Genomic DNA, 72,089 nt, shown 5'->3' with positions numbered 1-72,089 from the left:
TATTATCTTCAGCTGACGAGGTGAGAAGGACACGGACTATCCCATCGAATTTATGTTCCGCGTTGTTCATCGGCTAGCATACACATTCAGTAGGTCCTGGTGAACATTACACCATCTTAGCTTCTTTGGTACAAATAGAATCCACAATCTCTGTCAAACAACTTGTCATCAGTGAAAGGTCCTTAGAATTGAAACAGTCAACAATATCAACAGACTGTACACACACACACACGCACACACACACCGCAGTCAACAATATCCACAGACTGTACACACACACACACACACACACACACACACACACACACACACACACACACACACACACACACACACACACACACACACAGCAGTCAACAATATCAACAGACTGTACACACACACACACAAACAGCAGCCCCCTGTTTGCACTATTAAATCTATGGTAGTGACCCGGTCCGCTGTCTCGAGCTTTGATCACTGAATCTTGTCCGTGTCCTTCAAATGGTACTTGAGAGTCTTAAACTCATCCATGTTGAGTTTGCCCATGTGATTCTCTGTGTGTCCTGAACAGAGTTCATCCAATGATAATGATAATGGACTGATATAAGAAACAGGCTGAGAAGATAGATAGAGACAGAGAGATACTTTATTAATCCTGAGGAAAATGTAGTGGGGTGGAAAAAATGTAAACTCATTAATCAATGTATATTAACCAGTGTGTAGATTATTAACTCATGTAATAATCAGTATAAGTAGAACATTTCATGTAATATATATTAACCAGTGTGTAGATTATTAACACTCAGTATAAAAGGTAATTATAAATGGAACACAAGCAAATCAACATAATCACTGGGATATACACAAAAACATCATTGTCAAAAATACTGTGCTATTATAAAATAAGTTAGAATGCCCAGTCTGTGCTCAAATATAGGGCTGGGTGAGAGTAAGGTAGTGAGAGTAAGGAATCAGTACATCAAGGACTATAGAGATCCGCTACATACAGGCCGGAAGGTCTGAAGACCAGATAACTTAACCCTGTTTCTGGGCAAAACTTCTTAACTTGGCATAGATTCAACTCAGAGTTCATCTAGGGACAGTGCATGATTCCAACCTAGAGGTTACTTAGAGTACATCTTGCTGCAGGTGGCCCAAGACCCATCCCTCAAGGCCTGTTTTGAGTTTCCAAAGGGTCAGAGGTTTTCAAAAGTTTCCACTGTCCCAAATAAAAAGCCATGGCCATGGCCATAGCTATAGCCATGGTTCCAATTAGAGGGGCGATGATAAGTGATAAGTGACAGGAGAAGCACCAAGGCCAAGCTAATGTATAAAAGGATGTTCAAACCATTATAATAGCAGTATAGTCTTGCGGCTTGCTCAGGTTTATGATGTTGGTATTGCACTGGCAAAATAAACCTTTTTTGCGCCACACTCTGCCAGTTTGCTGAAATTATTGAAGACGTCTTCCGAAACCAACAAGAACAATTCATTTTAATCGGGTCAGAAAACAGAGTTTTTTCCTTATCTCAAACCTACAAATCTGACACAACAGTAGGAACCATGAACCAGCAACACTTCCAGCATTCACATGCAATCATGTTATGTGTCATGTTCTGTTATCCCCTTGCCTAAAGAGTCTCTTACTGATCAGATGGCTTTATTTTCTGATCAGATGGCTTCATTTTCTGATCAGATGGCTTCATTTACTGATCAAATGGCTTAATTTGCTGATCAGATGGTCTAATTTACTGATCAGAAAGCTTTATTTTGACTGATCAGATCCATTACATGCTCTCATGAGATATTACACCTTATATCACATGATGTGCTGTGAATTACTGTGTTCAATTTGTCCCTGAGTTGGAAGTCTGTCTTTCTCAGTGGATTCTGATTGGTAGAAATGATCTAACTGACTTACCCAACTACATTATTAACAGAACCAGTTTTTATCACTTAGGCTCATCACTAGAGATTGGCGTTTCATTCATGTCCACTGATCCTTTACCAGCGAGTGCTTATCTCAGTGTGAGGAGAAGAGGCAGCTAGAGCCAATCCCAGCCTGCATTAGTGTATGAGCATGTGTGTGTACCCATATGTGTTTGTGTGTATGTATGTTTATGTATGTGTGTGTGCATATGTGTGTGTGTCTGTATGTGCGTGGGAATGTGTGTGTGCGTGGGAGTGTGTGTGTGCACATGTGTGGGAGGGTGTGTGCATATGTGTCTGTGTGTGTCTGTGCGTGTGTATGTGCGTGGGAGTGTGTGTGCATTCATATATGTGTGTGTGCATTAAGTGCGTGGGAGTGTTTGTGTGTGTGTAGAATCTTTCTGCTCCACTGTGTTTCCCCATTCATGTGGCACAAGTCCACAAGAGCTCTGGTAGAGGAGGAATCTGATCAACCAGCTCTACAGTGTTTTAAACAGAGCAACATAGTTCTCTTATGACTGCTGCTATACAGTGTTCTAAACAGAGCAACATAGTTCTCTTATGACTGCTGCTATACAGTGTTCTAAACAGAGCAACATAGTTCTCTTATGGCTGCAGCTCTACAGTGTTCTTAACAGAGCAACACAGTTCTCTTATGGCTGCTGTCACTGAAGGTCAACAGGAAGTTGGTGTCCACAGAGGCTGAGTGCAGATCAGTCGCATAAAAAGCGACTTTTTCCCAGAGATTTGAACATTAAGTGTTTGTGTGTTTAAATGTTGACATCACAGATGTATATCCCTGTAATAATTTATTGTACAGGTTGTAATTTATTTGACATGAGAACTATCAGGATTCAGCACTTATAATGAATTCTGATGCTTAGTGATCCTTAGTGTCCAGTATCATTCTTTAGGAAATCTCCCTCTCTCAGTGATAGGAGTTTAATCTGATAGACTTGTCATTGTTTTCAGATGGAAATATTTCTATTTTAAAGAGTTTGTTAAACACTATAAAACCAAAAGACATGTAACAATAATATAGTCAATGGGAGAATTCATTATTCTTTGTACATTTACATTGACCACCCAATGGAAGAATAAGACAATAAGGACAATAAGAAATTAATATTGCAGATAAACACCTTATGAAGCAGAGACGCAATGAGCTCTATAGGGAATAGGGAGTGTGTGTGTGTGTGTGTGTGTGTGTGTGTGTGTGTGTGTGTGTGTGTGTGTGTGTGTGTTATTATCAGGGTCAGAGAATGACAGCTCTCCTCTGTCCCAGTCCAGCTGCACTCTGGTCCTCTGGAGTTTCTGCTTCACTGTGCGGAGAGTTGAGGGCTGTGGTTGAGAATCTGCTCCATATTTACCACCTACATAATACACATACCACTGTCCACTCATGGTGCCAATGTCTCCCTTCCTCTGGTGAGACTCTGTCATCACACCCACAAACCACCATGTGTTCTCTCCAACCTCCACATCCCAGCAGTGAGTCCCTGAGTTGAAGCCCTCAGAGCCCAGGACACTGACATACTTATCAAATCTCTCTGGGTTATCAGGAAGCTGCTGCCACTCATCACTGCCTTCACCTCCATCTTCATCACTGCCTTCACCTCCGTCTTCATCACTAACATCATCATCAAACCTCTCTGGGTTATCAGGAAGCTGCTGTATCTCATCACTGAGTCTCACACTGGTCAGATCCTCAGACAGGATGATATCTGGGAGTGCACAATGGTGTGACACAATCTGTAATAAAAACTCTTAATAAACTCAAAAGGACTCATGACATCCTCCACCCTGCCTACTCGAATGGATAAGATGAATTATATTAAGAGTCAAAGAGTAGTTTTCAAATAATTTTACATTTGTTTTGTCTCTGGTCAAAAATGAAAGGGCCTTTGAAATAAATGTCTAAGTTTTAATAAAAAGTGAAGTTGTCAGATGTCACATTTAATGCATAAATCACAGCAGTCATTTTTGACCGAAGACACAACAAGTTATTATCTTGTAAAATGACAGATTTTATTATTCATATTTGATGTATATTGTCAATGTGTGTTGTTCATTGTTAAAGACATTGCCAATGAAAAAATTAAAAATAGTCCTGAGATATGCACTAGTTGTACGTATGTTTTATTTTCTATTTTATTGTGAATTTCCCTCATTTTGGATACAAACGAGTAGAACGTCATTAAAAGGAGGCTTTAAAATCTGAAATTATACATAATTGCTTACAAAACGGTCATAATGAGAATGACTTGCCTCTTTAGAAAAGTTTAAATCAAAATAAATGGGAATCAAATGTTTGCAAAAAGCAGTATTAACATTTCTGTCAGGCCGGGCAATTCTGTAACCATGTTGCGTCACCATCATCATACGTTTAGAAAAAAAAGGAAGTTGTTTTGGAATATCTTTTGCAACACATTTCTGTCAAAGATATTTGCCCTTCAATTTGCCATATTTACAGAGCTCAGATTATGTGAGACCTCTGGGATTTTCTTAAGGCAACTAACCATACAACCACAATTAGTCAGAATGGTTAATGCATGAAGACATTTTAACAGCATGAACAAGTCATTATTAACCTGGCCAAAGGAAGTGACATCATCTCTTGCTGTGCTGCTCTACTTTCACTGAAGCTCTCACTGGTAACATCCTCAGAGGAGAGAGATTACAGCCAACATTAAAGTATGGAAACACTCTCTCAGTGAAAGTGTGTTTGAAAGTGTGTAGATGTCTGTTATTATCAGAGAATGACAGCTCTCCTCTGTCCCAGTCCAGCTGCACTCTGATCCTCTGGAGTTTCTGCTTCACTCTGAGGAGAGTGGAGGGCTGTGGTGTAGAATATGCTCCATATTTACCATCTTTATAATACACAAGCCACCGTCCACTCATGTAGGTAAAGTTTCCCTTCCTCTGGAGAGACTCTGTCATCACACCCACAAACCAACATGTGTTCTCTCCAACCTCCACAACCCAGCAGTGAGTCCCTGAGTTAAAGCCCTCAGAGCCCAGGATACTGCCATACTTATCAATCCTCTCTGGGTTATCAGGAAGCTGCTGTCTCTCATCACCACGTCTCACACTGGTCAGATCCTCAGACAGGATGAGACATGGGTTTGCAGTGTTGGGATCCAGAGTCACAGGAGCTGCAACGTGAGAAACACAAATGGTTTAGGTGGAAAGAGCACACACAAATACATACACACATACAAACTAGAGGTCATTATCTGTATCTGTAATTGTATCTTTTAAACCATCAAAATAATCTGTCTTTGTGTCTGGATTCAGATAGAAGGCCAGAAGTGGGCGTGGAATATATACGGGTAGTCATGTTAAATCAGACACATGTTGCATTTTTTAGCCTAATATTCATTGGTAATGCAAATGTCACATTGCCCTCCATGCGTAACAGGGATTTCCTCACCTTTGCTTTAACATCACAGTACAGGTTTGGTCCAACTGTACGTGAGGAATGCATGCGTGAGGGTACCCTGTAGCATGGTGCAGTGACAGTTAGGAGCTTACGGTCTTTGTATCTGGATTCAGATAGAAGGCCAGAAGTGGGTGTGGCACATGTTGGAAGTCATGTTAAATCAGGCACATGTATTTTTTAGCCTAATATTCATTGGTAATGCAATTGGTGTGCTTTCAAAGCATTGATTTATTTTATTGATTTATAAAATAAATTATGAAACATATTTTCACATCCCCATACTGTACTTTTTCATCACTTTCTTTCTTATTTTTATTTTTAACTAATCAAATTTGAATGAACTGTCTGAACCTGCCAGCTTATCCAAATGTCTGTGGTACAGCGAACCACATTGCCCTCCATGCTTAACAAGGATTTCCTCACCTTTGCTTTAACATCACAGTACAGGTTTGGTCCAACTGTACGTGTGAAATGCATGCGTGAGGGTACCCTGTATCATGGTGCAGTGACAGTTAGGAGCTTACGGAAACCCGTGTTTTCAACAACTGAGTAGGGCAAGAGGTCCTGGCAAATAATTTCACTCAAAGTTTCTTTAATCTGCTTGGCAGTCGGGTAGTTGTTTGTGTATGGTGTTTTTTAATTGAACACAGCCGTTATTGGTGGTTGTGTCTGTGTATTAGCCACTGCTGGGGGGGTCTGGGCAGACATGGTCACAAAGGGATGTTTGAGATGCATATGGTTATGCATTACTGATGTTGTTAGGTGTTTCACATCCCTGCCTTATTATTGTGGCCTTGTATAATCAGCTGGGCTGGTTATAAAGTGCTCCCAGATAGCACTGGTGGTTCGAGGGGTGCTGTAGAGTCCATTGCTAGGTCGTAACATAGCGTGTGTGTATATCATAGTCAATAATTCAATGCATCTTATACCTAGTCATAATTGTTGCTGTTATTTGGAGACCAGTTCATGTTACACTTGGTATCCAGAAAGGAAACATTTGTCAAAATGTAGTTAATCTATGTTATAATGTTCTCTGTCGTGATGAAGCTAGCCTCCCAGCAAACCATATTGCCTCCCATCAACCCTCATGATAGAGTGGCAATTGCAAAGTAATCGGCAAGGAATGCTGTGTTTACATATCTGATGCGACCAGTTCTAAACTGAACACTTTCATTTTGTTTTAATTCATCTTATAGTCATCATCCTTTAAGTTTTTTCTATGTTCTCACTGTTTTATTTTCATTTTCTGGATGTTTATCATGTACATGTACCTATTACTTCTGGTTATACTTCTCTACTCTCACGGCTGAGACAGGATGGTTATTTTTACATAACATCAGGAAGGAATTTGTCCCAAAACGTCTCAGAGGTTCCACCAAATTGGCTAAACGAGTGGTTTACTCTGAGAATACATTGGGTTTCGCCTTCCCTTGTGAAAGTATGACATCTTCAGAGGAGAGAGACTGAAAAATCAAGGCCTACTTTTATTATATTTATATGCTATTTTTCATTGGCTACATAAGCTGTTTTTAATCAATGGCATTGTATGAAACCTTAGCTAGCCTACTTACATGAAATAAATAGTCTAGTCTTAATCATGGCCAGAGGACACATAGTTAACATGTTTTCTACAATTCCCTTTATTCCAGACGCTGTACCAGGTTAGTGTTTTGAAAGTGTCTTACAGATAATGGCATAATGATCATTGCTTTGTCTTTTTGAAGTGTATGCTACCAGTTCACACACACGTCACTGCTGCCTACACTCATCTGATGATGAAGAAATAGTTTTTCACACAAATAGAACTTTAAAGATTCAGGCATCAGCTGTCAACGTACTACTTCCTGATTTTCAGTTGATGAACTTCGTTATGAGAAGTGAACAGGAATGGTATGCGGAATCAGAAGCACACATTTTAAAGAATGTGATGATCCATTCAATTCAATGGAACTTTCTGCAACATTCTGAGGATAAAATGGTTTAATGCATGAGACCAATTTCCAATAACTTAATAAATGCACAGACTAAAGGTGAAAAACATTTGATGATTATTATAGCGTCATTGTGATAGTGTGTGTCTTTGTCTAAAATTAGTCTAAAAACTAAATGTAAGGATCTGTGGATCTCTGTCTCTAATCCCTCTCTCTCTCTCACTTCCTCTCTTTCTCTCTCTCTCTCTCTCTCTGTCTCTATCTCTCTTTCTTTCTTTGTGTCTGTGTGTCTGTCTGTGTCTGTTTCAGTCAGAACTCACTGTATTGGACAATCCCATATGAAGTCTTTTCAAAACAGTAGGGTGAGACAAGTAAGCTAATCGAGTTCAGGCAGGAGCAACACAGTTCCTACATTTCCTTTAGTCCATCAGTGAGGAAAAAAACATTGTTGCACTCCTAAAAGAAAACGTTGGTCATGCACGACAAAAGAAAATGTCTTAAGCGTACTGGTATCTTGCTGTCAAAGCATGAAAACAGGCTGCAATACCACACACCCTGGCACATCCATAGCAATGGAAGATGACATTTCCTCCGTTTATCGACATGGGAGAACGATACAGTTTACTGGAGAAACAGTTCACTGGAGCATCCTTAATAATACTTGTTCAATTGCGTTCAACTCACTTTAACAATGTCTTCTGTTTTAGCTTTACTGTATCCTTATCAATTCTTAAACTCAACTGAAATATCTCACACAATTCTGACTCATTTTCTTTTTCACCCGTAGACCTGCGTCTACACACTCTTCATCACTTCCGCTCTCCTCCAGTTCCCCCTTCCGCTTTTGATCTCTTCACTTGTCTTCAGATTTCTTTGGAGGTTCTTTCTGCTCTTATTTATGTAAAGCACATTGAATTGCTTGTCTGTCTGTCTGTCTGTCGCTCTCTCTTTCTCCCTATGTAAAGGTGTATTTGCGTTTGAAAGGGATATATTTCTTTGGTCGGTTAGTTTTGCTCTTATTTATGCAAAGCACATTGAATTACCTCCGTGTATGAAATGTGCTCTATAAATAAACTTGTGTCCGTCGATCCATCCGTCTGTCTGTCTCTATGTGAGTGTGTGTGTGTGTGTGTGTGTGTGTGTGTGTGTGTGTGTGTGTGTGTGTGTGTGTTTTGTGTTTGAAATGGATGTATACACTTACTGTATTGAACAATCTCCTGCATCTTCTCCCAGACTCTGAACTTCAGGTTTCCCAGGTGTTTTGCCACATTGATCAGAGCTCCTGAAATCCTCTCTGGATCCTGCAGTGTGCACTGGGCTCTGGAATAACATTCAGGAGTCAGTGCTGCTGTGGGTTTGGGTTCAGAACCACAGAGAAGAGAGAGACAGGAGGAAGATCACTAACCTTTCCACTGTGCTCTTGTAGTTCTGTGAAAAACACCAAAGTACAAAAGATGTAAAGCATTGACATTAACGCTTGACGTTAAATTCTCCTACACTAATCACTTAAAGGAAACTTAAGCAAACTATCAATGCCAGTAATGTTTCCAGGATCTCAACACTTACATTAATTAATATATCAAGTAATATGAAAAGCAGGAACTTCTAAATCAGTATTACTTGCCGTCTTTATGGTTAAGTGTGTTGGTTTGTCAGATTATTATAAACTACTATAGAACCTGTAATCCTGAGTGTGTTGTTTACATAATGCATAGCTTTTTAGCCACTGACCCATTCATGGAACCCTATATTATTATAATTTCCATACATACAGTGTATAAACCTGTTTTATTATTGGAATCAGAAATGATTTACTCCTGTTAAAGACACTGCTTTAGGAAAAAAGAAAAACAGGACCAGTTCTTACCTGCAGGAATGTGTTGTCATCATTTATCAACTCCTCTTCTATGGCTCTGATTGTGTCTGAAAGAGATGAGATCTCTCTGCTCATCTTCTTAATCTTCTCCTTCATCATCTGAATCTTCTGCTCCTCTTCCTCCCTCAGTGCAACTATCCTGGCTGCCTCCTCATCTCGTAGAAACTTGTGAAGCTTCTCAAACTCCTCCTTGATCTGTTTCTCTGTGTGCTGGGTCTGAGTCTGGATTATCACACACACAGTAATAAAAAAGTTATTTTTCTTGTTGCTGAAATGAAAACTCCTGCGTCTTTTCAATCGGGTCCATATCTCACCTTAATGTGCGCTGTTGTTTGGTCACAGATGAGTTTAACTTCTTCAAAGGTCTTGAATTTATTTCTTAGGGGCTCCAGTTTGATCTTGAGTTCCTCCTGAAATACACACACACTTTACTGGGTAACAAGTACTGCAGTAAACACAGGTGTACAGATTTGCACTCTACTGGTGTTGACATTGAGTAGATATGGAGGCATACATCTGCATATTTAATTTCTAATTTATTCTTCATAGATAACATTATGTGTAAGCATTATTAAACTCATCTGAGCATTCATACCTTAATATCTAGTGCAGCCTCATTGACTGAAGTTGTAGGTTTTGTGTGTTTTTGAGTCCCGACACACATAACACACAGACTGCTTATCATCTGAACAGAAGAGCTTGAGTTTCTCAAGATGTGTTTTTTAGATCCCATCTCCAGTATTACCAGAGTAGATTCTTACCTTACAGTCCAGTGCTGCTTCATCTATGGGACTGAAGTTGTGGGTTTTGTGTGTTTTTGAGTCTCGACACACCAGACACACAGGCTGTTTATCCTCCAGACAGAAGAGCTTGAGTTTCTCACTGTGCAGACTGCAGAGCACCTCAGACCCTGCTGAAGCTCTCTGACTCCTCTCCTGTAAGAAGGTCTCACACAGGTTCCTTAACGCCATGTTAGGAGGGTAGAAGTCCTTTGAGCACTTTCTCCTGCAGTAGGGACATTCTCTAGATCCTTTGGTGTCCCAGAACTGCTGCAGACAGGCTTTACACACACTGTGAGCACAGGTCAAAATGACAGGATCCTTGAAGAAGTCACAGCACAAAGGACAGCAGAGATCCTCTTCAAGTTTAGAAGCCATTTTGTCTTTACACTACACTGTCCTGTCTGAAGGCTGTTTGAGCAGATTTGCTTTCACTTTCAACAGTCTGAGTCGAGTCAGTCCCTAACTCCGAGTCTACCCTGTTCCAAACTTTAATCCACAAGAACTTCAGCCTCACCAGCTTCACTTTAAGCCCAAACTGTTTTCCTCTTTAGTCTAAACACAGTTTTAAAAAAAGGTTCTAATAAACGTTAAAAGGTGCTAATAAAAGTTTCCCACATGAACATGACAGCGTCTAGTGGAGGACGGAGAACCAACCTGCAACTTCACTTCCTCCTCTGGTGTCAGTCAGTCAGAGGGCGGGACTATGGTAAAGAATTATTCTGATTGGTCGGCTGTAGTTGCCAGACCAGTTCCCCTATCACTGCTGCCAATGACTCCTCTGGAGTTCAGTTCAAAGTCCCAGTTGTGGGTGTGGACTGTACCTGTCAGAGACACAGAGACTGACCCCAGATCAGTGATGTACACACAGGTTTTGATCCTGAAATTCAGGTTAAAAGTAGACAGGCAACACGTTCCATGCGTGGTCTGCAGGAATAATTTGCTTACAGCTATTTTGGAATATATGTAGACATATTACAATTTAATATTAATGTGGAGAAAAAAAATAAGATATTGAATGAGGTGTCTACAAGTCACATGCAATCACACTGATATCATGTGTTTTATTGTGTTCAATATTAAACTGCAGTTAAAAGACATGCACTAGACACACACACACTAACACTGTGCTGTTCTATCCGAAACTTGAGTTTTTGATTTTAGTTTTTAAATCACACACATGTAATATGAATGAATTATTGATCTTGTCTGATCTTAACTGTAACAGTATGCACAGTCTTATTATTGTGGTGTGTAGAGCCTGTTGAATGTCTGCTGTTCTCAGTGAGTGGAGTGAGCAAGGGACAACATGGGAATCAGAAGTAATAAGGGAATATGAGTAATGATAGTTTATGGAAAGGGAATATCACCAGTATGTGTGATATGATTCAGATTAATATGGGGAATATGAGTAATGTTAGTATATGAAAAGGGAATATCACCAGTATCTGTGATGTGATTCAGACTAATATGGGGAAAACGAGTTGTACCAATGGATATAGAAAGCGCCTATAGTATTAGTATATGCCAGTGGTTCTCAAAGTGTGTGTTTGTGTGTGTCTGTGCATATGGGTTGCGCGGGGGGGGGGGGGGGGGGGGCGCGATGTCACAGACGGAGAAAAAAGAAAACGTCGCCGACCTGTAACTGGTTAGTGAAAGCTCCCTCCGTGGCAAAATGCAAGGGGCTGGACTGACACAAACAAATCAAATACACACTTTCGTTTCTGATCCACCAATTAAAACGGAGAGTTATCATTTGAATGCGAGTTGCATTCCCTCCACGGAGACACGGTGCACAGTGTCTATTTTAATAAAGACAGTCGCGCAATAACTTCGGATAACTTCAAATGGAGTGAACTGAAGTCAATGCTGGACACCGTACACCTAAAAATAACTGAGTCTAAAGAAAAAAGTTTTCGGATAGCTTGACTCCGGTGCTTTGGGTTTCTTTTCGTAGTCAGCATCGCTGATTATTTTCCCGTTACCACTTGGAATTTTTCTGCGTGTTATCGGTATCATCGCTTTCCGGTTTGGGGGACGTTAAGACAGCGACCTTGCTTTTGGTGTTGCTCCGGGCTTGTGGCTCGGATAGTTCGATTCTGTTCACCGGATTTGACTGAGCTCCGTCGAGCTTCTGGACATCTGTTGAAGTCTCTAGCCTTGGCGTAGGCTATAGCTTACTGTACTGTGCTGTGTTAGATTTAGCATTTGTTGTCTTAAATACTCGAATGCCCGTGGAATTATGCTGGAACTCCCATTACTTTGTATTATGTCAGAATAGTCAGTAGTAGCCTGTTTCCCCCCAGCGCAGTCTGTAGCAGCTGGAGCAGCACGGAGAGTCGGCTGTAGGAAGAGGGGTCATGGTTGATTTGAGGACTGATATGTCTGACTCATGTCGTTCGGATGGCTGGTGGACAAATCTAATAAGTGTCCGGTTTTATATAATGATGTGCCTCTCCAGCAGATATATCGTTAAAAAGAGCTAAATGTGTACAGTTTGAGCTCTATACTAGGAATAAAGTATACTGTTCAGTTAGTTGGCAATGATATGGTATAATCTGTAGCCTATCATTTCTTCGAGACATGCGCACTGGCTACTGTTTTGAAAAATGTTACGAAAAATGTGCCAAATCTTCTCTGCCTCTGCCTGGTCACACACGGCTTGTCATCATTAGAGGCAATCTCAATGCATAGAGATATCGAGAAGAGATTCTGCAACCAGTGGCAATCCCATATCTCCACAGTCTGGGACCGAACTCTATCCTCCAAGATGACAACGCTCGCCCCCACAGAGCGGGGTTTATCAGAGACTACCACCAGAATTTGGGAGTGGAGAGGATGGAATGGCCTGCCTGCAGTCCTGACCTCAACCCCATTGAACACTTGTGGCATCAGCTTGGGCGTGCTGTTCGTGCCAGAGTGACCAACAGAACCACGTTGGCTGACTTGCGACAAATGCTGGTTATAAAATAGGGGATAGGCTATGTGATTGAATAAATCCCAAAAGGAACTCTATGCTGATATAATGAATAGGTGACAATCGCCACAGATTGTCCGGTAAGAACGAGAATGGATGTCAAGTTCCAATGATGACGGTGTTTATTGTGCACACACACTGCAAGACATGAAGTGGTTGATATGAAGATTGAATAGATGAGCCCGTGTATTGTAATATAATTATCCGTGTAAAGCACTTCTATCACACATGAATCCGTGGTTTCTATGAATGACATGAATAACAAATATATACAAATATTAACAATTATACAACAAGAATGAATATAGTATATGTGGTATCGTGATTATCTGGTTCATATAGATACTATTGCAATACCACCCCACTCCATCAGGAGGTACAGTTAACCCTGGAGGTCAAGACATTGACAGTAGATTAAGCAGAGACCTAACCTGAGTGATGTATGTTATCTACAACCTCTGTGCGTTCTTATATTAAAATACTGAAGATGGTCCTCTGGAGTGAATCCTTATTTAATGAGAACTAAGTTATCACAGTATACATGATGAATATTACGGCTATAAATACGAATCTGTCCCTTTAATACCGTGCCGTGTAACGGTGAAACATTCCATATCTCCGTAACAACAGTAACTGGTTGAACTGGCCTCGGGGTGAAATGTGAATGCTACAGATGATAATGATAAATGTAAATAACAGATACTATCTACAATGACATGAACGGACTAAATAGCTAAATGACACACATAACAAACACTTACATTCTTGAATGACGCACGGTATGAATGATCGCGAATGTCTGATTGAATTGTCCAACTACTTGACGCTCCTCTCCAGCTTCTATTGACCCACAGCTGGCCAGAGGTGTGTTAAGCTTATATAGGGGAGAGGGGGAATGAGGGGCATGTCAGGGCATGAACTGAAAGGGGACCTTGAAACTAGAAACTGTCTTGAGTTGACCAAATGGTCAGTAAAATTCCGCTGTGCACGAGCCCCACGGAATCCTGGGATCAACTGATTGGTTGACATCTGCTGGACCCCTGTGGCCCTGTGGTGTAGACCGTGCTCCATATTCACCATCTTTATACCACACAAACCACCATCCACTCATGGAGTAATACTCTCCCTTCCTCTGGAGAGACTCTGTCATCACACCCACAAGCAACTATGTGTTCTCTCCAACCTCCACATCCCAGCAGTGTGTCCCTGAGTTAAAGCCCTCAGAGCCCAGGACACTGAAATACTTATCAAATCTCTCTGGGTTATCAGGAAGCTGCTGTCTCTCATCACTGTCTCTCACACTGGCCAGATCCTCAGACAGGATGAGACCTGGGTGTGCATGATGGTTTGAAACAATCTGTAATAAAAACTCTTAATAAACTCAAAAGGACTCATGACATCCTCCACTATACTACATATTGAATGGATAAAATGAATTATAGTAAGTCAGAGTTTTTTTCAAAGAATTCTATATTTGTTTTGTCAAAAATGAAAGGGCCTTTGAGATGAATGTCCAAGACTCCTTAGAGTTTTAATAGATGGTAAAGTTGTCAGATGTCACATTTAATGCACAAATCACAGCAGTAATTTTTGACAGAAGACACAACAAGTTATTATCTTGTGAAAACATGAAATGCATATTGCGCTCCAAGTCATCCAGCTGGGTCTTCAGCTGGACAATCAGGTCCTTCTGCTTCTCCCTCTGGGCTTCCAAACGCTCCCTCTTCTCCCGCTCACTCTGTGATCATGAACATAATGTATTCACAGTGGTGACAATCTCTGCATACATGCTGTTACAATGCTGAACTATGTCTCTGTTTATAATGGCTAATATGTGTGTGTGTGTGTGTGTGTGTGTGTGTGTGTGTGTGTGTGTGTGTGTGTGTGTGTGTGTGTGTGTGTGTGTGTGTGTGTGTGTGTGTGTGTGTCTGGAAGAGGGAGGGGGAGCAAGACAGGGAAAGAGACAGTGTGTGAGTAGTCTGCACTATTTCAGAGGAAGTCCTTGCTTGACCTCCACCACCCAGAGGAAGTGGAGATGTCGTCTGCCTTCCATCCAGGACCCGTCACTGCCTTCCTGCCCCAGGACTCTCAAACGCTCCCAGACAGCCTCAAACACCGAATGACTCAGGAGGGTCAAACCCACACAGAGCTTCAGTCTGGAGTCCTATAGCCACCTCTTAGTCACCTTTCCAGTTTAATCACATATTTATAATTTAATGACATATATTTAAATAACTATATAAACTATGCATGGTTAACGTTACAAACCATCTTCGACATCAAGGTAAACAGTCACCCTTTCTCAGAGTAAGTGATGCTTTCTCCACACTGCCTTTCATCCTAACCATGATCAGTGCAGGGGTCCCCGGGCCTGAGAAGGGAAGGAAAGGAGTTTAATGTGGCTATAAGATAGACTTTAAAATGTGACTAAAACTAGACTAAAATGTAATGAGACTTCGTCGACTAAAACTAGACTAAAATGTTCTGAGTTTTCGTCGACGAAAACTAGACTAAAACTAAGGAGGATAAAAATGACTAAAAGTGACTAAAACTAATATGCATTTTCGTCTAAAGACTAAGACTAAGACTAAATCTAAAATAGCTGCCAAAATTAACACTGGTGGTGCAGACGCCCAAGCAGACGCCCACAGGAGGAGCCATCGAGCCAAAGCAGACGCCCAAGCAGACGCCCAAGCAGACGCCCAAGCAGACGCCCAAGCAGACGCCCAAGCAGACGCCCACAGGGGCAGCCATCGAGCCCAAGCAGACGCCCACAGGGGCAGCCATCGAGCCCAAGCAGACGCCCAAGCAGACGCCCAAGCAGACGCCCACAGGGGCAGCCATAAAGCCAAAGCAGACGCCCACAGGGGGAGCCATAAAGCCAAAGCAGACGCCCACAGGGGGAGCCATTTTGCTTTTGCTTACCTGTCAAAGAACAGCCCCGACATAGCGTACATTACTAAAATCACTGTGGTTATGGTAACCATAATAGAACCTAGAATATACAGATGGTTCTCATAATCACAGTGATTTTAATAATAACCCGCTGTGCTATAGCCAGGACCTGTGATATCACATATACCCCGTAAGCAAGTGGGAAGTTGTCTGTGTATTTAAAGACACAGACCGCGATTCTGATTCGCCAAAGGGTGTTGATTGGCTGGGATTGTTTATGGCTGGGTCTGAGCCACTTTGTTTGTTTCCCATTTGTAGAACTAGGACTGTGTGCGAACACCAGAGCTTTTGTACCAGAGGGACAAGAGGAGCTATTCACTGAATTTGACAAAAAGTGTATGAGATTAGAATCACGCAGTGGACCTTTAACAGCACAGAAGTCTGACCAGGTGTGAAGCCCTGTCGATAGGCAGAGCACCATCTACTGGTGTGGAGGAGCGGCGAAAGAACTGTAAAGAGTTGAGCAGATTGAATGATTGACACACATGAGAGCAGGGGAGGCCAGGTTGGGGTTTATAAGGTGAAATACTCTCTGTTAGACCACAGGAATAACAACCTGTTTAGGGTTTATAAGGTGAAATACTCTCTGTTAGACCACAGGAATAACAACCTGTTTAGGGTTTATAAGGTGAAATACTCTCTGTTAGACCACAGGAATAACAACCTGTTTAGGGTTTATAAGGTGAAATACTCTCTGTTAGACTACAGGAATAACAACCTGTTTAGGGTTTATAAGGTGAAATACTCTCCGTTAGACCACAGGAATAACAACCTGTTTCCACTTTGCTCTGTGGTTAACCACTTTGAGTGTTTTTATATCGTAGTTATGGTTATTGTCCACTGGCATGGTTGTTCCAGCACACTTGGAACTTGTACTGTAACATCCTAAAAGTGAAGTGAAGAGTGATTCAGCCTCTTCTTGACATTAAGACTCTTCTTGACATTAAGACTACTCTTGACATTAAGACTGCTCTTCACATTAAGACTACTCTTGACATTAAGACTGCTCTTTTGATATATCTTTACATCAAATTTGTGCTCTTTTGTATTACTGATTGCACGGAATAAAGACAATAACTGAATTAGTTTATGTGAAATGTCTTAACCAAATGAAATTTGGAATCTTTCTCCCTCTCTCTCTCTCACACACACACACATCTGCGTCCAAGACTCCTTAGAGTCTAAATGGTAAAGTTTTCAGATATCACATTCAATCCATAAATCACAGCAGTCATGCTTGACCGAAGACACAACAAGTTATTATCTTGTAAAATGACAGAATTTATTATGCATATTTGATGTATATTGTCAATGTGTGTTGTTTATTGTTAAAGACATTGCCAAATACACAAAATACTAATAGTCCTGAGATGTAGATATGCATTAGTTGTACGTATATTTTATTTGCTATTTTATTGTGAATTTCCCTTATTTTGGATACAAACGAGTAGAACGTCATTAAAAGGAGGCTTACAAATCTGAAATTATGCATAGTTGCTTACAAAACTGTCATAATGAGAATGACTTGCCTCTTTAGAAAGGTTTAAATCAAAATAAATGAGAATCAAATGTTTGCAAAAAGTATTATTAACATTTCTGTCAGGCCGGTCAATTCTGTAACCATGTTGCGTCACCATAAGCATACGTTTAGAAAATAAAAGTAACTTGTTTAGGAATATCTTTTACAACACATTTCACAGATATTTGCCCTTCAAATTGCCATATTTACAGAGTTCATATTATGTGAGACCTCTGGAAATTTCGTAAGGCAACTAACAATACAACCAATTAGTCAGAATGGTTAATACATGAAGACATTTTAACACCATGAACAAGTCATTATTAACCTGGCAAAAGGAAGTGACATCATAACTTGCTGTACTGCTCTACTTTCACTGAAGCTCTCACTGGTAACATCCTCAGAGGAGAGAGTTTACAGCCAGTATCAAAGTATGGAAACAGTCTCTCAGTGAAAGTGTGTGTGAGAGTGTGTAGATGTGTGTTATTATCAGGGTCAGAGAATGACAGCTCTCCTCTGTCCCAGTCCAGCTGCACTCTGATCCTCTGGAGTTTCTGCTTCACTGTGAGGAGAGTGTGGTGCTGTGGTTGAGAAACTGCTCCATATTTTCCATCATAATAATACACATACCACCGTCCACGCATGGGGGTAAAGGTTCCCTTCCTCTGGACAGACTCTGCCATCACACCCACACCCCACCATGTGTTCTCTCCAACCTCCACATCCCAGCAGTGAGTCCCTGAGTAAAAGCCCTCAGAGCCCAGGACACTGGCATACTCATCAAATCTCTCTGGGTTATCAGGAAGCTGCTGTCTCCCATCACCAAATCTCACACTGGTCAGATCGTCAGACAGGATCAGACTTACGGCTGCAGTGTTGGGATCCAGAGTCACAGGAGCTGCAGAGTGAGAAACACAAATGGTTTAGGTGGAAAGAACACACAAAAATAGATACATACACATATCTTTGTGTCTTTGTGTCTGGATTGAGATAGGCCAGAAGTGGGCGTGGCTTATGCTGGAAGTCATGTTAAATCAGACACATCTTAGTCTAATAGTCATTGGTAATGCAATTGGTGTGTTTTCAAAGCATCACATTGATTTATTAAGTGTATTTATTTATTATACTCATACTGTACTTTTCAACTCTCTTTTCTTTTCTTTTCTCATTAACTGTCTGAACCCCCCAGCTTGTCCAAATGTCTGTGGTACAGTGAACCACATCGCCCTCCATGCTTAACAGGGATTTCCTCACCTTTGCTTTAACATCACAGTACAGGTTTGGTCCAACTGTACATGAGAAATGTTTGCGTGAAGGTACCCTGTAGCATAGTGCAGTGACAGTTAGGAGCTTACGGAAACACGTGTTTTCAACAATTTAGTAGGGCAAGAGGTCCTGGCAAATCATTTCATCCAAAGTTTGCTTGACAGTCGGGTGGTTGTCTGTGTATGGTGTTTTTGAATTGAACACAGCCGTTATTGGTGGTTGTGTCTGTGTATTATCCACTGCTGGGGGGGGCCTGGGCAGACATGGTCACAAAGGGATGTTTGAGATGCATATGGTTATGCATTACTGATGTTGTTAGGTGTTTCACATCCCTGCCTTATTATTGTGGACTTGTACAATTTGCAGCTGACTTTAGTCCCATCAGCTGGGCTGGTTGTAAAGTGCTCCCAGATAGCACTGGTGGTTCGAGGGGTGCTGTAGAGTCCATTGCTAGGTCCTAAAATAGCGTGTGTGTGTTTGTAGGCCTACTTTTATTATATTTACATGCTATTATTCATTGGCTACATAAGCTGTTTTTAATCAATTGCATTGTGTGAAACCTTAGCTAGCCTACTAATATCAAATGAATAGCCTAGTCTTAATCATGGCCAGAGGACACCTATTTAACGTGTTTTATACAATTACCTTTACTCTAGACCCTGTACCGTGTTAGTGTTCTGAAAGTGTCTTACAGATAATGGCATAATGATAATTGCTTTGTCTTATTGAAGTGTATGCTGCCAGTTTACACACACCTCACCAGCTGCTGCCTACACTGATCTGATGATGAAGAAATAGTTCTTCACACAAATAGAACTTTAAAAATTCAGGCCTCAGCCGTCAACGTACTACTTGCTGATTTTCAGTTGATGAACTTCGTTATGAAAAGTGAACAGGAATGGAATGCGGAATCAGAGGCACACATTTTTTTTTGCGGTCCTTATAAAGAATGGGATGATCCATTCAAGTCAATGGAACTTTCTGCAACATTCTGGGGATAAAATGGTTTAATGCAAAAGACCAATTTCCAATAACTTAATAAATGCACAGACTAAAGGTAAAAAACATTTGATTATTATAGTGTGTGTGTGTGTGTGTGTGTGTGTGTGTGTCATTGTCTAAAATTAGTCTAAAAACTAAATGCAAGGATCTGTGGATCTCTGTCTCTGATCCCTCTCTCTCTCTCTATTTCTCTCTCTGTCTGTTTGTGTCAGTGTGTCTGTCTGTGTCTCTTTCAGTCAGTACTCACTATATTGGACAATCCCATATGAAGTCTTTTCAAAACAGTAGGATGAGACAAGTAAGCTAACCGAGTTCAGGCAGGAGCAACACAGTTCCTTACATTTCCTTTAGTCCCTCAGTGAGGAAAAAAACATACGCTGCAGCCCCCCAAAAAACGTTGGTCATGCACGACAAAAGAAAATGTCTGAAGTGTACTGGTATCATGCTGTCAAAGCATGAAAAGAGGCTACATTACCACACACCCTGGCACATCCATAGCAATGGAAGATCACATTTCCCTCCGTCATTCTGAATCCTCCATTTATAGACATGGGAGAACGATACAGTTCACTGGAGAAACAGTTCACTGGAGCATCCTTAATAATACTCGTTCAATTGCATTCTGCTCACTTTAACAAGGTCTTCTGTTTTAGCTTTACTGTATCCTCATCAATTCTTAAACTCAACTAAAATATCCCAAACAATTCTGACTCATTTTCTTTTTCACCCGTAGACCTGCGTCTACACACTCTTCATCACTTCCGCTCTCCTCCAGTTCCCCCTTCCACTTGGCAGCTCTTTTGATCTCTTCACTCGTCTTCATATTTCTTTTGGAGGTTCTTTCTGCTCCTAATTTTGTAAAGCACATTGAATTGCTTGTCTGTCTGTCTGTCTGTCTCTCTTTCTCCCTATGTGAAGGTGTGTGTATTTGTGTTTGAAAGGGATATATTTCTTTTGGCAGTTAGTTTTGCTCTTATTTATGTAAAGCACATTGCATTGCCTCCGTTTATGAAATGTGCTCTATAATTAAACTTGTGTCCGTCCATCCGTTTGTTTATCTCTATGTGAGTGTGTGTGTGTGTTTGTATGTGTGTGTGTTTTTTTGTGTGTTTGAAATGGATATATACACTTACTGTATTGAACAATCTCCTGCATCTTCTCCCAGACTCTGAATTTCAGGTTGCCCAGGTGTTTTGCCACATTGATCAGAGCTCCTGAAACCCTCTCTGGATCCTGCAGTGTGCACTGGGCTCTGGAATAACATTCAGGAGTCAGTGCTGCTGTGGGTTTGGGTTCAGAACCACAGAGAAGAGAGAGACAGGAGGCAGATCACTCACCTCTCCACTGTGCTCTTGTAGTTCTGTGAAAAACACCAAAGAACAAAAGATGTAAAGCATTGACATTAACGCTTGACATTAAATTCACCTACACTAACCACTTAAGGGAAACTTAAGCAAACTATCCATGCCAGTAATGCTTCCAGGATCTCAACACTACCATTAATTAATATATCAAGTAATATGAAAAACAGGAACTTCTAAATCAGTATTATTTGCCGTCTTTATGGTTAAGTGTATAGGTTTATCAGATTATTATTGTTTACATAAGGCATAGCTTTTTAGCCACTGACCCATTCATGGAACCCTATATTATTATCATTTCCATACATACAGTGTATAAACCTGTTTTCTTTGTGGAATCAGAAATGATTTACTCCCGTTAATGACACTGCTTTAGGAAAAAAGAAAAACTGGACCGGTTCTTACCTGCAGGAATGTGATGTCATCATTTATCATCTCCTCTTCTATGGCCCTGATTGTGTCTGAAAGAGATGAGATCTCTCTGCTCATCTTCTCAATCTTCTCCTTCATCATCTGACTCTTCTGCTCCTCTTCCTCCCTCAGTGCAACTATCCTGGCTGCCTCTTCATCTTGTAGAAACTGGTGCAGCTTCTCAAACTCCTCCTTGATCTGCTTCTCTGTGTGCTGGGTCTGAGTCTGGATGATCACACATACAGTAATAAAAAAGTTATTTTTCTTGTTGCCGAAATGAAAACTCCTGTGTCTAATCTGGTCCATATCTCACCTTAATGTGCGCTGCTGTTTGGTCACAGATGAGTTTAACTTCTTCAAAGGTCTTGAATTTATTTCTTAGGGGCTCCAGTTTGATCTCGAGTTCCTCCTGAAATACACACACACTTTACTGGGTAACAACTACTGCAGTAAACACAGGTGTAAAGATTTGCACTCTACTGGTGTTGACATTGAGTAATTACGGAGGAAGGCATCTGCATATTTAATTCCTAATTAATTCTTCATAGAGAACATTACGTGTAAGCATTTTTAAACTCATCTGAGCATTCATACCTTAATATCTAGTGCAGCCTCATTGATGGGACTGAAGTTGTGGGTTTTGTGAGTTTTTGAGTCCCGACACACCAAACACACAGGCTGTTTATCCTCCAGACAGAAGAGCTTGAGTTTCTCACTGTGCAGACTGCAGAGCACCTCAGACCCTGCTGAAGCTCTCTGACTTCTCTCCTGTAAGAAGGTCTCACACAGGTTCCTTAACGCCATGTTAGTAGGGTATAATTCCTTTGAGCACTTTCTCCTGCAGTAGGGACATTCTCTGTATCCTTTGCTCTCCCAGAACTGCTGCAGACAGGCTTTACACACACTGTGAGCACAGGTCAAAAGGACAGGATCCTTGAAGAAGTCACAGCATATAGGACAGCAGAGATCCTCTTCAAGTTTAGAAGCCATTTTGTCTTTCCACTATACTGTCCTTTCTGAAAGCTGTTTGACCAGCTTTGCTCTCACTTTCAGCAGTCTAAGAAGTCGAGTCAGTCCATAACTCTGAGTCTTCCCTGTTTCAAACTTTGATCCACAAGAACTTCAGCCTTACCAGCTTCACTTTAAGCCCAAACAGTTTTCCTCTTTAGTCTAAACACAGTTTTTAAAAGACGGAGAATCAACCTGCAGTCAACTTCACCTCCTGTGGTGTCAGGCAGTTTGAGGGAGTGACTATGGGAGAAGGAATTTAAGGATCGGCTGTAGTTGCCAGACCAGTTCCCCTATCACTGCTGCCACTGACTTCTCTGGAGTTCAGTTCAAAGTCCCAGTTGTGGGTGTGGTTGTACCTGCCGGAGACACAGAGACTGACCCCAGATCAGTGGAGTATACACAGGTTTTGATCCTGAAGTTCAGGTTACAATTAGACAGGCAAGACGTAATGAGTAAAGATGAGTAATGATAGTATATAGAAAAGGAATACCACCAGTATGTGTGATGTGATGTGATTCAGATTAATATGGGGAATATGAGTAATGTTAGTATATGGAAAGGGAATATCACCAGTACGTGTGATGTGATGGGGAATATGGGGAATGTGTAGCAAGTTTCCTCTTCTTTGGCGTGGTGTGTTGGGGGGGTAACATCAACACAAGGGATGCCAACAAAATGAACAAGCTGGTAAGGAAGGCTGGCTCTGTGGTGGGAATAGAACTGGACAATCTGGAGGCAGTTGCGGAGGAGAGGAGGAAGCTGGATGCTATCCTGAGGAACCCCTCCCATCCCCTCTATGACGAGCTACAGCAGATGGGGAGCACGTTCAGCCACAGACTGATCCCTCCTCGGCACACCACAAAGTGCTTTGGCCAGTCCTTTGTACCAGTAGCCATCAGACTCCACAATCGAACATAACTTTTATCTAATTTACGCCAGCTGACTTTGTAACCTGACGGGTTACAGGTGCAGCATCGCTCTCAACCGAGCCGCTCACAGCACCTCCGACTACCTCACTCTGGTCAGGGCGCAGTCCTGCTAACCCTCATGGACTGTGTATGGGCTGTGTATGGTGCGCAGTCGTGTTGGACTGAATCTGGCAATTATGAATGTCACATATGAATGAATTCAGTTTCTCTGAAATTTCAGACAAAATGTTTACATTGGCAGTGTCCAATCAGTGGTGTTAGGTCTGCACAGTTTAGTAAGAGGCAGGGATTTTGACCACAGTAACTGATCCATAATGAGAGCCCATTTATTACTCTATTGGGCAACATAATATATATATATATATATATATATATATATATATCTCACTTAATACACATGCAAGCTCTTACATCCAGAGACCTTCAACAATGTGTCCTAGTCTAGAATATACAGATGGTTACCATAATCACCGCCATTTTAGTAATAACCCGCTGTGCTATAGCCAGGACCTGTGAAGACACATATACCCCGTATATCCCCCAAATGGGAAGATAGCTGTGTATGTAAAGACGCAGACCGCGATTCTGATTCGCCAAAGGGTGTTGATATTTGAGCTCAACAGCCAATTAAAATACACCCTTCCGTTTTCTTGAGCACTGTGTTGATTGGCTGGGATTGTTTGTTTCCCATTTGTAGAACTAGGACTGTGTGCGAACACCAGAGCTTTTGTACTCGAGGGCCGTGAGGAGCTATTCACTGAATTTGACAAAAAGTGTATGAGATTAGAATCACGGAGTGGACCTTTAACAGCACGGAAGTCTGACCAGGTGTGAAGCCCTGTCGATAAGCAGAGCGCCATCTACTGGTGTGGAGGAGCGGCGATATAACTGTAAAGAGTTGAGCAGATTGACTGACACACATGAGAGTAGGGGAGAACAGGTTGGGGTTTATAAGGTGAAATACTCTCAGTTAGACCACAGGAATAACAACCTGTTTAGGGTTTATAAGGTGAAATACTCTCTGTTAGACCACAGGAATAACAACCTGTTTAGGGTTTATAAGGTGAAATACTCTCTGTTAGACCACAGGAATAACAACCTGTTTCCACTTTGCTCTGTGGTTAACCACTTTGAGTGTTTTTGTATTGTAGTTATAGTTATTGTCCACTGGCATGGTTGTTCCAGCACACCTGGAACTTGTACAGTAACATCCTAAAAGTGAAGTGAAGTGAAGTGAAGAGATTCAGACTCTTCTTGACATTAAGACTCTTCTTGACATTAGGACTGCTCTTGACATTAAGACTGCTCTTTTGATCAAATGTGTGCTCTTTTTCATTACTGATTGCACTGAATAAAGACAATAGCTGAATTAGTTTATGTGAAATGTCTTAACCAAATGAAATTTGGAATCTCTCTTTTTGTCTCTCTCTCTCTCTCTCTCACACACACACACACACACACACACACACATCTGAGTCCAAGACTCCTTACAGTTTTAATAAATGGTTGTCAGATGTCCCATTTAATGCATAAATCACAGCAGTCATTTTTGACCGAAGACACATATAGTTATTATCTTGTAAAATGACAGATTTTATTATGCATATTTGATGTTTATTGTCAATGTGAGTTGTTCATTGTTAAAGACATTGCCAAATACACAAAATACTAATAGTCCTGATACGTAGATATACACTAGTTGTACGTATTTTTTTTTTCTATTTTATTGTGAATTTCCCTTATTTTTGATACAAACGAGTAGAACATCATTAAAAGGAGGCTTTAAAATCTGAAATTATACATAATTGCTTACAAAACTGTCATAATGAGAACGAGAAAAGTTGAAATTAATATAAATGAGAATCAAATGTTTGCAAAAGCATTAATAACATTTATGTCAGGCCGGTCAATTCTGTAATCATGTTGCGTCACCATCAGCATACGTTTAGACAATAAAAGGAAGTTGTTTAGGAATATATTTTACAACACATTTCTGTCAAAGATATTTGCCCTTCAATTTGGTTAATGCATGAAGACATTTTAACACCACGAACAAGTCATTACTAACTTGGCAAAAGGAAGTGACATCATCTCTTGCTGTGCTGCTCTACTTTCACCGAAGCTCTCACTGGTAGCATCCTCAGAGGAGAGAGTTTACAGCCAATACCAAAGTATGGAAACACTCGCTCAGTGAAAGTGTGTGTGACAGTGTGTAGATGTGTGTTATTATCAGGGTCAGAGAATGACAGCTCTCCTCTGTCCCAGTCCAGCTGCACTCTGATCCTCTGGAGTTTCTGCTTCACTGTGAGGAGAGTGAGGGGCTGTGGTGTAGAACATGCTCCATATTTACCATCTTTATACAACACAAGCCACCGTCCACTCATGGAGTAAATGGCTCCCTTCCTCTGGAGAGACTCTGTCATCACACCCATCCCCCAGTTTGTGTTCTCTCCAACCTCCACATCCCAGCAGTGAGTCCCTGAGTTAAAGCCCTCAGAGCCCAGGACACTGGCATACTTATCAATTCTCTCTGGGTTATCAGGAAGCTGCTGTCTCTCATCACCATGTCTCACACTGGTCAGATCCTCAGACAGGATGAGATATGGGTTTGCAGTGTTGGGATCCAGAGTCACAGGAGCTGCAGAGTGAGAAACACAAATGGTTTAGGTGGAAATAGCACACAAAAAGAGATACATACACAAATACAAACTATAGGTCATTATTTGTATCTGTTAATTAAACCAACAAAATGACATGTTGTATTTTTTAGCCAAATATTCATTGATAATGCAATTGGTGTGCTTTCAAAGCATCAAACTGATGTATCTTATTAATGTATTTTAGTGCTGTCAAACGATTAAAATATTTAATCGCGATTAATCGCATTTATGTCATAGTTAACTCAAAATTAATCACGATTATTCGCAAATTTTTATCTATTCTAAATGTCCATTCGTTTATTTATTTTTTCCATCTTTTTATTTTAATTTTAATGCCCTTATCAACATGGAAAAGTGGATTGGCTTGCTTTATGCAAATGTTTTATTTTATTGAAAACCAACATTGCCAAACAGGGCGGTACAAAATAAAATTATAAAGTGCACATTTCAGGTAAACAAGGATTCAGCCTATAGTGCAGTTAAACCATGGCTTAATATTTTATTTTTTTCAAGTTTGCTGGGAACATAGCAGTCAGGCCTCTTATTTCAGAAACAATGAACCGTAACAGTTAGGTTACCAATAAAAGGTAAGCCTACTGTTAGAGCCATAAATAAGATGTGTATTATTTCTGGAATAATATTCTTTTGTTATTATAATGAATATCTGTAAAGTAGAGACTCTTATTTTGACACGTTGTTTTGACCATGTGAAGAGAGCATGCTTAGTTAGAAGGAACAGAGAGGCACGGAGGTTCACAGTTTTTTGACCGTGCTAGCTTAATTGTGTTAAGACAGATATACAAGAATCATTTATTTATGTATGTACATGGATACCTGAATCTTTAAGAAGATAAAGACATTTACACTTTTAAGCTTTTGCACGCGTTCAATACTTTCCCCGAGTGCTTCAAAAGATGACACAGATATTGGATCTGCTGCCATTACACCTACTACTTCTTTGCTTTCAGCCAGCTGCCTGTTGACATTTTCAGACAACAGTGAAGCTCGCTTCTTTTGCACAACACAACTTTTAAAAGTAAACTTTCCATTCAGAAACTTTTTATCATCCATTTCGCCGTATCGCGCTCACCATTCACTCAAACCGTAACGTTAGCCTACTACACAGTTTGCGAGGCCAAAATGAATGTAAATAAAAAAATTAAAAATAAATTAAATTGCGTTAATGTCGCGATAAAAAAATTAACGGCGTTAAAATGGGTTTGCGTTAACGCCGTTAATAACGCGTTAAACTGACAGCACTAATGTATTTATTATATTACTAATTATGAAACATATTTTCACATCCTCATACTGTACTTTTCATCTCTCTTTTTATTTTTTGACTGAACTAAGTTTCATGAACTGTCTGAACCCCCCAGCTTGTCCAAATGTCTGTGGTACAGTGAACCACATCGCCCTCCTAGTCCTTCTAGTCTTAATCATGGCCAGTGGACGCATACGCATTAGAGCCTGCGCATGTGTGTGTGTATCATTGTGTAAAATTAGTCTAACTAAATGTAAGGATCTGTGGATCTCTGTCTGATCCCTCTCTCTCTCTCTCTCTCTCTCTCTCGCTCTCTCTCTCTTTCTCTCTCTGTGTCTGTCTGTGTCTGTTTCAGTCAGTTCTTACTGTATTGGACAATCCCATATGAAGTATTTTTAAAATCATAGGGTGAGACAAGTAAGCTAATCGAGTTCAGGCAGGAGCAACACAGTTCCTTACATTTCCTTTAGTCCGTCAGTGAGGAAAAAAACATACGCTGCACAAATAAACGTTGGTCATGCTCGACAAAAGAAAATGTCTTAAGCGTACTGGTATCTTGTTGTCAAAGCATGAAAACAGGCTTCATTACCACACACCCTGACACATCCATAGCAATGGAAGATGACATTTCCCTCCAGGCCGTCATTCCGAACCCTCCATTAATCGACATGGGAGAACGATACAGTTCACTAGAGAAACATTTCACTGGAGCATCCTTAATAATACTCGTTCAAATGCATTCTGCTCACTTTAACAATGTCTTCTGTTTTAGCTTTACTGTATCCTTATCAATTCTTAAACTAACTGAAATATCCCAGACAATTCTGACTAATTTTCTTTTTCACCCGTAGACCTGCGTCTACACACTCTTCATCACTTCCGCTCTCCTCCAGTTCCCCCTTCCGCTTGGCAGCTCTTTTGATCTCTTGACTTGTCTTCAGATTTCTTTTGGAGGTTCTTTCTGCTCTTATTTATGTAAAGCACATTGAATTGCTTGTCTCTCTGTCTGTCTGTCTGTCTGTCTGTCTGTCTGTCTGTCTGTCTGTCTCTCTTTCTCCTTGTGTGTGTGTGTGTGTGTTTGTGTTTGAAAGGGATTTTTTCTTTTGGCGGTTCCTTTTGCTCTTATTTATGCAAAGAACATTGAATTTCCTCCGTGTATGAAATGTGCTCTATAAATAAACTTGTGTCCGTCCATCCATCCATCTGTCTGTCTCTATGTGTGTGTGTTTTTGTGTTTGAAATGGATATATACACTTACTGAATTGAACAATCTCCTGCATCTTCTCCCAGACTCTGAACTTCAGGTTGCCCAGGTGTTTTGCCACATTGATCAGAGCTCCTGAAACCCTCTCTGGATCCTGCAGTGTGCACTGGGCTCTGGAATAACATTCAGGAGTCAGTACTGCTGTGGGTTTGGGTTCAGAACCACAGAGAAGAGAGAGACAGGAGGCAGATCACTCACCTTTCCACTGTGCTCTTGTAGTTCTGTGAAAAACACAGAAGTACAAAAGATGTAAAGCATTGACATTAACTCTTGACGTTAAATTCTCATACATTACCACTTGAAGGAAACTTTAGCCCAGTGGTTCTCAACCCTTGGGAGTTTCTGAAAGGGTCGCAAGACGAATTCTAAATGCAAAACTTTTTTTTCAAACCATGTTCCCTCTGTCCATCGGAATCCCTGCCCCCAGTTCTGACATTAAACTACATAAGCCAGCACTGGTTCTGCATGTAGGCCTATCTAACAATAACATGTTCGAACATTCAGCCAATCAACTTTGCATATCAGATATTTCAAATATATCAACATGTAAATCGTCACTGTACTGCGCAATGATATACTCTGACATGACCGGAGAATGTCTAGAGTAGACTAGTGTAGGCTAAAAATAATTTCTTAAAGTCAATAGAAAATCTTCGTGTAAAACGAGTACCAGCTCAGATATGTCTTCTTCTGAAGAACCAAAGATGAAATATTTACTGGCGTACGACTCGGTATTTCTGAAATATGGATTTACGTATTGCGTGAAGAATGGTGATCACCAGCCGTTGTATGTGCTATGCAACGAAATACTAGCTAATGAAAGCCTAAAGCCTTCGAAATTGCAGATCCATTTAGAAACAAAGCACGCCAACTATAAAGATAAAAACGTGGATTTATGAGCCAAAACTTTGAGGCATCCCAAAAGACATTTGAACGTGCCATCACTGTTCAGGAGCAGGCACATCCTATCTGATCTACTACCGGCTAGCTAAAAGCAAAAAGGCCAATACAGTTGCAAAAGTTGCCATCGATATGTGCACTGCACTCATAAGTGGAAAAGAAGCAACGAAATTAAAGACAATCCCCCTGTCAAACGACAATGTTCATATGAGGATATGTGACATGTCCAATGATGTTGAGCAGCAGATCACTGAACGTCTTTGCGCTTGTGACTATTTCGCCTTACAACTGGATGAATCCACAGACGTGGCTAGCCGTGCCATTCTCTTGGTTTATGTGCGGAATGATGACTTTGAAGAGCAGTTCTTATTTAATGCAGATTTGCCAACATCTACCACTGCAGCAGAGATTGTTTCTGCAATGGACACATACTTTAACTCAGTCAGCTCTCCTGGTCAAAGTGTGTTGGTGTGACAACGGATGGGGCAGGAAAGCATTCAGGGTTCTCATTTACTATTTGAACATGTAAGTCCATTTCTCATTAAGAAGTTGAGCATGTAAGTAAGGATTTCTCATTTAGAAAATGAACATAAGTCCTGTGATAAGTGGAACATGTAAGTCCATCTCTGACTAAAAAGGTAAACATGTAAGTCCATTGATTCTTCTTAAGAAATTGAACATGTAAGTTCATAATTTCCTATTAAAAAGTTTAAAATGTAAGTCCATGATTTCTCAAAGAAGTTGAACATATAGGACTAAGTCCATGATTGCATAACTGATCCTGACTGTTAAGCAGTTGCATGTGTTTTCAATGGTGAAACAGTGGTATACTATTAAGCCTAGTAGTAGTGGTAGTAATGATAATAATAATTGTGCATTTATTGGCCTGATAATTCATGCTGATTATGAATTGTTGGGTCGCGACTGCACTGGTATCTTAAAATTTGGTTCATGGAGCAAAAAAGGTTGAGAACCACTGCTTTAGCAAACTATCAATGGCAGTAATGCATCCAGGATCTCAACACTACCATTAAGTCATATATCAAGTAATATGAAAAGCAAGAACTTCTAAATCAGTTTTACTTGCTGTCTTTATGGTTAAGTGTGTTGGTTTGTCAGATTATTCTAAACGACTATAGAACCTGTAATCCTGAGTGTGTTGTTTACATAATGCATGGCTTTTTAGCCACTGACCCATTCATGGAACCCTATATTATTATCATGTCCATACATCTAGGGCAGGGGTACTCAATTAGAAACCAAATTTCCATTCAGTCCAGGGTCCGGAACAGTGACGGTCAAAATCCAAAAACATAACTCCAACAAAAACGTTCGAACTATGCACAAAAGGTGATGTGGTCTGGCCTTATTTGTGTGAAAGGTGACACTTTTTTGTGGTTTAAACTTGGGCATAAAAGGTATGAAGGCCAGGCGGAGGCACTGATGTAAGTGTTCATTTGTGAGTGTGCTCCTGTATTTGTTTTTCACCATAATCATGGTTGAAAAGGCAGACTCACAACAGTATGTTGAGGTATGCACGCTCTTGTTGTGTGGGTGATCTAACAATTACACTGCATGTGGCTTGGTTTGATTGCAGATGGTTTATTTTTCTGCCCCTTACCTCAGAGTTCTGCGGGTATTTTTGTTCGAAGTGTGCATGCTTTGTTTCGTAGTGACGTTTCACGTTACCACTTTTGACAAGGGCAACCGTCTCGTTGCAGATTAAACAGATCGGTTTTGTGCTCCCCACAGGCAGCACAAATGCATACTTGTTAGTCCACTCTGTCTTAAATTCGCGATTTTTGGAATCAACGTTTCATTTTTTGTCGGGTTTAAAGCACGTTCAAAAAGATACCGTTCACAAATCTATCTGCCCGCGTTGTTGCCATTGACACAAACAACCTGCGTGACCCACAGCTCGCGGGCCAACATTGAGTGAGTGAGTTGTCATAGTGATGTTGTTATTACAGCTCCTGATTGGACCTCTGGATTGGACACGGAAGATAGAAACCACATCGAGTAGGAAAAAAATATATAGCGCGAAATCACGCACCAATGAAAACTTGCTTGGATCATGATTAAATTAGAATGTTGATTTTGGCTTCGGTCCAAATTTGATTGCGTCTGGGTCCGGATCCGGACCGCGGTCCGCCTATTGAGTACCCCTGATCTAGGGTATAAACCTGTTTTCTTTGTGGAATCAGAAATGATTTACTCCTGTTAAAGACACTGCTTTAGGAAAAAAGAAAAACAGGACCGGTTCTTACCTGCAGGAATGTGATGTCATCATTTATCATCTCCTCTTCTATGGCTCTGATTGTGTCTGAAAGAGATGAGATCTCTCTGCTCATCTTCTCAATCTTCTCCTTCATCATCTGACTCTTCTGCTCCTCTTCCTCCCTCAGTGTAGCTATCCTGGCTGCCTCTTCATCTCGTAGAAACCGGTGCAGCTTCTTAAACTCCTCCTTGATCTGTTTCTCTGTGTGCTGGGTCTGAGTCTGGATGATCACACGCACAGTAATACAAAAGTTATTTTTCTTGTTGCTGAAAAGAAAACTCCTGTGTCTAATCTGGTCCATATCTCACCTTTATGTGCGCTGCTGTTTGGTCACAGATGAGTTTAACTTTTTCAAAGGTCTTGAATTTATTTCTTAGGGGCTCCAGTTTGATCTTGAGTTCCTCCTGAAATACAAACACACTTTACTGGGTAACAACTACTGCAGTAAACACAGTTGTAAAGATTTGCACTCTACTGGTGTTGACATTGAGTAGATATGGAGGCATACATCTGCATATTTAATTTCTAATTTATTCTTCATAGATAACATTATGTGTAAGCATTATTAAACTCATCTGAGCATTCATACCTTAATTCATACCTTACTAGTGCAGCCTCATTGATGGGACTGAAGTTGTGGGTTTTGTGTGTTTTTGAGTCCCGACACACATAACACACAGACTGCTTATCATCTAAACAGAAGAGCTTGAGTTTCTCAAGATGTGTTTTTTAGAGCCCATCACTAGTATTACCAGAGTAGATTCTTACCTTACGGTCCAGTGCTGCTTCATCTACAGGACTGAGGCTGTGATTTTTATGTTTCTTTGAGGTCTGACACACCACACACACAGGCTGGTTATCCTCCAGACAGAAGAGCTTGAGTTTCTCACTGTGCAGACTGCAGAGCACCTCAGACCCGACTGAAGCTCTCAGACTTCTCTCCTGTAAGAAGGTCTCACAAAGGTTCCTTAAGGCCATGTTTGTAGGGTAGATTTCCTTTGAGCACTTTCTCCTGCAGTATGGACATTCTCTGGATCCTTTGCTCTCCCAGAACTGCTGCAGACAGGCTTTACACACACTGTGAGCGCAGGTCAAAAACACAGGATCCTTGAAGAAGTCACAGCACACAGGACAGCAGAGATCCTCTTCAAGTTTAGAAGCCATTTTGTCTTTCCACTACACTGTCCTTTCTGAAGGCTGTTTGACCAGCTTTGCTCTCACTTTCAGCAGTCTGAGAAGTCGAGTCAGTCCCTAACTCTGAGTCTTCTCTGTTTCAAACTTTGATCCACAAGAACTTCACCCTCACCAGCTTCACCTTAAGCCCGAACTGTTTTCCTCTTTAGTCTAAAGACAGTTTTTAAAAAGGGTTCTAATAAAAGTATCTCACATGAACATGACAGCGTCTAGTGGAAGACGGAGAATAAACCTGCAGTCAACTTCACTTCCTCTGGTGCCAGTCAGTCAGAGGGCGTGACTAGAAGGAATTTAAGGATCGGCTGTAGTTGCCAGACCAGTTCCCCTATCACTGCTGCCACTGACTCCTCGGGAGTTCAGTTCAAAGTCCCAGTTGTGGGTGTGGACTGTACCTGCCAGACACACAGAGACTGACCCAAGATCAGTGGATAACACAAAGACTTCCATCCTGACGTGGATTACACACAGGTTTTGATCCTGTTCATGTTAAAAGTAGACAGGCAACACATTACATGCGTGGTCTGCAGGAATCATTTGCTTACATAATGAAAGAAATAACCTATTTTGGAATATATGTAAACATATTACAATTTAATATTAATGTGGAGAAAAAATTAAGATATTGAGCGAGGTGTCTACAAGTCACATGCAATCACACTGATATCATGGGTTGTATTGTGTTAATCATTAAACTGCAGTTAAAAGACATGCACTAGACACTCACACTAACACTGTGCTGTTCTATCTGAAACTTGAGTTTTTGGTTTTAAATCAGAGACATGTAATTTGAATGAATTATTGATCTTGCCTGATCTTAACTGTAACAGTATGCACAGTCTTATTATTGTGGTGTGTAGAGCCTGTTGAATGTCTGCTGTTTTCAGTGAGTGGAGTGTGCACACATATTTGAATAAAGACAGTTGCGAAATAACTTCGGATAACTTCAAATAGAGTGAACTGAAGTCAATGCTGGACACCGTACACCTAAAAATAGCCGAGTCAGAAGAAAAAAGTTTTTCGGATAACTTGACTCTGTTTCTTTTCGTAGTCAGCATCCCTGATTCTTTTTTCGTTACCACTTGGAATTTTTCTGCGTGTTATCGGTAACATTCGCTTTCCGGTTTGGGGGACGTTAAGACAGCGACCTTGCTTTTGGTGTTGCTCCGGGTTTGTGGCTCGGATAGTTCGATTCCGTTCACCGGATTTGACTGAGCTCCGTCGAGCTTCTGGACATCTGTTGAAGTCTCTAGCCTTGACGTATAGCTTGCTGTACTGTGCCGTGTTAGGTTTAGCTTTTGTTGTCTTAAATACTCGAATGCCCGTGGAATTATGCTGGAACTCCCATTACTTTGTATTATGTCAGAATAGTCAGTAGTAGCCTGTTTCCCAGACGGACATCACAGACAGGTAGACAGGTATGTTACAGTAAACGGCATGAACACGAATAAAGTAAAACACCCTGACAGCTGTGTAAGGCGGCACTACTGACACAAACGCTACAGAGTGAGATAGTTGAGCAGACAGGAGACTTACGGGACACAAGACTGAGCTTCATCGCCAGCATTGCGCCTCAGAAGAGGAGAGACCATTATGCCGGAGCACGTCCTGAGTTTACAGCGCTGCTAGAAAGATGCAGAGAGAGTTCTTGGTTCTTATATCATGACATGTTCTGGTAAACCAGTCAAAGCAAGCCATGATTCATACAATTGCTATGTGTATAAATAATGGCTGTCTGTCTGATGAGAGTCTCACCGTCCCTCTCAACTGATAGTTACTGTGAGAAAATAGGATTGGCTGGGATTGTTTATGACTCGTTCTGAGCCACTTTGTTTGTTTCCCATTTGTAGAACTAGGACTGTGTGCGAACACCAGAGCTTTAGTACTAGAGGGACAAGAGGAGCTATTCACTGAATTTGACAACAAGTGAATGAGATTAGAATCACGGAGTGGACCTTTAACAGCACAGAAGTCTGACCAGGTGTGAAGCCCTGTCGGTAAGCACAGCACCATCTACTGGTGTGGAGGAGCGGTGATAGAACTGTAAAGAGTTGAGCAGATTGAATGACTGACACACATGAGAGTAGGGGAGGCCAGGTTGGGGTTTATAAGGTGAAATACTCTCTGTTAGACCACAGGAATAACAACCTGTTTAGGGTTTATAAGGTGAAATACTCTCCGTTAGACCACATGAATAACAACCTGTTTCCACTTTGCTCTGTGGTTAACCACTGTGAGTGTTTTTGTATTGTAGTTATGGTTATTGTCCACTGGCATGGTTGTTCCAGCACACTTGGAACTTGTACAGTAACATCCTAAAAGTGAAGTGAAGTGATGAGAGTGAAGTGAAGTGAAGTGAGGTGAAGTGAAGTGAGAGTGATTCAGACTCTTCTTGACATTAAGACTGCTCTTCACATTAAGACTCTTCTTGACATTAAGACTCTTCTTGACATTAAGACTGCTCTTCACATTAAGACTCTTCTTGACATTAAGACTCTTCTTGACATTAAGACTGCTCTTCACATTAAGACTCTTCTTGACATTAAGACTCTTCTTGACATTAAGACTGCTCTTCACATTAACTCTTCTTGACATTAAGACTCTTCTTGACATTAAGACTGCTCTTGACATTAAGATTGCTCTTTTGATATGTCTTTACATCAAATGTTTGCTCTTTTTTATTACTGATTGCACTGAATAAAGACAATAGCTGAATTAGTTTATGTGAAATGTCTTAACCAAATGAAATTTGGAATCTCTCTTTTTTTCTCTCTCTCTCTCTCTCTCTCTCACACACACACACACACACACACACACACATCTGAGTCCAAGACTCCTTACAGTTTTAATAAATGGTTGTCAGATGTCCCATTTAATGCATAAATCACAGCAGTCATTTTTGACCGAAGACACATATAGTTATTATCTTGTAAAATGACAGATTTTATTATGCATATTTGATGTTTATTGTCAATGTGAGTTGTTCATTGTTAAAGACATTACCAAATACACAAAATACTAATAGTCCTGAGATGTAGATATGCACTAGTTGTACGTATGTTTTATTTTCTATTTTATTGTGAATTTCCTTCATTTTGGATACAAACGAGTAGAACATCATTAAAAGGAGGATTCAAATCTGAAAGTATACATAATTGCTTACAAAACTGTCATAAAGAGAATGACTTGCCTCTTTAGATAAGTTTAAATCAAAATAAATGAGAATCAAATGTTTGCAAAAAGCATAATTAACATTTCTGTCAGGCCGGTCAATTCTGTAACCATGTTGCATCACCATCAGCATACGTTTAGAAAACAAAAGGAAGTAGTTGAGGAATATCTTTTACAACACATTTCTGTCAAAGATATTTGCCCTTCAATTTGCAATATTTACAGAGTTCAGATCAAGTGACATCTGTGGGACCTCTGGGATTTTCTTAAGGCAACTAACAATACAACCAATTAGTCAGAATGGTTAATGCATGAAGACATTTTAACACCATGAACAAGTCATTATTAACCTGGCAAAAGGAAGTGACATCATCTCTTGCTGTGCTGCTCTACTTTCACTGAAGCTCTCACTGGTAGCATCCTCAGAGGAGAGAGTTTACAGCCAACATTAAAGTATGGAAACACTCTCTCAGTGAAAGTGTGTGTGAGAGTGTGTATATGTGTGTTATTATCAGGGTCAGAGAATGACAACTCTCCTCTGTCCCAGTCCAGCTGCACTCCGATCCTCTGGAGTTTCTGCTTCACTGTGAGGAGAGTGGGGGGCTGTGGTGTAGAGTGTGCTCCATATTTACCATCTTGATGATACACATACCACTGTCCAGTCATGGAGGTATAGTCTCCCTTCCTCTGGAGAGACTCTGTCATCACACCCACCTCCCACCTTGTGTTCTCTCCAACCTCCACATCCCAGCAGTAGGTCCCTGAGTTAAAGCCCTCAGAGCCCAGGATGTCGGCATACTTATCAAACCTCTCTGGGTTATCAGGAAGCTGCTGCCACTCATCATCACTGTCTCTCACACTGGTCAGATCCTCAGACAGGATGAGACATGGGTTTGCAGTGTTGGGATCCAGAGTCACAGGAGCTGCAGAGTGAGAAACACAACTGGTTTAGGTGGAAAGAGCACACAAAAATACATACACATATACAAACTAGAGGTCATTATCTGTATCTGTATTTGTATCTGTTAAACCAACAAAATGATCTGTCTTTGTATCTGGATTCAGATAGAAGGCCAGAAGTGGGTGTGGCATATGCTGGAAGTCATGTTATATCAGGCACATGTTGTATTTCTTAGCCAAATATTCATTGGTAATGCAATTGGTGTATTTTCAAAGCCTCACATTGATTCATTCATTTTATTTATTTAGTATACTTATACTGTACTTTTCCTCTCTTTTTATTTGTATCTAAACTAAGTTTTATGAACTGTCTGAACCCCCCAACTTGTCCAAATTAACCACTTCTCCCTCCATGCTTAACAGGGATTTCCCCACCATCACAGCACAGGTTTGGTCAAACTGTACCTGAGAAATTCATGCATGAGGGTACCCTGTAGCATGGTGAAGAGACAGTTAGGAGCTTACGGAAACCCGTGTTTTCAACAACTGAGTAGGGCAGGAGGTCCTGGCAAATAATTTCACCCAAAGTTTCTGTATTCTGCTTGGCAGTCGGGTGGTTGTGTGTGTATGGTGTTTATGAATTGAACACAGCCGTTATTGGTGGTTGTGGCTGTGTATTATCCACTGCTGGGGGGGCCTGGGCAGACATGGTCACAAAGGGATGTTTGAGATGCATATGGTTATGCATTACTGATGTTGTTAGGTGTTTCACATTCCTGCCTTATTATTGTGGCCTTGTATAATCAGCTGCGCTGGTTGTAAAGTGCTCCCAGATAGCACTGGTGGTTTGAGAGGTGCTGTAGAGTTCATTGCTAGGTCCTAAAATAGCATGTGTGTGTTTGTAGGCCCACTTTTATTATATTTATATGCTATTATTCATTGGCTACATAAGCTGTTTTTAATCAATGACATTGTGTGAAACCTTAGCTAGTCTACTAATATGAAAGAAATAGTCTAGTCTTAATCATGGCCAGAGGACACATATTTAACATGTTTTATACAATTACCTTTACTCCAGATGCTGTACCAGGTTAGTGTTTTGAAAGTGTCTTACAGATAATGGCATTGCTTTGTCTTATTGAAGTGTATGCTGCCAGTTCACACACACCTGACCTCACCAACTGCTGCCTACACTCATCTGATAATGAAGAAATAGTTCTTCACGCAAATAGAACTTTAAAGATTCAGGCATCAGCCGTCAACGTACTACTTGCTGATTTTCAGTTGATGAACTTCGTTATGAGCAGTGAACAGGAATTATATGAAATATGAGAATCAAAGGCTCAAAACCTGTTGCCAGCAGTCATTATTTTTTTTAGCGGTCATTATAAAGAATGGGATGATCCATTCAATTCAATGGAACTTTCTGCAACATTCTGAGGATAAAATGGTTTAATGCATGAGACCAATTTCCAATAACCTAATAAATGCACTGACTAAAGGTGAAAAACATTTGATGATTATTATAGCGTCATTGTCTAAAATTAGTCTCTCTGTCTCTTTCTTTCTTTGTGTCTGTGTGTCTGTCTGTGTCTGTTTCAGTCAGTTCTCACTGCATTGGACAGTCCCATATTAAGTCTTTTTAAAACAGTAGGGTGAGACAAGAAAGCTAACCGAGTTCAGGCAGGAGCAACACAGTTCCTTTCATTTCCTTTAGTCCATCAGTGAGGAAAAAAACATTGTTGCACTCCTAAAAGAAAACGTTGGTCATGCACGACAAAAGAAAATGTCTTAAGCGTACTGGTACGTACTGAAAACAGGCTGCATTACCACACACACTGGCACATCCATAGCAATGGAAGATGACATGTCCTCCGTTTATCGACATGGGAGAACGATACAGTTTACTGGAGAAACAGTTCACTGGAGCATCCTTAATAATACTTGTTCAATTGCGTTCAACTCACTTTAACAATGTCTTCTGTTTTAGCTTTACTGTATCCTTATCAATTCTTAAACTCAACTGTAATATCCCACACAATTCTGACAAATTTTATTTTTCACCCGTAGACCTGCGTCTACACACTCTTCATCACTTCCGCTCTCCTCCAGTTCCCCCTTCCGCTTGGCAGCTCTTTTGATCTCTTCACTTGTCTTCAGATTTCTTTGGAGGTTCTTTCTGCTCTTATTTATGTAAAGCACATTGAATTGCTTGTCTGTCTGTCTGTCTGTCTCTCTCTCTTTCTCCCTATGTAAAGGTGTATTTGCGTTTGAAAGAGATATATTTCTTTGGTCGGTTCGTTTTGCTCTTATTTATGCAAAGCACATTGAATTACCTCCGTGTATGAAATGTGCTCTATAAATAAACTTGTGTCCGTCGATCCATCCATCCACACTATGTGAGTGTGTGTGTGTGTGTGTGTGTGTTTTGTGTTTGAAATGGATGTATACACTTACTGTATTGAACAATCTCCTGCATCTTCTCCCAGACTCTGAACTTCAGGTTGCCCAGGTGTTTTGCCACATTGATCAGAGCTCCTGAAACCCTCTCTGGATCCTGCAGTGTGCACTGGGCTCTGGAATAACATTCAGGAGTCAGTGCTGCTGTGGGTTTGGGTTCAGAACCACAGAGAAGAGAGAGACAGGAGGCAGATCACTCACCTTTCCACTGTGCTCTTGTAGTTCTGTGAAAAACACCAAAGTACAAAAGATGTAAAGCATTGACATTAACGCTTTAAATTAAACGTTAAATTCTCCTACACTAACAACTTAAAGGAAACTTAAACAAACTATCAATGCCAGTAATGCTTCCAGGATCTCAACACTACCATTAATTAATGAATCAAGTAATATGAAAAACAGGAACTTCTAAATCAGAATTACTTGCCGTCTTTATGGTTAAGTGAATTGGTTTGTCAGATTATTATAAACTACTATAGAACCTGTAATCCTGAGTGTGTTTACATAATGCATAGCTTTTTAGCCACTGACCCATTCATGGAAACCTATATTATTATCATTTCCATACATACAGTGTATAAACCTGTTTTATTAGTGGAATCAGAAATGATTTACTCCTGTTAAAGACACTGCTTTAGGAAAAAAGAAAAACAAGACCAGTTCTTACCTGCAGGAATGTGTTGTCCTCATTTATCAACTCCTCTTCTATGGCTCTGATTGTGTCTGAAAGAGATGAGATCTCTCTGCTCATCTTCTCAATCTTCTCCTTCATCATCTGACTATTCTGCTCCTCTTCATCCCTCAGTGCAACTAACCTGGCTGCCTCTTCATCTTGTAGAAACTGGTGCAGCTTCTTAAACTCCTCCTTGATCTGTTTCTCTGTGTGCTGGGTCTGAGTCTGGATGATCACACACACAGCAATACAAAAGTTATTTTTCTTGTTGCTGAAAAGAAAACTCCTGTGTCTAATCTGGTCCATATCTCACCTTAATGTGCGCTGCTGTTTGGTCACAGATGAGTTTAACTTCTTCAAAGGTCTTGAATTTATTTCTTAGGGGCTCCAGTTTGATCTTGAGTTCCTCCTGAAATACACACACACTTTACTGGGTAACAACTACTGCAGTAGACACAGGTTTGCACTCTACTGGTGTTGACATTGAGTAATTATGGATTATGAATAGATAACATTATGTGTAAGCATTATTAAACTCATCTGAGCATTCATACCTTAACACCTAGTGCAGCCTCATTGATGGGACTGAAGTTGTGTGTTTTGTGTGTGTTTGAGTCCCGACACACATAACACACAGGCTGCTTATCATCTAAACAGAAGAGCTTGAGTTTCTCAAGATGTGTTTTTTAGAGCCCATCACCAGTATTACCAGAGTAGACTCTTACCTTACAGTCCAGTGCTGCTTCATCTATGGGACTGAGGTTGTGATTTTTATGTTTCTTTGAGGTCTGACACACCACACACACAGGCTGTTTATCGTCCAGACAGAAGAGCTTGAGTTTCTCACTGTGCAGACTGCAGAGCACCTCAGACCCTGCTGAATCTCTCTGACTTCTCTCCTGTAAGAAGGTCCCACACAGGTTCTTTAATGTCAGACTGACTGGAGGATGTTCCATTGAAGATATTCCCCTGCAGACTGGACATTCTCTGGATCCTTTGGTTTCCCAGAACTGCTGCAGACAGGTTTTACACACACTGTGACTGCATAAGAGGACGACAGGGTCCTTGAAGATGTCACAGCACACAGGACAAGATAAATCCTCTTCGGAGAAAGGTTTCGATGCCATAGTCTTGTTACCGGTTGACTCTGTTTTGCAATGGCAGCTTAGACAGTTTGCTTTCACTTTCACACACGTTTACAGTTTGAAAATCATGTCAGTCTCTGAACAGGAAAACACAACATACTAAAGTCACAAGGCTGTCAGCTTCATACTCATGTATTTGAAACAAGAATGGTTGGTTTGTTTGTTGAGTATAAAAGTATACCAGAGAACTCATACCTGTTCAAAGTTCGCTGAAAAACAGTCACGAGTCCGTCGTCTCAGTTTCCCACTTCCTTGTTTAAAAACGTTGAGGCGAGCCAGAGGGAGGGACTTTGGTTGAAAAGGATTCCGATTGGCCAGCTCAGCTACACCATTAGAGAGAGAGAGAGAGAGAGAAAGAGAGCACATTTTCATCGATCCTGTTGTGATGTTTGACAGGTGTAAATTACTCCATGACTTGTTATATACAGTTTACTCACAGGAGGGATGAGTTTCTGAAATGCCCTCAGTCTCTACTTCAAAGTGTTCGCCATGAACAAATGAGCAAAGCAAAAAATTTACATATTTGACAAGTGAAAGTGCAACGTGATTGTTCGGTCTTTTCTCATGTGGTTTTATATCAGATTTAGTTTGAAGACCTGGAGTTTCACACAAGTTAATGTATTTGCAGTCATGGCTACCGAGATTTTCAGCTGACGGTGAGAAGGACACGGACTCTCCCATCAAATGTTCTGCGTTGTTCATCGGCTAGCATCAAGGGAGTCAGCAGCATTTTGAGAGTGGGGGGGGGCATATTTTTTTTGGGGGGGGGGGGGGGGGGGGGGGGGGTCTGGGGGTCCTCCCCCCGAATTTTTTTAGAGATGTAAATGCAATTTCCCGCATTCTGGTGCATTTACCATGTTTTTAGATAGAAAATGATGTTTTTCCTTGGAGTCAGCATGGTCTGCAATTACTGACTACTATGTTCTGGTAGACTGGGTAAACCCAGCCCGATCTGCAATCTTAAATACCATTGAGCTTGGTCTGGTGATAGCCAGTACAATGTTTTGGTGTAATACACAGAGGACTGAGACTGACAACTTTGGCACTTTATTCTCCATTTAATGAGAGCAAAAGATTTAAAAGGAGGATTTAAAAAGTCGTTAGAAAAACTAGCATGTTACCTGATTGTAGTGAGGGCAGTAGAGGGGAAGATGGTTATACCCCAAATTATAGTCCGACTACGCCACCCCAGGGAAAACTTACACCAGTAAGCCCCAGGGAATACTTCAAAGTAATTGTCAGTATGCGGTTTATTATACTAGTACTTTCAGTTTATACACCAAGGCAAAAACAGGTTCGAAATGCACGAGGCGACAGACGGGATTCCAGTTCAAGAATGTTTATTAACAACTGAGGGAAGGGAGAGTGGGAGTGAAGAGGTGGATCATGAAATAACCTGCAACGAGACTGACAAGTTAGCAAGATACAAAAATATATTTATTGAATATCATTTGTCAGTAAGGCTAAAACAGGGAAACTAGTAGACTAGAGTCTAGGCAGTGCTAAGTAGGACTTACCTGAGGGAGGCAGACTAGCAGACGGCGTGCTCTTGGATCCACACCGCTCACAAGTGCACACACACTCAAAGAAGTGGTTATAAGGTGAACTATGACACGGCAAGCAACCCACAGCACACTGCACACACAGCACAATCACGGCACACCCACAGCACACTAACCAGCTTGATACACCCGCATGCAGTGACAGGGGCCCACCACCAGGTGCCTAGCCTCCCTCTGGAAGCACCTAGCAACTGCTTAACAAATAAAATGAAAACAATTATTGCACCAGGGGATATCAACAGTCCATCCTAAGCATGAAACACTCAGACAGTAATAGCAATCATGTATCGAGGCTAACTACAGACCAGAACAAACAACAAGCATGCACCAGGACAGCTACAGCGCCACCAGCCTTATGCCCAGTCACATGCAGACAGAACACACACTAGACAGAAGCATTACTCCATTGGAGTGGACAAGATGGTACAATGCTCAGACAAAAAGAACATAACAAAGAAAACGAAAACCCAGCTCAGATATATGTCAGACCAGCATGCACAACAACAGTTTGGCAGAGTCACGAGCATGCTGAATCACACACGCATTGTCAGGCTTAAACAAAACAGCAGCACCTTTGTGATCAGGCAGTTATCAGACAGTTATCAGACGGTTATCACAGGAACGACGAGGTCAGCGGCGAAGTACGGTTCCTCACTAATAAACAGATGCGCTAATTAGAGCCAGTGTGAAAAGAGGCTACTCCTCCAGCGTTAATGAAAATAGGAAAGGCATACCTGAACATGCAGGGACAAGGACATACCGAAGGCGAGCGTCAGAGGGAAGGCTAGGAATACAGGGCTACAAAACAAACACGAAAAGGTAAGCCCAAAAGTAATGGGTAAAAGTTGTACCACTCGCCAGCAAACAAACACCTACCCGGCAAATCAGGAAAGCACCTCAACAGGAGAAGGGGTGTGGTTACAGACACCGTAATGCACGCACACAACGTCTGGTCCTTTTATCTCCATCTAAGTGGAGGTTATCAGTGACTAGGCTGACGATAGTTGGGCTGATTGAATGTGAATGTAAAAGCAGGGAGTGTAGGTGTAACAACACCACCCTACCACATAACGTTAATTCCAGATAAGCTAACGGTTGTTTTGGCAATGAAAGAAAACCATCAGCATTTTATTTTTGTAGCTAGTTGAAAAAAACATCCTGGTCATCGCTTTCTGCCCGAAACAGACGCCTAGGTCTGAACACAGTCAAAAGCACAACATATTTCAGACCCAGATTAAGAAATCAACAAATTCTGTTCCACTTGTAATGGGTAAATAAAGTATGGTATTGCCTAGTGCTCGTTGTAGGTAAATAGCTTGCTTATCTAGCTATAATCATAATGTTTGCAGAAGGATCTTTGTGACTTAATGCTAGTATAGCCAGAGAATGTCTCATAAGGGTGCTTTGGCCACTAAAGGGAAAACTTGGGCAACTCTGACTTACTTTCCTCCTCCTCGAAAAAAACATCCTTATGTCCATCTCGTCTGTGGAACAGTCAATGTCTGAAACCAAGTGCTAGCAGCTAGAGCGACACTTTGATCAAAGAGTATGGGGGTTGAATCTGCGTGCGTGATGAGGCTGTATTTGCAGGAAAATGCGGGGTGGGTTTCCTCCTACTGATAAAGTGGAACGGATTTGATTGTGAAGCAATGGAAAGAACGCTGGACTAGTAGACCAGTCATGCACTAATATTTTGATGGCAAATGTGGGGGGGTCCAAACTACTTTTTTTTTAAAGTGAGGGGGACGTGACCCCCCAAGTTATATTTTGGCGACGCCCATAGCTAGCATACACATTCAGAAGGTCCTGATGAACATTACACCATCTTAGCTTCTTTGGTACAAAGAGAATCCACATTCTCTGTCAAACAACTTCATCAGTGAAAGGTCCTTAGAATTGAAACAGTCAACAATATCAACAGACTGTATACACACACACACACACACACACACACACACACACACACACACACACACACTGCAGTCAACAATATCCACAGACTGTACAGACAGTTGGAGTTCAGGAACAGCAGCCCCCCGTTTGCACTATTAAATCTATGGTAGCGACCCGGCCCGCTGTCTCGAGCTTTGATCACTGAATCTTGTCTGTGTCCTTCTAATGGTACTTGAGAGTCTTGAACTCATCCATGTTGAGTTTGCCCATGTGATTATCAGTGTGTCCTGAACAGAGTTTATCCAATGATAATGATAATGGACTGATATAAGAAACAGGCTGAGATGATTGATAGAGACAGAGATACTTTATTAATCCTGAGGAAAAGTTAGGAACCAGCAACACCTTCAGCATTCACATGCAATCCTGTTATGTGTCATGTTCTGTTATCCCCCTGCCTAAAGAGTCTCTTACTGATCAGATGGCTTCATTTAATGATCAGATGGCTTTATTTACTGATCAGATCCATTACATGCTCTCATGAGATATTACACCTTATATCACATGATGTGCTGTGAATTACTGTGATCAATTTGTCCCTGAGCTGAAAGTCTGTCTTTCTCAGTGGATTCTGATTGGTAGAAATGATATCCAACTGACTTACCTGACTACATTATTAACAGAACCAGTTTTTATCACTACGGCTCATCGCTAGAGATTGGAGCTTCATTCATGTCCACTGATCCTTTACCAGCAAGTGCTTATCTCAGTGTGAGGAGAAGAGGCAGCTAGAGCCAATCCCAGCCTGCATTAGTGTCTGAGCATGTGTGTGTACACATATGTGTTTGCGTGTATGTATGTTTATGTATGTGTGTGTGCATATGTGTGTGTGTCTGTATGTGCGTGGGAATGTGTGTGTGCGTGGGAGTGTGTGTGGGAAGGTGTGTGCATATGTGTCTGTGTGTGTCTGTGCGTGTGTATGTGCGTGGGAGTGTGTGTGCATTCATATATGTGTGTGTGCATTAAGTGCGTGGGAGTGTTTGTGTGTGTGTAGAATCTTTCTGCTCCACTGTGTTTCCCCATTCATGTGGCACAAGTCCACAAGAGCTCTGGTAGAGGAGGAATCTGATCAACCAGCTCTACAGTGTTCTAAACAGAGCAACACAGTTCTCTTATGACTGCTGGTCTACAGTGTTCTAAACAGAGCAACACAGTTCTCTTATGACTGCTGGTCTACAGTGTTCTAAACCAGGGGTCTTCAACCGGGGGTCCGCGGAGGTACTGCAGGGGGTCCGCCAAATTATTTCATCTGAAGCATTTTTCCCTCTTCCAAAAATTTTAAACGTCCAATAGGCTACATAAACATAAACAGATCGTACCAATTGCTTTCTATTCGTTTATAAAATAAGACATAGGCTACCCATACATCTTCACGCGATCATTTGATTACCATGGCAACATATGCACTTTTAGCTACATTTAGCTATCTGGTGCCAAAACACGTTACCTGCCATAACCATACAATTTAAAAGTGTTGTAATATCTCGGAACAAAAGCTCCACGTCATACAGCACTGATGGCGGTTGAGATGATCTACCTTCAGAGGATGCCAACATGCCTTAATACCCCAAAACGCAAACTGGAGAAAACACGTAAATATTCAAATAATTATCTGAAGTTTGGCTTCACCTACAAAGAGACCGATGGTGACGAACTACCAGTGTGCGTGGTTTGCTCTTCCGTGCTATCAAACGAAAGTATGAAGCCATCAAACCTGCAACGACACTTAGACTTAGAGACAACCCATGCTCACTTGAAAGAAACACACATTTAATATTTCCCGTTTAAAATCTTTTGAGGGCCAGCAGACAATCAGCCACAGTTGGCGAGCTAGCTTTAAAACCCTCTTATCAAGTTGCATTACGTGTCGCTCAGACCAAAACGCCATAAATAATTGCGGAAAATTTTAATATTGCCAGCAGCTAGTAATATGTGAAAAACGATGTTTGGGAAGGAGGAGTACGTAAACCAAACTGAAAACCATCCCTTTGCTTTTTTCCCCTTTCAATTGATGAATTGGCAGCTGATGTGAGGGCACAACTAGTCGCGAAACTCCCGAAAGCAGATTATTTTGCACTACAATTAGATGAATCCACAGGCGTGTCAAACGACCCTCAGCTTTTAGCGTTTGTGTGGTTGTCGACCAAAATGAGATGCAGGAGGAATTTATATTCTGTAAGCAGCAGCTGCATGGACGTACAACGTGAACATGATATACCCTGGCCAAAATGTGACGGGATGTGCACAGACGGTGCAAGAGCCATGTGTGACGCACTGAATGCTTCATAGGGAGAATCTTGTTGCCAAAGACATGAGTGAGGAATTGTCAAACGTCAGGCCTCTCACTAAGTATGAGATATTTCATCCATACTTAAGCTTCTCAAGCTACTCAATTATTTGTGCCCCCCCTCATTGAATACAGAGTAATGGCTAACTGTAAGGGAGAAAAAAAAATCATAAAATTATAAACAGAATTAATTAAAACGAGTTGTGTGTTACAAATTATGTAACATTATGTTCAAACATGTGTAGGGGAGTGTGTTTGTGTGTGTGTGACTGACACTTAGTTCCAGATAAAATATATGAATATCAGTTCTAAATTTGGGGCGGCGGGGGTGGGGGTCCCTGCTCAGTGTCTCTCTCAGCCAAGGGGTCCTTGGGCTGAAAAAGGTTGAAGACCCCTGTTCTAAACAGAGCAACATAGTTATCTTATGACTGCTGGTCTACAGTGTTCTAAACAGAGCAACATAGTTCTCTTATGGCTGCTGCTATACAGTGTTCTAAATAGAGCAACATAGTTCTCTTATGGCTGCTGCTCTACAGTGTTCTAAACAGAGCAACATAGTTCTCTTATGACTGCTGTCACTGAAGGTCAACAGGAAGTTGGTGTCCACAGAGGCTGAGTGCAGATCAGTCGCATAAAAAGCGACTTTTTCCCAGAGATTTGAACATTAAGTGTTTGTGTGTTTAAATGTTGACATCACAGATGTATATCCCTGTAATAATTTATTGTACAGGTTGTAATTTATTTGACATGAGAACTATCAGGATTCAGCACTTATAATGAATTCTGATGCTTAGTGATCCTTAGTGTCCATGAATTATTCTTTGTACATTTACATTGACCACCCAATGGAAGAATAAGACAATAAGGACAATAAGAAATTAATATTGCAGATAAACACCTTATGAAGCAGAGACGCAATGAGCTCTATAGGGAATAGGGTGTGTGTGTGTGTGTGTGTGTGTGTGTGTGTGTGTGTGTGTGTGTGTGTGTGTGTGTGTGTGTGTGTGTGTGTGTGTGTGTGTGTGTGTGTGTGTGTGTATCTCCAGTATTACCAGAGTAGATTCTTACCTTACAGTCCAGTGCTGCTTCATCTATGGGACTGAAGTTGTGGGTTTTGTGTGTTTTTGAGTCTCGACACACCAGACACATAGGCTGTTTATCCTCCAGACAGAAGAGCTTGAGTTTCTCACTGTGCAGACTGCAGAGCACCTCAGACCCTGCTGAAGCTCTCTGACTCCTCTCCTGTAAGAAGGTCTCACACAGGTTCCTTAACGCCATGTTAGGAGGGTAGAAGTCCTTTGAGCACTTTCTCCTGCAGTAGGGACATTCTCTAGATCCTTTGGTGTCCCAGAACTGCTGCAGACAGGCTTTACACACACTGTGAGCACAGGTCAAAAGGACAGGATCCTTGAAGAAGTCACAGCACAAAGGACAGCAGAGATCCTCTTCAAGTTTAGACGCCATTTTGTCTTTACACTACACTGTCCTGTCTGAAGGCTGTTTGAGCAGATTTGCTTTCACTTTCAACAGTCTGAGTCGAGTCAGTCCCTAACTCTGAGTCTTCCCTGTTTCAAACTTGAATCCACAAGAACTTCAGCCTCACCAGCTTCACTTTAAGCCCAAACTGTTTTCCTCTTTAGTCTAAACACAGTTTTTAAAAAAGGTTCTAATAAACGTTTCCCACATGAACATGACAGCGTCTAGTGGAGGACGGAGAATCAACCTGCAACTTCATTTCCTCCTCTGGTGTCAGTCAGTCAGAGGGCGGGACTATGGTAAAGAATTATTCTGATTGGTCGGCCGTAGTTGCCAGACCAGTTCCCCTATCACTGCTGCCAATGACTCCTCTGGAGTTCAGTTCAAAGTCCCAGTTGTGGGTGTGGACTGTACCTGTCAGAGACTCAGAGACTGACCCCAGATCAGTGATGTACACACAGGTTTTGATCCTGAAATTCAGGTTAAAAGTAGACAGGCAACACGTTCCATGCGTGGTCTGCAGGAATAATTTGCTTACAGCTATTTTGGAATATATGTAGACATATTACAATTTAATATTAATGTGGAGAAAAAAAATAAGATATTGAATAAGGTGTCTACAAGTCACATGCAATCACACTGATATCATGTGTTTTATTGTGTTCATCATTAAACTGCAGTTAAAAGACATGCACTAGACACTCACACTAACACTGTGCTGTTCTAACTGAAACTTGAGTTTTAGTTTTTTGTTTTTTAAATCACACACATGTAATATGAATTAATTATTGATCTTGTCTGATCTTAACTGTAACAGTATGCACAGTCTTATTATTGTGGTGTGTAGAGCCTGTTGAATGTCTGCTGTTCTCAGTGAGTGGAGTGAGTGAGGGACAACATGGGAATCAGAAGTAATGAGGGAATATGAGTAATGATAGTTTATGGAAAGGGAATATCACCAGTATGTGTGATATGATTCAGATTAATATGGGGAATATGAGTAATGTTATTATATGAAAAGGGAATATCACCAGTATCTGTGATGTGATTCAGACTAATATGGGGAAAACGAGTTGTACCAATGGATATAGAAAGCGCCTATAGTATTAGTATATGCCAGTGGTTCTCAAAGTGTGTGTTCGTGTGTGTCTGTGCATATGGGTTGCGCGGGGTGGGGCGCGATGTCACAGACGGAGAAAAAAGAAAACGTCGCCGAACTGGTTAGTGAAAGCTCCCTCCGTGGCAAAATGCAAGGGGCTGGACTGACACAAACAAATCAAATACACACTTTCGTTTCTGATCCACCAATTAAAACGGAGAGTTATCATTTGAATGCGAGTTGCACTCCCTCCAGGGAGACACGGTGCACAGTGTCTATTTTAATAAAGACAGTCGCGCAATAACTTCGGATAACTTCAAATGGAGTGAACTGAAGTCAATGCTGGACACCGTAAACCTAAAAATAACTGAGTCTAAAGAAAAAAGTTTTCGGATAGCTTGACTCCGGTGCTTTGGGTTTCTTTTCGTAGTCAGCATCGCTGATTATTTTCCCGTTACCACTTGGAATTTTTCTGCGTGTTATCGGTATCATCGCTTTCCGGTTTGGGGGACGTTAAGACAGCGACCTTGCTTTTGGTGTTGCTCCGGGCTTGTGGCTCGGATAGTTCGATTCTGTTCACCGGATTTGACTGAGCTCCGTCGAGCTTCTGGACATCTGTTGAAGTCTCTAGCCTTGGCGTAGGCTATAGCTTACTGTACTGTGCTGTGTTAGATTTAGCATTTGTTGTCTTAAATACTCGAATGCCCGTGGAATTATGCTGGAACTCCCATTACTTTGTATTATGTCAGAATAGTCAGTAGTAGCCTGTTTCCCCCCAGCACAGTCTGTAGCAGCTGGAGCAGCACGGAGAGTCCGCTGTAGGAAGAGGGGTCATGGTTGATTTGAGGACTGATATGTCTGACTCATGTCGTTCGGATGGCTGGTGGACAAATCTAATAAGTGTCCAGTTTTATATAATGATGTGCCTCTCCAGCAGATATATCGTTACAGTTTGAGCTCTATACTAGGAATAAAGTATACTGTTCAGTTAGTTGGCAATGATATGGTATAATCTGTAGCCTATCATTTCTTCGAGACATGCGCACTGGCTACTGTTTTGAAAAATGTTAAGAAAAATGTGCCAAATCTTCTCTGCCTGGTCACACACGGCTTGTCATCATTAGAGGCAATCTCAATGCATAGAGATATCGAGCAGAGATTCTGCAACCAGTGGCAATCCCATATCTCCACAGTCTGGGACCGAACTCTATCCTCCAAGATGACAACGCTCGCCCCCACAGAGCGGGGTTTATCAGAGACTACCACCAGAATTTGGGAGTGGAGAGGATGGAATGGCCTGCCTGCAATCCTGACCTCAACCCCATTGAACACTTGTGGCATCAGCTTGGGCGTGCCAGAGTGACCAACAGAACCACGTTGGCTGACTTGCGACAAATGCTGGTTATAAAATAGGGGATAGGCTATGTGATTGAATAAATCCCAAAAGGAACTCTATGCTGATATAATGAATAGGTGACAATCGCCACAGATTGTCCGGTAAGAACAAGAATGGATGTCAAGTTCCAATGATGACGGTGTTTATTGTGCACACACACTGCAAGACATGAAGTGGTTGATATGAAGATTGAATAGATGAGCCCGTGTATTGTAATATAATTATCCGTGTGTGGCGGGGTGGTGCACTTAGCATTAAATGGTCTCAGAGAATGTTAGGACCAGGTCTCATGCTAGTTGTTTCCGACTACGCCACTCACAGATGGGGTGAGAGACCCTCAGTTGAGCATACTATAATTAGGACTAGGTTCCCTGCACAGTTCCTGTCCAATCAAAAGAACTTAGGCAGAGGCCGTGGTATAAAAAATATAAATACAATGTTTATTAAATGCACAGTAGTAAAATCAGATGGATGTACATCCTATTAAAATAGCAAACACTAACAACAGGGGCGTGATTGTGGGCCTAATATACCTGGGCCTTTAGCTTAGAATGGCACATGGTTTGGTGAACTCCCAACCTGGGGAACGCTACAACACACGTGATTTAGGAATACAAATATATAACCACACCAACTCTTATCTGCATATCACATCTAAGTATCACTGCAAACATTAGGCATTGTAGGACAAACACTCCGTGCAAAGTGTAAAAATGCGTCGCCAGGTTAGTAAGCCTAGCCTAATCAAGGCTCTAAATGCATATAAACCCCCAAATAAGCACACAAAACAGCCCCTTAAACAAACAAAACAGAAAGAAATCAAACAATGGAAAACTAATAGGGGAAAAACAGTGGCAGTCGCCGGACACCACCTGCGGCAGAAATATCCACATTAACTACACAAACCACACAGCATCAGTGTATGGAGGACCAAACCTGCCATATTTACAAATGAATGAATGAATAAATAAATGTCCACATCAAATAACAATATCACAATAAATGTCCACAATAAATGTCCACAGTGCACAATGTTCTGAATGACTTAACAAAACATACCGAGGGCTGTTGATTTTCTAACCCCGCTACTCCACGCTTGTCCACCGTCGTGTCAAGCGAAGGAGGCTGTCGCTACGTGGGAAATACACATTAAGCTACATCAAGCCATCACACCATAAAAACATGCAAACTACTACAAATATAATGAGGGTTACCAGCCTACCTGAGACCACACGGAGCCAATGCCTAAAGCGTTAGGTAAACCGCAGAACAAACAATTGCCTCCAGTACTACGTGCCAATTTAAACTATCGCGGGTCTGAAGGAAACGGCACGTCAGCCATGGGCTGCCAAGGACTCCTGGGTCCTAAAGCTACCCGGTTACACGTGTAAAGGACTTCTATCACACATGAATCCGTGGTTTCTATGAATGACATGAATAACAAATATATACAAATATTAACAATTATACAACAAGAATGAATATAGTATATGTGGTATCGTGATTATCTGGTTCATATAGATACTATTGCAATACCACCCCACTCCATCAGGAGGTACAGTTAACCCTGGAGGTCAAGACATTGACAGTAGATTAAGCAGAGACCTAACCTGAGTGATGTATGTTATCTACAACCTCTGTGCGTTCTTATATTAAAATACTGAAGATGGTCCTCTGGAGTGAATCCTTATTTAATGAGAACTAAGTTATCACAGTATACACGATGAATATTACGGCTATAAATACGAATCTGTCCCTTTAATACCGTGCCGTGTAACGGTGAAACATTCCATATCTCCGTAACAACAGTAACTGGTTGAACTGGCCTCGGGGTGAAATGTGAATGCTACAGATGACAATGATGAATGTAAATAACAGATACTATCTACAATGACATGAACGGACTAAATAGCTAAATGACACACATAACAAACACTTACATTCTTGAATGACGCACGGTAGCCTATGAATGATCGCGAATGTCCAACTACTTGACGCTCCTCTCCAGCTTCTATTGACCCACAGCTGGCCAGAGGTGTGTTAAGCTTATATAGGGGAGAGGGGGAATGAGGGGCATGTCAGGGCATGAACTAAAGGGGGACCTTGAAACTAGAAACTGTCTTGAGTTGACCAAATGGTCAGTAAAAATCCGCTGTGCACGAGCCCCACGGAATCCTGGGATCAACTGATTGGTTGACATCTGCTGGACCCCAGGTCCGTGAGTGGCCTGCACAGCAGGGTGCACAGCTGGATGCAGCTGGTGGAGGCAGCCGTTTTAACACTGGTTGAAGAATGGGATGCCATCCCACAGCAGTGTGTGACCAGGCTGGTGACCAGCATGAGTTGGAGGTGCCAGGCTGTTGTGGCTGTGTATGGTTCTTCCACACGCTACTGAGGCTCCTGTTTGTTAAATGAATACATTGTTAAATTGCCAATATGTCTTGTTTCTTTAAACTTCAATCATCCAATCCACCAAACACTAAACAAGAGTCAATGGCAGAAATAATGAATTCATGAATGACAGCTTTCCTCTGTCCCAGTCCAGCTGCACTCTGATCCTCTGAAGTTTCTTCTTCACTCTGAGGAGAGCGGAGGGCTGTGGTGGAGAACGTGTTCTATTTTCACCATCTTTATACCACACAAACCACCATCCACTCATGGAGGTAAAGTTTCCCTTCCGCTGGAGAGACTCTGTCATCACACCCACATTCCACCATGTGTTCTCTCCAACCTCCACATCCCAGTAGTGAGTCCCTGAGTTAAAGCCCTCAGAGCCCAGGACACTGGCATACTCATCAAATCTCTCTGGGTTATCAGGATGCTGCTGTCTCTCATCACTGTCTCTCACACTGGTCAGGTCCTCAGACAGGATGAGATATGGGTGTGCATGATGGTTTGAAACAATCTGTAATAAAAACTCTTAATTAACTCAAAAGGACTCATGACATCCTCCACTCTGCCTACTTGAATGAATACAATGAATTATATTAAGAGTCAAAGAGTAGTTTTCAAATAATTTTACATTTGTTTTGTTTCTGGTCAAAAATGAAAGGGCCTTTGAGATGAATGTCCAAGACTCCTTAGAGTTTTAATAGATGGTAAAGTTGTCAGATGTCACATTTAATGCACAAATCACAGCAGTAATTTTTGACAGAAAACACAACAAGTTATTATCTTGTGAAAATATGACATGCATATTTGATATGTATTGTCAATGTGTGTTGTTCATTGTTAAAGACATTGCCAAATACACAAGATACTAATAGTCCTGAGATGTAGATATGCACTAGTTGTACGTATATTTTATTTTCTATTTTATTGTGAATTTCCCTTATTTTGGATACAAACGAGTAGAACATCATTAAAAGGAGGCTTTAAAATCTGAAATTATACATAAATGCTTACAAAACTGTCATAAAGAGAATGACTTGCCTCTTTAGATAAGTTTAAATCAAAATAAATGAGAATCAAATGTTTGCAAAAAGCATTATTAACATTTCTGTCAGGCCGGTCAATTTTGTAGCCATGTTGCATCACCATCAGCATACGTTTAGAAAACAAAAGGAAGTAGTTGAGGAATATCTTTTACAACACATTTCTGTCAAAGATATTTGCCCTTCAATTTGCAATATTTACAGAGTTCAGATCAAGTGACATCTGTGGGACCTCTGGGATTTTCTTAAGGCAACTAACAATACAACCAATTAGTCAGAATGGTTAATGCATAAAGACATTTTAACACTGTGAACAAGTCATTATTAACCTGGCAAAAGGAAGTGACATCATCTCTTGCTGTGCTGCTCTACTTTCACTGAAGCTCTCACTGGTAACATCCTCAGAGGAGAGAGTTTACAGCCAGTATCAAAGTATGGAAATACTCTCTCAGTGAAAGTGTGTGTGAGAGTGTGTAGATGTGTGTTATTATCAGGGTCAGAGAATGACAACTCTCCTCTGTCCCAGTCCAGCTGCACTCTGATCCTCTGGAGTTTCTGCTTCACTGTGAGGAGAGTGGAGGGCTGTGGGGTAGAACATGCTCCATATTCACCATCTTTATACCACACATGCCACAGACCACTCATGGAGTTATAGTCTCCCTTCCTCTGGAGAGACTCTGCCATCACACCCACAAGCCACCATGTGTTCTCTCCAACCTCCACATCCCAGCAGTGAGTCCCTGAGTTAAAGCCCTCAGAGCCCAGGATGTCGGCATACTTATCAAATCTCTCTGGGTTATCAGGAAGCTGCTGCCACTCATCACTGCCTTCACCTCCATCTTCATCACTGCCTTCACCTCCGTCTTCATCACTAACATCATCATCAAACCTCTCTGGGTTATCAGGAAGCTGCTGTATCTCATCACTGAGTCTCACACTGGTCAGATCCTCAGACAGGATGATATCTGGGAGTGCACAATGGTGTGACACAATCTGTAATAAAAACTCTTAATAAACTCAAAAGGACTCATGACATCCTCCACCCTGCCTACTCGAATGGATAAGATTAATCATATTAAGAGTCAAAGAGTAGTTTTCAAATAATTTTACATTTGTTTTGTCTCTGGTCAAAAATGAAAGGGCCTTTGAAATAAATGTCTAAGTTTTAATAAAAAGTGAAGTTGTCAGATGTCACATTTAATGCATAAATCACAGCAGTCATTTTTGACCGAAGACACAACAAGTTATTATCTTGTAAAATGACAGATTTTATTATTCATATTTGATGTATATTGTCAATGTGTGTTGTTCATTGTTAAAGACATTGCCAATGAAAAAATTAAAAATAGTCCTGAGATATGCACTAGTTGTACGTATGTTTTATTTTCTATTTTATTGTACATTTTCCATTCATAAATCTTGCTGCTATGACACCTGAATTTCCCTAACGGGATTAATACAATTTTATCGTATCTTATCTTATCTTAAATACACAAAATACTAATAGTATACTAATACTAATACTGAGATGTAGATATGAACTAGTTGTACGTATGTTTTATTTTTCTATTTTATTGTGAATTTCCCTCATTTTGGATACAAACGAGTAGAACGTCATTAAAAGGAGGCTTTAAAATCTGAAATTATACATAATTGCTTACAAAACGGTCATAATGAGAATGACTTGCCTCTTTAGAAAAGTTTAAATCAAAATAAATGGGAATCAAATGTTTGCAAAAAGCAGTATTAACATTTCTGTCAGGCCGGGCAATTCTGTAACCATGTTGCGTCACCATCATCATACGTTTAGAAAAAAAAAGGAAGTTGTTTTGGAATATCTTTTGCAACACATTTCTGTCAAAGATATTTGCCCTTCAATTTGCCATATTTACAGAGCTCAGATTATGTGAGACCTCTGGGATTTTCTTAAGGCAACTAACCATACAACCACAATTAGTCAGAATGGTTAATGCATGAAGACATTTTAACAGCATGAACAAGTCATTATTAACCTGGCCAAAGGAAGTGACATCATCTCTTGCTGTGCTGCTCTACTTTCACTGAAGCTCTCACTGGTAACATCCTCAGAGGAGAGAGATTACAGCCAACATTAAAGTATGGAAACACTCTCTCAGTGAAAGTGTGTTTGAAAGTGTGTAGATGTCTGTTATTATCAGAGAATGACAGCTCTCCTCTGTCCCAGTCCAGCTGCACTCTGATCCTCTGGAGTTTCTGCTTCACTCTGAGGAGAGTGGAGGGCTGTGGTGTAGAATATGCTCCATATTTACCATCTTTATAATACACAAGCCACCGTCCACTCATGTAGGTAAAGTTTCCCTTCCTCTGGAGAGATTCTGTCATCACACCCACAAACCAACATGTGTTCTCTCCAACCTCCACAACCCAGCAGTGAGTCCCTGAGTTAAAGCCCTCAGAGCCCAGGATACTGCCATACTTATCAATCCTCTCTGGGTTATCAGGAAGCTGCTGTCTCTCATCACCACGTCTCACACTGGTCAGATCCTCAGACAGGATGAGACATGGGTTTGCAGTGTTGGGATCCAGAGTCACAGGAGCTGCAACGTGAGAAACACAAATGGTTTAGGTGGAAAGAGCACACAAAATACATACACACATACAAACTAGAGGTCATTATCTGTATCTGTAATTGTATCTTTTAAAACCATCAAAATAATCTGTCTTTGTGTCTGGATTCAGATAGAAGGCCAGAAGTGGGTGTGGAATATATACGGGTAGTCATGTTAAATCAGACACATGTTGCATTTTTTAGCCTAATATTCATTGGTAATGCAAATGTCACATTGCCCTCCATGCGTAACAGGGATTTCCTCACCTTTGCTTTAACATCACAGTACAGGTTTGGTCCAACTGTACGTGAGGAATGCATGCGTGAGGGTACCCTGTAGCATGGTGCAGTGACAGTTAGGAGTTTACGGTCTTTGTATCTGGATTCAGATAGAAGGCCAGAAGTGGGTGTGGCACATGTTGGAAGTCATGTTAAATCAGGCACATGTATTTTTTAGCCTAATATTCATTGGTAATGCAATTGGTGTGCTTTCAAAGCATTGATTTATTTTATTGATTTATTAAATAAATTATGAAACATATTTTCACATCCCCATACTGTACTTGTTCATCACTTTCTTTCTTATTTTTATTTTAACTAATCAAATTTGAATGAACTGTCTGAACCTGCCAGCTTGTCCAAATGTCTGTGGTACAGCGAACCACATCGCCCTCCATGCTTAACAAGGATTTCCTCACCTTTGCTTTAACATCACAGTACAGGTTTGGTCCAACTGTACGTGAGAAATGCATGCGTGAGGGTACCCTGTAGCATGGTGCAGTGACAGTTAGGAGCTTACGGAAACCCGTGTTTTCAACAACTGAGTAGGGCAAGAGGTCCTGGCAAATCATTTCACTCAAAGTTTCTGTAATCTGCTTGGCAGTCGGGTGGTTGTTTGTGTATGGTGTTTTTTAATTGAACACAGCCGTTATTGGTGGTTGTGGCTGTGTATTATCCACTGCTGGGGGGGTCTGGGCAGACATGGTCACAAAGGGATGTTTGAGATGCATATGGTTATGCATTACTGATGTTGTTAGGTGTTTCACATCCCTGCCTTATTATTGTGGCCTTGTATAATCAGCTGGGCTGGTTATAAAGTGCTCCCAGATAGCACTGGTGGTTCGAGGGGTGCTGTAGAGTCCATTGCTAGGTCGTAACATAGCGTGTGTGTATATCATAGTCGATAATTCAATGCATCTTATATCTAGTTATAATTGTTGCTGTTATTTGGAGACCAGTTCATGTTACACTTGGTATCCAGAAAGGAAACATTTGTCAAAATGTAGTTAATCTATGTTATAATGTTCTCTGTCGTGATGAAGCTAGCCTCCCAGCAAACCATATTGCCTCCCATCAACCCTCATGATAGTGAGAATTTGGCTCTGGTAATGTACAAAATATAGCGTTTAAAAAAATGAAAAACGTATGGAGTCAGATCTCCGGTTCGCTTCACAGAGTGGCAATTGCAAAGTAATCGGCAAGGAATGCTGTGTTTACATATCTGATGCGACCAGTTCTAAACTGAACACTTTCATTTTGTTTTAATTCATCTTATAGTCATCATCCTTTAAGTTTTTTCTATGTTCTCACTGTTTTATTTTCATTTTCCGGATGTCATTTTCCGGATGATCATGTACATGTACCTATTACTTCTGGTTATACTTCTCTACTCTCACGGCTGAGACAGGATGGTTATTTTTACATAACATCAGGAAGGAATTTGTCCCAAAACGTCTCAGAGGTTCCACCAAATTGGCTAAACGAGTGGTTTACTCTGAGAATACATTGGGTTTCGCCTTCCCTCGTGAAAGTATGACATCTTCAGAGGAGAGAGACTGAAAAATCAAGGCCTACTTTTATTTATTTATATGCTATTTTTCATTGGCTACATAAGCTGTTTTTAATCAATGGCATTGTATGAAACCTTAGCTAGCCTACTTACATGAAATAAATAGTTTAGTCTTAATCATGGCCAGAGGACACATAGTTAACATGTTTTCTACAATTACCTTTATTCCAGACGCTGTACCAGGTTAGTGTTTTGAAAGTGTCTTACAGATAATGGCATAATGATCATTGCTTTGTCTTTTTGAAGTGTATGCTACCAGTTCACACACACGTCACCAACTGCTGCCTACACTCATCTGATGATGAAGAAATAGTTTTTCACACAAATAGAACTTTAAAGATTCAGCATCAGCTGTCAACGTTACTACTTCCTGATTTTCAGTTGAGTGAACTTCGTTATGAGAAGTGAACAGGAATGGTATGCGGAATCAGAAGCACACATTTTAAAGAATGTGATGATCCATTCAATTCAATGGAACTTTCTGCAACATTCTGAGGATAAAATGGTTTAATGCATGAGACCAATTTCCAATAACGTAATAAATGCACAGACTAAAGGTGAAAAACATTTGATGATTATTATAGCGTCATTGTGATAGTGTGTGTCTTTGTCTAAAATTAGTCTAAAACTAAATGTAAGGATCTGTGGATCTCTGTCTCTAATCCCTCTCTCTCTCTCACTTTCTCTCTTTCTCTCTCTCTCTCTCTCTGTCTCTATCTCTCTTTCTTTCTTTGTGTCTGTGTGTCTGTCTGTGTCTGTTTCAGTCAGAACTCACTGTATTGGACAATCCCATATGAAGTCTTTTCAAAACAGTAGGGTGAGACAAGTAAGCTAATCGAGTTCAGGCAGGAGCAACACAGTTCCTACATTTCCTTTAGTCCATCAGTGAGGAAAAAAAACATTGTTGCACTCCTAAAAGAAAACGTTGGTCATGCACGACAAAAGAAATGTCTTAAGCGTACTGGTATCTTGCTGTCAAAGCCATGAAAACAGGCTGCAATACCACACACCCTGGCACATCCATAGCAATGGAAGATGACATTTCCTCCGTTTATCGACATGGGAGAACGATTACAGTTTACTGGAGAAACAGTTCACTGGAGCATCCTTAATAATACTTGTTCAATTGCGTTCAACTCACTTTAACAATGTCTTCTGTTTAGCTTTACTGTATCCTTATCAATTCTTAAACTCAACTGAAATATCCCACACAATTCTGACTAATTTTCTTTTTCACCCGTAGACCTGCGTCTACACACTCTTCATCACTTCCGCTCTCCTCCAGTTCCCCTTCCTCTTTTGATCTCTTCACTTGTCTTCAGATTTCTTTGGAGGTTCTTTCTGCTCTTATTTATGTAAAGCACATTGAATTGCTTGTCTGTCTGTCTGTCTGTCGCTCTCTCTTTCTCCCTATGTAAAGGTGTATTTGCGTTTGAAAGGGATATATTTCTTTGGTCGGTTAGTTTTGCTCTTATTTATGCAAAGCACATTGAATTACCTCCGTGTATGAAATGTGCTCTATAAATAAACTTGTGTCCGTCGATCCATCCGTCTGTCTGTCTCTATGTGAGTGTGTGTGTGGTGTTGTGTGTGTGTGTGTGTGGTGTGTGTGTTTGTTGTGTTTGAAATGGATGTATACACTTACTGTATTGAACAATCTCCTGCATCTTCTCCCAGACTCTGAACTTCAGGTTTCCCAGGTGTTTTGCCACATTGATCAGAGCTCCTGAAATCCTCTCTGGATCCTGCAGTGTGCACTGGGCTCTGGAATAACATTCAGGAGTCAGTGCTGCTGCGGGTTTGGGTTCAGAACCACAGAGAAGAGAGAGACAGGAGGCAGATCACTCACCTTTTCCACTGTGCTCTTGTAGTTCTGTGAAAACACCAAAGTACAAAAGATGTAAAGCATTGACATTAACGCTTGACGTTAAATTCTCCTACACTAATCACTTAAAGGAAACTTAAGCAAACTATCAATGCCAGTAATGTTTCCAGGATCTCAACACTTACATTAATTAATATATCAAGTAATATGAAAAGCAGGAACTTCTAAATCAGTATTACTTGCCGTCTATGGTTAAGTGTGTTGGTTTGTCAGATTATTATAAACTACTATAGAACCTGTAATCCTGAGTGTGTTGTTTACATAATGCATAGCTTTTTAGCCACTGACCCATTCATGGAACCCTATATTATTATAATTTCCATACATACAGTGTATAAACCTGTTTTATTATTGGAATCAGAAATGATTTACTCCTGTTAAAGACACTGCTTTAGGAAAAAAGAAAAACAGGACCAGTTCTTACCTGCAGGAATGTGTTGTCATCATTTATCAACTCCTCTTCTATGGCTCTGATTGTGTCTGAAAGAGATGAGATCTCTCTGCTCATCTTCTTAATCTTCTCCTTCATCATCTGAATCTTCTGCTCCTCTTCCTCCCTCAGTGCAACTATCCTGGCTGCCTCCTCATCTCGTAGAAACTTGTGAAGCTTCTCAAACTCCTCCTTGATCTGTTTCTCTGTGTGCTGGGTCTGAGTCTGGATTATCACACACACAGTAATAAAAAAGTTATTTTTCTTGTTGCTGAAATGAAAACTCCTGCGTCTTTTCAATCGGGTCCATATCTCACCTTAATGTGCGCTGTTGTTTGGTCACAGATGAGTTTAACTTCTTCAAAGGTCTTGAATTTATTTCTTAGGGGCTCCAGTTTGATCTTGAGTTCCTCCTGAAATACACACACACTTTACTGGGTAACAAGTACTGCAGTAAACACAGGTGTAAAGATTTTGCACTCTACTGGTGTTGACATTGAGTAGTTATGGAGGCATGCATCTGCATATTTCATTTTTTATTAAATCTTTATAGATAACATTATGTGTAAGCATTATTAAACTCATCTGAGCATTCATACCTTAATATCTAGTGCAGCCTCATGATGGACTGAAGTTGTAGGTTTTGTGTTTTTTAGAGGCCCATCTCCAGTCATTACCAGAGTAGATTCTTACCTTCAGTCCAGTGCCTGCCTTCAATCTGATGGGACTGAAGTTGTGGCGTTTTGTGTGTTTTTGAGTCTCGACACACCCCAGACACATAGGCTGTTTATCCTCCAGACAGAAGAGCTTGAGTTTCTCACTGTGCAGACTGCAGAGCACCTCAGACCCTGCTGAAGCTCTCTGACTCCTCTCCTGTAAGAAGGTCTCACACAGGTTCCTTAACGCCATGTTAGGAGGGTAGAAGTCCTTTGAGCACTTTCTCCTGCAGTAGGGACATTCTCTAGATCCTTTGGTGTCCCAGAACTGCTGCAGACAGGCTTTACACACACTGTGAGCACAGGTCAAAAGGACAGGATCCTTGAAGAAGTCACAGCACAAAGGACAGCAGAGATCCTCTTCAAGTTTAGACGCCATTTTGTCTTTACAACTACACTGTCCTGTCTGAAGGCTGTTTGAGCAGATTTGCTTCACTTTCAACAGTCTGAGTCGAGTCAGTCCCTAACTCTGAGTCTTCCCTGTTTCAAACTTGAATCCACAAGAACTTCAGCCTCCACCAGCTTCACTTTAAGCCCAAAACTGTTTTCCTCTTTAGTCTAAACACAGTTTTTAAAAAAGGTTCTAATAAACGTTTCCCACATGAACATGACAGCGTCTAGTGGAGGACGGAGAATCAACCTGCAACTTCATTTCCTCCTCTGGTGTCAGTCAGTCAGAGGGCGGGACTATGGTAAAGAATTATTCTGATTGGTCGGCCGTAGTTGCCAGACCAGTTCCCCTATCACTGCTGCCAATGACTCCTCTGGAGTTCAGTTCAAAGTCCCAGTTGTGGGTGTGGACTGTACCTGTCAGAGACTCAGAGACTGACCCCAGATCAGTGATGTACACACAGGTTTTGATCCTGAAATTCAGGTTAAAGTAGACAGGCAACACGTTCCATGCGTGGTCTGCAGGAATAATTTGCTTACAGCTATTTTGGAATATATGTAGACATATTACAATTTAATATTAATGTGGAGAAAAAAAATAAGAATTGGAATAAGGTGTCTACAAGTCACATGCAATCACACTGATATCATGTGTTTTATTGTGTTCATCATTAAACTGCAGTTAAAAGACATGCACTAGACACTCACACTAACACTGTGCTGTTCTAACTGAAACTTGAGTTTTAGTTTTTGTTTTTTAAATCACACACATGTAATATGAATTAATTATTGATCTTGTCTGATCTTAACTGTAACAGTATGCACAGTCTTATTATTGTGGTGTGTAGAGCCTGTTGAATGTCTGCTGTTCTCAGTGAGTGGAGTGAGTGAGGGACAACATGGGAATCAGAAGTAATGAGGGAATATGAGTAATGATAGTTTATGGAAAGGGAATATCACCAGTATGTGTGATATGATTCAGATTAATATGGGGAATATGAGTAATGTTATTATATGAAAAGGGAATATCACCAGTATCTGTTGATGTGATTCAGACTAATATGGGGAAAACGAGTTGTACCAATGGATATAGAAAGCGCCTATAGTATTAGTATATGCCAGTGGTTCTCAAAGTGTGTGTTCGTGTGTGTCTGTGCATATGGGTTGCGCGGGGTGGGGCGCGATGTCACAGACGGAGAAAAAGAAACGTCGCCGAACTGGTTAGTGAAAGCTCCCTCCGTGGCAAAATGCAAGGGGCTGGACTGACACAAACAAATCAAATACACACTTTCGTTTCTGATCCACCAATTAAAACGGAGAGTTATCATTTGAATGCGAGTTGCACTCCCTCCAGGGAGACACGGTGCACAGTGTCTATTTTAATAAAGACAGTCGCGCAATAACTTCGATAACTTCAAATGGAGTGAACTGAAGTCAATGCTGGACACCGTAAACCTAAAAATAACTGAGTCTAAAGAAAAAAGTTTTCGGATAGCTTGACTCCGGTGCTTTGGGTTTCTTTTCGTAGTCAGCATCGCTGATTATTTTCCCGTTACCACTTGGAATTTTCTGCGTGTTATCGGTATCATCGCTTTCCGGTTTGGGGGGACGTTAAGACAGCGACCTTGCTTTTGGTGTTGCTCCGGGCTTGTGGCTCGGATAGTTCGATTCTGTTCACCGGATTTGACTGAGCTCCGTCGAGCTTCTGGACATCTGTTGAAGTCTCTAGCCTTGGCGTAGGCTATAGCTTACTGTACTGTGCTGTGTTAGATTTAGCATTTGTTGTCTTAAATACTCGAATGCCCGTGGAATTATGCTGGAACTCCCATTACTTTGTATTATGTCAGAATAGTCAGTAGTAGCCTGTTTCCCCCCAGCACAGTCTGTAGCAGCTGGAGCAGCACGGAGAGTCCGCTGTAGGAAGAGGGGTCATGGTTGATTTGAGGACTGATATGTCTGACTCATGTCGTTCGGATGGCTGGTGGACAAATCTAATAAGTGTCCAGTTTTATATAATGATGTGGCCTCTCCAGCAGATATATCGTTACAGTTTGAGCTCTATACTAGGAATAAAGTATACTGTTCAGTTAGTTGGCAATGATATGGTATAATCTGTAGCCTATCATTTCTTCGAGACATGCGCACTGGCTACTGTTTTGAAAAATGTTAAGAAAAATGTGCCAAATCTTCTCTGCCTGGTCACACACGGCTTGTCATCATTAGAGGCAATCTCAATGCATAGAGATATCGAGCAGAGATTCTGCAACCAGTGGCAATCCCATATCTCCACAGTCTGGGACCGAACTCTATCCTCCAAGATGACAACGCTCGCCCCCACAGAGCGGGGTTTATCAGAGACTACCACCAGAATTTGGGAGTGGAGAGGATGGAATGGCCTGCCTGCAATCCTGACCTCAACCCCATTGAACACTTGTGGCATCAGCTTGGGCGTGCCAGAGTGACCAACAGAACCACGTTGGCTGACTTGCGACAAATGCTGGTTATAAAATAGGGGATAGGCTATGTGATTGAATAAATCCCAAAAGGAACTCTATGCTGATATAATGAATAGGTGACAATCGCCACAGATTGTCCGGTAAGAACAAGAATGGATGTCAAGTTCCAATGATGACGGTGTTTATTGTGCACACACACTGCAAGACATGAAGTGGTTGATATGAAGATTGAATAGATGAGCCCGTGTATTGTAATATAATTATCCGTGTGTGGCGGGGTGGTGCACTTAGCATTAAATGGTCTCAGAGAATGTTAGGACCAGGTCTCATGCTAGTTGTTTCCGACTACGCCACTCACAGATGGGGTGAGAGACCCTCAGTTGAGCATACTATAATTAGGACTAGGTTCCCTGCACAGTTCCTGTCCAATCAAAAGAACTTAGGCAGAGGCCGTGGTATAAAAATATAAATACAATGTTTATTAAATGCACAGTAGTAAAATCAGATGGATGTACATCCTATTAAAATAGCAAACACTAACAACAGGGGCGTGATTGTGGGCCTAATATACCTGGGCCTTAGCTTAGAATGGCACATGGTTTGGTGAACTCCCAACCTGGGGAACGCTACAACACACGTGATTTAGGAATACAAATATATAACCACACCAACTCTTATCTGCATATCACATCTAAGTATCACTGCAAACATTAGGCATTGTAGGACAAACACTCCGTGCAAAGTGTAAAATGCGTCGCCAGGTTAGTAAGCCTAGCCTAATCAAGGCTCTAAATGCATATAAACCCCCAAATAAGCACACAAAACAGCCCCTTAAACAAACAAAACAGAAAGAAATCAAACAATGGAAAACTAATAGGGGAAAAACAGTGGCAGTCGCCGGACACCACCTGCGGCAGAAATATCCACATTAACTACACAAACCACACAGCATCAGTGTATGGAGGACCAAACCTGCCATATTTACAAATGAATGAATGAATAAATAAATGTCCACATCAAATAACAATATCACAATAAATGTCCACAATAAATGTCCACAGTGCACAATGTTCTGAATGACTTAACAAAACATACCGAGGGCTGTTGATTTTCTAACCCCGCTACTCCACGCTTGTCCACCGTCGTGTCAAGCGAAGGAGGCTGTCGCTACGTGGGAAATACACATTAAGCTACATCAAGCCATCACACCATAAAAACATGCAAACTACTACAAATATAATGAGGGTTACCAGCCTACCTGAGACCACACGGAGCCAATGCCTAAAGCGTTAGGTAAACCGGCAGAACAAACAATTGCCTCCAGTACTACGTGCCAATTTAAACTATCGCGGGTCTGAAGGAAACGGCACGTCAGCCATGGGCTGCCAAGGACTCCTGGGTCCTAAAGCTACCCGGTTACACGTGTAAAGGACTTCTATCACACATGAATCCGTGGTTTCTATGAATGACATGAATAACAAATATATACAAATATTAACAATTATACAACAAGAATGAATATAGTATATGTGGTATCGTGATTATCTGGTTCATATAGATACTATTGCAATACCACCCCACTCCATCAGGAGGTACAGTTAACCCTGGAGGTCAAGACATTGACAGTAGATTAAGCAGAGACCTAACCTGAGTGATGTATGTTATCTACAACCTCTGTGCGTTCTTATATTAAAATACTGAAGATGGTCCTCTGGAGTGAATCCCTTATTTAATGAGAACTAAGTTATCACAGTATACACGATGAATATTACGGCTATAAATACGAATCTGTCCCTTTAATACCGTGCCGTGTAACGGTGAAACATTCCATATCTCCCGTAACAACAGTAACTGGTTGAACTGGCCTCCGGGGTGAAATGTGAATGCTACAGATGACAATGATGAATGTAAATAAACAGATACTATCTACAATGACATGAACGGACTAAATAGCTAAATGACACACATAACAAACACTTACATTCTTGAATGACGCACGGTAAGCCTATGAATGATCGCGAATGTCCAACTACTTGACGCTCCTCTCCAGCTTCTATTGACCCACAGCTGGCCAGAGGTGTGTTAAGCTTATATAGGGGAGAGGGGGAATGAGGGGCATGTCAGGGCATGAACTAAAGGGGGACCTTGAAACTAGAAACTGTCTTGAGTTGACCAAATGGTCAGTAAAAATCCGCTGTGCACGAGCCCCACGGAATCCTGGGATCAACTGATTGGTTGACATCTGCTGGACCCCAGGTCCGTGAGTGGCCCTGCACAGCAGGGTGCACAGCTGGATGCAGCTGGTGGAGGCAGCCGTTTTAACACTGGTTGAAGAATGGGATGCCATCCCACGGCAGTGTGTGACCAGGCTGGTGACCAGCATGAGTTGGAGGTGCCAGGCTGTTGTGGCTGTGTATGGTTCTTCCAACACGCCTACTGAGGCTCCTGTTTGTTAAATGAATACATTGTTAAATTGCCAAATATGTCTTGTTTCTTTAAACTTCAATCATCCAATCCACCAAACACTAAACAAGAGTCAATGGCAGAAATAATGAATTCATGAATGAAGCTTTCCTCTGTCCCAGTCCAGCTGCACTCTGATCCTCTGAAGTTTCTTCTTCACTCTGAGGAGAGCGGAGGGCTGTGGTGGAGAACGTGTTCTATTTTCACCATCTTTATACCACAGCAAACCACCATCCACTCATGGAGGTAAAGTTTCCCTTCCGCTGGAGAGACTCTGTCATCACACCCACATTCCACCATGTGTTCTCTCCAACCTCCACATCCCAGTAGTGAGTCCCTGAGTTAAAGCCCTCAGAGCCCAGGACACTGGCCTTCTCATCAAATCTCTCTGGGTTATCAGGATGCTGCTGTCTCTCATCACTGTCTCTCACACTGGTCAGGTCCTCAGACAGGATGAGATATGGGTGTGCATGATGGTTTGAAACAATCTGTAATAAAAACTCTTAATTAACTCAAAAGGACTCATGACATCCTCCACTCTGCCTACTTGAATGAATACAATGAATTATATTAAGAGTCAAAGAGTAGTTTTCAAATAATTTTACATTTGTTTTGTTTCTGGTCAAAAATGAAAGGGCCTTTGAGATGAATGTCCAAGACTCCTTAGAGTTTTAATAGATGGTAAAGTTGTCAGATGTCACATTTAATGCACAAATCACAGCAGTAATTTTTGACAGAAAACACAACAAGTTATTATCTTGTGAAAATATGACATGCATATTTGATATGTATTGTCAATGTGTGTTGTTCATTGTTAAAGACATTGCCAAATACACAAGATACTAATAGTCCTGAGATGTAGATATGCACTAGTTGTACGTATATTTTATTTTCTATTTTATTGTGAATTTCCCTTATTTTGGATACAAACGAGTAGAACATCATTAAAAGGAGGCTTTAAAATCTGAAATTATACATAAATGCTTACAAAACTGTCATAAAGAGAATGACTTGCCTCTTTAGATAAGTTTAAATCAAAATAAATGAGAATCAAATGTTTGCAAAAAGCATTATTAACATTTCTGTCAGGCCGGTCAATTTTGTAGCCATGTTGCATCACCATCAGCATACGTTTAGAAAACAAAAGGAAGTAGTTGAGGAATATCTTTACAACACATTTCTGTCAAAGATATTTGCCCTTCAATTTGCAATATTTACAGAGTTCAGATCAAGTGACATCTGTGGGACCTCTGGGATTTTCTTAAGGCAACTAACAATACAACCAATTAGTCAGAATGGTTAATGCATAAAGACATTTTAACACTGTGAACAAGTCATTATTAACCTGGCAAAAGGAAGTGACATCATCTCTTGCTGTGCTGCTCTACTTTCACTGAAGCTCTCACTGGTAACATCCTCAGAGGAGAGAGTTTACAGCCAGTATCAAAGTATGGAAACACTCTCTCAGTGAAAGTGTGTGTGAGAGTGTGTAGATGTGTGTTATTATCAGGGTCAGAGAATGAACAACTCTCCTCTGTCCCAGTCCAGCTGCACTCTGATCCTCTGGAGTTTCTGCTTCACTGTGAGGAGAGTGGAGGGCTGTGGGGTAGAACATGCTCCATATTCACCATCTTTATACCACACATGCCACAGACCACTCATGGAGTTATAGTCTCCCTTCCTCTGGAGAGACTCTGCCATCACACCCACAAGCCACCATGTGTTCTCTCCAACCTCCACATCCCAGCAGTGAGTCCCTGAGTTAAAGCCCTCAGAGCCCAGGATGTCGGCATACTTATCAAATCTCTCTGGGTTATCAGGAAGCTGCTGCCACTCATCACTGCCTTCACCTCCATCTTCATCACTGCCTTCACCTCCGTCTTCATCACTAACATCATCATCAAACCTCTCTGGGTTATCAGGAAGCTGCTGTATCTCATCACTGAGTCTCACACTGGTCAGATCCTCAGACAGGATGATATCTGGGAGTGCACAATGGTGTGACACAATCTGTAATAAAAACTCTTAATAAACTCAAAAGGACTCATGACATCCTCCACCCTGCCTACTCGAATGGATAAGATTAATCATATTAAGAGTCAAAGAGTAGTTTTCAAATAATTTTACATTTGTTTTGTCTCTGGTCAAAAATGAAAGGGCCTTTGAAATAAATGTCTAAGTTTTAATAAAAAGTGAAGTTGTCAGATGTCACATTTAATGCATAAATCACAGCAGTCATTTTTGACCGAAGACACAACAAGTTATTATCTTGTAAAATGACAGATTTTATTATTCATATTTGATGTATATTGTCAATGTGTGTTGTTCATTGTTAAAGACATTGCCAATGAAAAAATTAAAAATAGTCCTGAGATATGCACTAGTTGTACGTATGTTTTATTTTCTATTTTATTGTACATTTTCCATTCATAAATCTTGCTGCTATGACACCTGAATTTCCCTAACGGGATTAATACAATTTTATCGTATCTTATCTTATCTTAAATACACAAAATACTAATAGTATACTAATACTAATACTGAGATGTAGATATGAACTAGTTGTACGTATGTTTTATTTTCTATTTTATTGTGAATTTCCCTCATTTTGGATACAAACGAGTAGAACGTCATTAAAAGGAGGCTTTAAAATCTGAAATTATACATAATTGCTTACAAAACGGTCATAATGAGAATGACTTGCCTCTTTAGAAAAGTTTAAATCAAAATAAATGGGAATCAAATGTTTGCAAAAAGCAGTATTAACATTTCTGTCAGGCCGGGCAATTCTGTAACCATGTTGCGTCACCATCATCATACGTTTAGAAAAAAAAGGAAGTTGTTTTGGAATATCTTTTGCAACACATTTCTGTCAAAGATATTTGCCCTTCAATTTGCCATATTTACAGAGCTCAGATTATGTGAGACCTCTGGGATTTTCTTAAGGCAACTAACCATACAACCACAATTAGTCAGAATGGTTAATGCATGAAGACATTTTAACAGCATGAACAAGTCATTATTAACCTGGCCAAAGGAAGTGACATCATCTCTTGCTGTGCTGCTCTACTTTCACTGAAGCTCTCACTGGTAACATCCTCAGAGGAGAGAGATTACAGCCAACATTAAAGTATGGAAACACTCTCTCAGTGAAAGTGTGTTTGAAAGTGTGTAGATGTCTGTTATTATCAGAGAATGACAGCTCTCCTCTGTCCCAGTCCAGCTGCACTCTGATCCTCTGGAGTTTCTGCTTCACTCTGAGGAGAGTGGAGGGCTGTGGTGTAGAATATGCTCCATATTTACCATCTTTATAATACACAAGCCACCGTCCACTCATGTAGGTAAAGTTTCCCTTCCTCTGGAGAGATTCTGTCATCACACCCACAAACCAACATGTGTTCTCTCCAACCTCCACAACCCAGCAGTGAGTCCCTGAGTTAAAGCCCTCAGAGCCCAGGATACTGCCATACTTATCAATCCTCTCTGGGTTATCAGGAAGCTGCTGTCTCTCATCACCACGTCTCACACTGGTCAGATCCTCAGACAGGATGAGACATGGGTTTGCAGTGTTGGGATCCAGAGTCACAGGAGCTGCAACGTGAGAAACACAAATGGTTTAGGTGGAAAGAGCACACAAAAATACATACACACATACAAACTAGAGGTCATTATCTGTATCTGTAATTGTATCTTTTAAACCATCAAAATAATCTGTCTTTGTGTCTGGATTCAGATAGAAGGCCAGAAGTGGGTGTGGAATATATACGGGTAGTCATGTTAAATCAGACACATGTTGCATTTTTTAGCCTAATATTCATTGGTAATGCAAATGTCACATTGCCCTCCATGCGTAACAGGGATTTCCTCACCTTTGCTTTAACATCACAGTACAGGTTTGGTCCAACTGTACGTGAGGAATGCATGCGTGAGGGTACCCTGTAGCATGGTGCAGTGACAGTTAGGAGTTTACGGTCTTTGTATCTGGATTCAGATAGAAGGCCAGAAGTGGGTGTGGCACATGTTGGAAGTCATGTTAAATCAGGCACATGTATTTTTTAGCCTAATATTCATTGGTAATGCAATTGGTGTGCTTTCAAAGCATTGATTTATTTTATTGATTTATTAAATAAATTATGAAACATATTTTCACATCCCCATACTGTACTTGTTCATCACTTTCTTTCTTATTTTTATTTTTAACTAATCAAATTTGAATGAACTGTCTGAACCTGCCAGCTTGTCCAAATGTCTGTGGTACAGCGAACCACATCGCCCTCCATGCTTAACAAGGATTTCCTCACCTTTGCTTTAACATCACAGTACAGGTTTGGTCCAACTGTACGTGAGAAATGCATGCGTGAGGGTACCCTGTAGCATGGTGCAGTGACAGTTAGGAGCTTACGGAAACCCGTGTTTTCAACAACTGAGTAGGGCAAGAGGTCCTGGCAAATCATTTCACTCAAAGTTTCTGTAATCTGCTTGGCAGTCGGGTGGTTGTTTGTGTATGGTGTTTTTTAATTGAACACAGCCGTTATTGGTGGTTGTGGCTGTGTATTATCCACTGCTGGGGGGGTCTGGGCAGACATGGTCACAAAGGGATGTTTGAGATGCATATGGTTATGCATTACTGATGTTGTTAGGTGTTTCACATCCCTGCCTTATTATTGTGGCCTTGTATAATCAGCTGGGCTGGTTATAAAGTGCTCCCAGATAGCACTGGTGGTTCGAGGGGTGCTGTAGAGTCCATTGCTAGGTCGTAACATAGCGTGTGTGTATATCATAGTCGATAATTCAATGCATCTTATATCTAGTTATAATTGTTGCTGTTAT

General features: G+C 41.0%; 1 protein-coding gene and 2 long non-coding RNA genes across 3 annotated transcripts; all 3 read right to left on the bottom strand.

Moving 5' to 3' along the window:
* Window positions 1-36,354: 36,354 nt before the first annotated feature.
* LOC105905645 (E3 ubiquitin-protein ligase TRIM39-like) lies at window positions 36,355-48,927 on the bottom strand. The gene is made up of 6 exons (XM_042709582.1): window positions 48,147-48,927; window positions 40,445-40,540; window positions 40,126-40,356; window positions 39,660-39,682; window positions 39,456-39,574; window positions 36,355-37,021 (listed from the first exon to the last, which is right to left on the bottom strand). Exons 1-6 carry the CDS (start codon window positions 48,540-48,542, stop codon window positions 36,468-36,470), a joined length of 1,419 nt encoding a protein of 472 aa, XP_042565516.1. The 5' UTR covers window positions 48,543-48,927; the 3' UTR covers window positions 36,355-36,467.
* Window positions 42,876-43,902, bottom strand: LOC116223681. The gene is made up of 3 exons (XR_004165221.1): window positions 43,715-43,902; window positions 43,573-43,636; window positions 42,876-43,492 (listed from the first exon to the last, which is right to left on the bottom strand). It is a non-coding gene; the product is annotated as an uncharacterized LOC116223681 (long non-coding RNA).
* Window positions 48,928-61,419: 12,492 nt separating the features above from the next.
* On the bottom strand, window positions 61,420-61,857 carry LOC116223684. Its single transcript, XR_004165222.1, has 3 exons — window positions 61,834-61,857; window positions 61,552-61,647; window positions 61,420-61,459 (listed from the first exon to the last, which is right to left on the bottom strand). It is a non-coding gene; the product is annotated as an uncharacterized LOC116223684 (long non-coding RNA).
* Window positions 61,858-72,089: the final 10,232 nt, after the last annotated feature.

This window comes from Clupea harengus, chromosome 2, assembly GCF_900700415.2.
Source record: "Clupea harengus chromosome 2, Ch_v2.0.2, whole genome shotgun sequence".
In the NCBI taxonomy this organism is placed as follows: Eukaryota; Metazoa; Chordata; class Actinopteri; order Clupeiformes; family Clupeidae; genus Clupea; species Clupea harengus.
The sequence above is the reverse complement of the archived record's forward strand: the minus strand, read 5'-3'. Positions and strand labels throughout refer to the sequence as shown.

What these genes read in the sequence shown, in the direction of transcription:
- LOC105905645 (XM_042709582.1), bottom strand. Translation starts at nt 48,542, where the DNA reads ATGGCGTCTAAACTTGAAGAGGATCTCTGCTGTCCTTTGTGCTGTGAC. An exon ending in AGGACAACACATTCCTGCAG is followed by an intron (nt 39,683 to 40,125) that starts GTAAGAACTGGT and finishes TGTTTTTCACAG; the next exon opens with AACTACAAGAGCACAGTGGA. An exon ending in TACAAGAGCACAGTGGAAAG is followed by an intron (nt 39,575 to 39,659) that starts GTGAGTGATCTG and finishes ATGTTATTCCAG; the next exon opens with AGCCCAGTGCACACTGCAGG.